Source organism: Sapajus apella, unplaced genomic scaffold (assembly GCF_009761245.1).
Source record: "Sapajus apella isolate SASKATOON/1434 unplaced genomic scaffold, GSC_monkey_1.0 scaffold49, whole genome shotgun sequence".
Taxonomy (NCBI): domain Eukaryota; kingdom Metazoa; phylum Chordata; class Mammalia; order Primates; family Cebidae; genus Sapajus; species Sapajus apella.
In genome coordinates, this window is record NW_022436989.1 from 16,139,784 (window position 1) to 16,210,746 (window position 70,963).

Consider the following 70,963-nt stretch of genomic DNA (forward strand, 5'->3'; position numbering starts at 1 on the left):
ATGTAATCCACTTTGTCAAGGTTAAAATGTTTTGCTATTGTATAAGATAACCTTTTTTTTTTTTTTTGAGATGGAGTCTCACTCTATTGCCCAGGCTGGAGTGCAATGCCACAATCTCGGCTCACTGCAACCTCTGCCTCTCAAGTTCAAGCAATTCTCCTACCTCAGCCTCCCAAATAGCTGGGATTACAGGCATGTGCCACCACACCTAGCTGGGTTGTTTTTTTTTTGTATTTTTAGTAGAGATGGGGTTTCGCCATATTGGCCAGGCTAGTCTCAAACTCCTGACCTTGTGATCTGCCCACCTTGGCCTCCCAAAGTGCTAGGATTACAGGCATGAGCCACCACGCCCGGCCAAGATAACTTTTTAAGGGTGAGTGTATGGATAAAAATGGATGATGAAGGCCAGGCACAGTGGCTCACACCTGTAATCCCAGCACTTTAGGAGGCTACAGTGGGAGGATCACTTGAGGCGCAACTAAGTAGGCTCCAGCTTTTTGAAGTTGGCACTTTATTGCCACTTAGGCAGACAGTATTGTGAGCCAGTATATAGCTGCCAGGAATTATCCCTGACAGTCTCTGTGTGTGAGGAGTCTAGCAGTCCATGATCGTTCCTGGCTCTTGTTTCCAGAAGCACTAGAGAGGACTGTGTGAATCTGAAGTGTGTGAAATTAAACTCATAGATGCCTCAGTAGCTAGTAAAGAATAAGCAAGCCTCACTGTTTGGCCTTAGTTATTCTTGCCCGTTCCCCTGGTTTTGTATATCCCAACCACCCTCAGTTTTGCCTTTCACATCTATTTGACATAGCAAGCACTCTTTTTTGCTGGGTAATTTATATTCTGTTTAAAACAAAAATTTGTGCTACAGTCCACCATTGCTCAGTTTGTAATTTAGCTTTGCAGTGAAAGCGTCTAACAGTTACACCCTGTCCTGGTACATTCTTGTTTCAGGTTTATTAGTTTGCACATGTTTTAGTAATACAACCACCAGGCCAAAGGTCTAGCTTCTGTTCTTAGATAATTGTACAGTGTAAATCTTTTGACAACTCTTTAAGGAAAGAACAACGCTACCTTACATCATGTAGTTAATGCTTTACGGTGTACCTTGACATACCTTATCTCATTTAGAGCTCTTGGTAACTTCGAATTAAGAATACTTTCCCTGTGACAGATCAGGGAAGTGCAGCCTAGAGAAATAAGGAAAGCTAATAAGGAGTGAAGCTGGACCTGAAACCTGTGTCTTTTGATTTCAAGCCCAGCAGGCACCACAGCTGGACATGTAAATCAGAGTTTAATTTTCTTTTTCAAAGCTCTGGTTTAACTTCCAAGCAGCTCCTAGTGTGTTGGCTGATACCCTAGGCCATTGTCGTGGGAGGAGCTGTTCTGTTCCCGGTTCCTCCCTGCCTTTCTAACATTGTCTAATATTACAAATATAATTAATATAATCATAGGAATAACTATAACATAAGCTCCACCTTTTTTTTGCAAATTTTGTTAGTTTTCATACCACTACTTTGTGTTTTTCTTTTTCAGCATTTCACCTTCTTATAAGACTCTTCCGTCAGTATCAGAAACATTTCCAACGTTAAGATCGATGATCGAGGTGCTAAACACAGACTCTTCTCCACGCTGTCTTAAGAAACTCTAGTTCTGCTGTGGTAATTTATACAAGTAAAGGGCCGGACCTCTTGCTTCTTAAGTTATTTTTTAGAACATGGAATTATAAAGAAATTAGGTCATCTATTACTTTTGATACCAATTTTTGATAGGAATTGAATACTTGAAATCATTTTCTTTACTTTTCTGAACCATAACAAAAGTCCTGAAAGAGGCTTTCGGGGGAAAAAGCTACTTGACTTGGAGGGAAAGTGTACGTGTTAGCCAGCGGCCTATTGGTTTCCACTTATAAAGTCATATAACTCCTTCCTTACAGTAAAAAAACATTTTCTTCAACAACTAAAAAATAATGATGAAGTAAACAAGAACAAAACCAAATAGGTTTGTATTCCTTTAGAGATCTGGATATTTTTCAAAGAGTTTCTATGCACATTGTGATAGAGCATCTTTTGTTGACTCACGCAACCTCCATGTGTGAGTCCTTTGTTTTATTTGAACCCTGGTAGAAGGTTCCTGGGCCATCAGTATGTGTTAAAGAGCTCACAGCCAGGAGCAATTATTTTGAACAATGCAGGCAGTATTTGCCAATGTCCCAAACGCTGAATTATTGAACAATGTGTTTTTTTTCTTTGTTGAAAAAAAATAAACTGGGGTGATTTCTATAAATCACCAGTGTTTGGCACTGGATTATGTATGTGTTTATTTTGTGAACCAGTTTCACTTTCAGGTATAAGAACATTCAGAAAATTTATCTTATTTTTTTTCCCAGACAGGGTGGATGACAGTGGGTAAAATGGGTTAATGAAAACTAATTGCCGTTTCCAAATGGCACCGCCCATTAGCGAGCCTGCTCTTCTCTCCCTTCTACAGGACGCACCCCCAGCTCTTCACTTGGCCACTTCTCCCAGTCCGTTGTCATTTCTCTTGGACCACTTCCGTAGTCTCCTGACTCATCTTCTTGCTGCTGCTCTGTTTAAATCCCACGGCCCCCGCTTTGTCCTAAAATGAAATGCAGTCTCCTGCTATGGCCTAGCTGACATGGCTGTGTTTCTCTGATTGCATCTCTTTCTCCCCACACTCCTTTTTTAGTACCATCCACTCACCTAGGCTTTTCCTTCCTTGAGAACCTTACAGTTAGCTTGACACGGTCCGATAGAACATTCTGTGATGACGTTCCAGAATGTTCTGTGTGCTGCCAGTATGGTAGTCAGTAACCTCATGTTGCTACTGAGCACTTGAAACAAGACTAGTGTGCCTGAGGAGCTGAGCTTCACATTTAGTGTTAATTAATTTAAATTCCAATAGCTACATGTAGCTAGTGGTTACTATGCTGGCCCATGCAGCCTACGGAGTTCCTAGTGAGACTTTATAGGTTTTTCCACAGAAACAATTCAGAATGGTGTTCTCCCATGGCAGTTTAATATCATTTTGAATTTGAGGTTGAAATATCATTTTGAATTACTCGGGCAAGTCTTAGCTACTCAGACTTGTCCGAGTAGCTAAGCTCTTACTATGATCTGTTTTTATTCACAAGAGTTCTGATACCAGATATGTGGAGTTTTCCCCCATACCAATCAATTCTCCAGCTTTCCATATATCAGCTGGAGTGGGGAGGGATCCTGCAATTCACATCTGACACTAACTTCCTGGAGTTTACACAGACTGTAGAGGTTAAGGGCTCAGTCTCACAAGACAGCTCCCTTTTCAGATGCCAGTTGCAAGTCAGGATCTTCTGTACTTCTGACTGATTGGCTGTAACTCAGGGGTCCCATCACCCCCTGCCTCCTCATGTTTGATAGTTTGCAAGAATGGCTCACACAATTCAGGGAAACCCTTTATTTGCTATTACTGATTTGTTATATTGGATACACGTGAACAGCCAAATGGAAGAGGTACACAGGGCAAGGTATGAGGGGGGCAGCGTGGGCGCTTCCATGCCTTCTCCAGGCCCACCACCCTCCCTGCACCTCAATATGTTCACCAACCAAAAACCCCAAACCTTTTGACTTTACATCATTGGCAGTTAGCTCAATCCTCAGCCCCACTTTTCTCTCTGGAGGCTGGGGGTTGGGACTGAAAGTTACTCTAATCACATGGTTTGTTCCTCTGGCTCCCAACCCCCATCCTCCAAGAGTCACCTCATCAGCAGAAATTCAGGTATGGTTGAAAGGTGCTTATTAACAAAAAACACTTCTCAGCCTGATCGCTCAGAAAACCCGAGAGTTTTGCAAGCTCTGTGCCAGGAACTGGAGGGCAGAGATCAGCCATATCTTTCTTATTACTTCAGTTCCATTGATAAAATTGGTCCTGTGAATCAAGATGTTTGAACTTTTAAAAAACTGACTTTAAAAAATCTAGAGCAAAATTTGTTAGTACATTAAGAAATTTAGTGTGGAATTTCTTTGGTATAGAAACTATATGAGGGTCAAGAAACTGACATCTAAATCTGTGATCATTACTCTGATCATTTGGAAATAAGGAATAAAATTGATACACCTCAGAAGAGAGATGAGCAAAATCACCTAAAGAAACCCAGTGTGTCCCAGATCAGCAAAATCTGACTGTTCATGAGTACATCTTAAGATGTCTGTAATCAGGCTCATGATTCCTTCACCCAAAGTCTGTTCCTCCCCACTCTTCCCCGTGTCAGAGATGGCTCCCTCTTCACTCAGCAGCTTTAGCCAGACACCCAGGCAGCCTGCACTGCCCTCCTGCAGTTTTCAAATCATCACCATGAGCCACTGCACCCAGCCACATATGACTTCTTTCCGAATGAAGACTGAGATCAAGCAATCCAGAGTAGGCAAGCAAAAAAAAAAGCCAACAAGAAAGCAGACAGAAGAGAGCAGAAGCCAAGGGAAAGATAGGTCCATGGACAGAGGAGAAGGAGGGGTCAGATCAGAGGCTAAGGTAGAAGTGAGCAATGCTGGAGCACAGTACCACTACCAGGAGACGCGGGAGTGGGTAACAGTTTGGGCGACACTGATGGTAGCTGGTGGGAAAGGCTTCTAGAAGCTTCCAGAAGCTCTGCCCTGGTGTTGGCACACTAGTCTTCTGTCCTGGGATTTGATAACATAATTGTCTGATTCACTTTGGCTTTTCTTCCTTTGACTTTTCCAGATTCCGTCACAGCTCCAAGACTCCAAGTAAAAGCTGTGTCCAAACGTCTTACAGGATGCTCCCAGGAACTGCTTGATCCTCGTTTTTGAAACTTCAAGTGCTGGCTAAGTAAGGGGATGTATTTATTAGTCCATTCTCAAAGGGTTATAAAGAAATGCCTGCGATTGGGTAATTTATAAAGAAAAGAGGTTGAATTGGCTCACGGTTCTGCAGGCTGCCCAGCAAGCATGGCTGTGGAGGCCGCAGGACGGTAAGGGCAGGTGAAGCGGGAGCAAGCGAGAGAAGGGGGCGGGGCCACGCACCTTTAAACCACTGGATGTCAGTAACAAAGGGGCAAAGGGGGACAGTGCCAAACCATGGGAAACCGCCCCCATGATCCAGTCACCACCCAGACCCCAGCTCCAATACTGGGGGTTACAACTCCGCATGAGATTTGGACGGGGACACAGATCCAAACCGTATCAAGGGAGACGCACCTAACTCAACCTCTCTGCCAGGGGATTATCAACTGAGAAATTCCCTTTGGATACTTCCCTGTTCTCAAGCCTCTCACTCAGGCTAATGAAAAGCCAGCGGTTTATGCGGAACAATGGGATTGCCATTTTCCCCCAAAGCAGTCTCTCTTTTGGACCTGGCCACCTTTTTCAATCATATCTATCGTTAGGGTTACTGTTATTCTGGAACTGCAGGCAATGTTTAAATATTGCATACTAAAGACACAGGTTTTTAAGATGTTTTAAAAATTTGATTTCTAAAACATGATGACTTCAGGCCAGGACACTTTTCAAAATTTTTCTTTGAAAGATCTTAACTTTCAAGATATTGTAAGAAGCATTTAAAAAGAACATTACAAAACTATAAATAAGAGGTATTGAATTATTTTCTCCAAACTATTTCTAAAAAGAGCCACTTATTTAGATAACTTTTATTGCATTTGTTTATATGTTGGCTTCAGAAATTATAAAGTAGTTGCCAGGTGCAGTGGCTCACACCTGTGATCCCAGCACTTTGGGAGGCTAAGGCAAGAGGATCACTTGAGGCCAAGAGTTGGAGGCTGAAGTGAGCAATGATTGTGCCACTGCACTCCAGCCTGAGTGACAAAGCAAGTGCCTCCTCCCGCTTCACCTGCCCTTACCGTCCTGAGGCCTCCACAGCCATGCTTGCTGGGCAGCCTGCAGAACCGTGAGCCAATTCAACCTCTTTTCTTTATAAATTACCCAATCGCAGGCATTTCTTTATAACCCTTTGAGAATGGACTAATAAATACATCCCCTTACTTAGCCAGCACTTGAAGTTTCAAAAACGAGGATCAAGCAGTTCCTGGGAGCATCCTGTAAGACGTTTGGACACAGCTTTTACTTGGAGTCTCGGAGCTGTGACGGAATCTGGAAAAGTCAAAGGAAGAAAAGCCAAAGTGAATCAGACAATTATGTTATCAAATCCCAGGACAGAAGACTAGTGTGCCAACACCAGGGCAGAGCTTCTGGAAGCTTCTAGAAGCCTTTCCCACCAGCTACCATCAGTGTCGCCCAAACTGTTACCCACTCCCGCGTCTCCTGGTAGTGGTACTGTGCTCCAGCATTGCTCACTTCTACCTTAGCCTCTGATCTGACCCCTCCTTCTCCTCTGTCCATGGACCTATCTTTCCCTTGGCTTCTGCTCTCTTCTGTCTGCTTTCTTGTTGGCTTTTTTTTTTTTTTTTTTTTTGCTTGCCTACTCTGGATTGCTTGATCTCAGGCTTCATTCGGAAAGAAGTCATATGTGGCCGGGTGCAGTGACTCATGCCTGTAAGCCCAGCACTTTGGGAGGCCAAGGCGGGCAGATCACAAGATCAAGAGATGGAGACCATCCTGGCCAACATAGTGAAACCCCATTTCTACTAAAAATACAAAAATTATGTGGGCATGGTGGTGTGCACCTGTAGTCCCAGCTACTGGGAGGCTGAGGCAGGATAATTGCTTGAGCCTGGGAGGTGGAGGTTGCAGTGAGCCAAGATCGAGCCACTGCACTCTGGCCTGGCGACAGATTGAGACTCCATCTAAAAAAAAAAAAGAAGTCATATGTAATAAGACAAAGTGATAATGATTTTAAAAGAGCAACATCAGAGTAGCTGTGGGCAAGCTGAAGGACCCAATTATTTCCACCTGAGGTGGGTAGCTGTGAGGGGCTATGCAGAGGAGGTGTGAAGAACGTGGGACAGCAGAGGATGAGTAGAAATGTGCCGCGTAGCAAAGGAGCTTCCCAGCAGAGGCATAGTTGGGGAAAATGTTGGGAGAGGTGAAAGTGCCAGTCTGCTTGGGATGGCTTGCAGAGGCAGCCGGACATGGAATGCGGGGCAGTGGGGGAGGTCTTGCCATCATCCTAAGGAATTTGGACTTCATTCTCTAGGTAGTTTGTAAAGCATGGGAATGACTTGACTAGAATTGGGAAGATCATTCGCCATCAACACCAAGGATGGCTTAAAAGAGGGCAGGTTTGCTCCTGCCCCCGACATGGTTCTTCTCTGCATCCTTGGCCCTCTCATGCTTCAGTCCCATCCTTAACTGGGACCGCGTTTCATGGTTCTGCCCTAGGTCTGTCTCTCTCTCTCTCTCTCTCTCTCTCTCTCTCTCTCGTGAGATGGAGTCTCGCTCTTGTCGTCTAGACTGGAGCACAATTGCGCGATCTTGGCTCACTGCAACCTCCACCTCCCGGGTTCAAGCCATTCTCCTGCCTCAGCCTCCTGAGTAGCTGGGATTACAGGCTCCTGCCATCATGCCCAGCTAATTTTTTGTATTAGCTGGGCTAATACAAAAAAATACCCGCCTCAGCCTCTCAAAATGCTGGGGTTACAGGTGTAAGCCATCGTGCCCAGCCAGGTATCTCTTGTTTCTACTGTTCTTTCACAGACTGTATCTGTTCTCATGATTTCAGCCATCATCTCTGCACCATTTCTAGTGCTGGCCTCCCTGCCAACTCTAGCCTTGCATTTCCTGGTGGCTGTGAATCTTCTGTACCTGCATGAATCACCAGCCCCTGAAACTCAAATTGTGTGCAGTTAGACTCCTCAGATCCTCCTCCCAGAAATTAGGTCTTCCTCCCGACTCACTTCTGCTCTTCGTTTCACCATTCTCCAAGTTATCCAAGCTTAAAATTTGACAGCAGTGACCTCTTCCTTTTTTTTTTTTTTTTTTTTGACTCTCATCTTTAATTCATGTCCAAGCTCTGTTGAGTATTTCTTTGTGATATCTGACACCTATACCTTCCCAGCCCTATAACCACCATTCCTACTTATTTCCTGTTATAGAAAGAACAGCCTCTTACCTGGTCTCTTGTTTCTGGTAGCTCTCCTGGGTCATCCTATTTTAGTATAGTTTCTAAAAAACTGTTCAGATTATATAGGGCCATGTATAAGGTAATATTGAGCATAGTCCAAATTACCCTTAAAAATCTCTTAAGGAAACCTGGGTATGGTGGCTCATGCCTGTAATCCCAGCACTTGGGGAAGCCGGGGTGGGTGGATCACTTGAGGTCAGGATTTCAAGACCAGCCTGGCCAACATGGTGAAACCCTGTCTCTACTAAAAATACAAAAATTAGTCGGGTGGTGGCGCATACCTGTAATCCCAGCTACTTGGAAGGCTAAGGCAGGAGAATCACTTGAACCTGGGAGGCAGAGGCTGCAGTGAGCTGAGATTGCGCCATTGCACTCCAGCCTGGGCAACAGAGTGAGACTCTGTCTCAAAAAAAAAAAAAAAAAAAAAAAGGAAGAAAATCTCTTAGGAAGATGTTATTGTTATGTTAAAATCTAACAAACTGTGTTTCCAGAAATCCCACAACAACAAAACTCATTTCTTAGCCGAGCACAGTGGCATGCACCTGTAGTCCAAGCTGCTCAGGAGGCTGGGGTGGGAGGATTGCTTGAGGCCAGGAGTTCCAGGATGTGATGCCCTGTGTTTGGATGTGTGAATAGCCACTGCACCCTAGCATGGACAACATAGCAAGGCCCCATCTCCAAGAAAAAACAAAAAGCCACATTTCTTGTCTTCAGCAGGGGAATAGATTATGCTTTCTTCTGTTAAGTACCAGCTAATAAAATTGACTTGCATTTAGAAGGCATTTTTGGAAAAAAGATGTATTTTAAACACTCCCTCAATGCAAGGCACCAAGAGTGGAAACCAACTAAGAGACTAACAGCAGATTTGTATGTCTTTGCCCATGCTCACTTCAGGCATGAGCTTATGGAACGTTCTTCTGCCCCTCTCCTTTAAAAAACAATTATCAGGCTGGGCATGGTGGCTTATGGCTATAATCCCAGCATTTTGGGAGGCTGAGGTGGGTGAATCACCTGTGGTCAGGAGTTCGAGACCAGCCTGGCCAACATAGTGAAACCCCATCTGTACTAAAAATACAAAAATTAGACAGTTGTGGTGTCAGGTACCTGTAGTCCCAGCTACTCAGGAGGCTGAGGCAGGAGAATCGCTTGAATCAGGGAGACAGAGGTTGCAGTGAGCCAAGATTGGCCACTGCACTCTAGCCTGGGTGACAGAGCAAGACTTCGTCTCAAAAAACAAAAAATAATCATCTTTGGGAGGCTGAGGCGGGTGGATCACAAGGTCAAGATATCGAGACCATCCTGGTCAACAAGGTGAAACCCCGCCTCTACTAAAAATACAAAAAATTAGCTGGGCATGGTGGCGCGTGCCTGTAATCCCAGCTACTTGGGAGGCTGAGGCAGGAGAATTGCCTGAACCCAGGAGGCGGAGGTTGCGGTGAGCCGAGATCGCGCCATTGCACTCCAGCCTGGGTAACAAGAGCGAAACTCCGTCTCAAAAAAATAATAATAATCATTATTATTATGTTTGTTTTTGCTGAACGTGTATAATCCAATGGGTGGAATTAAGCCAGATATGATAGCATTTCTCTGGTGGGTCAGCTGTTTGGGCTGGAGTGTCCACACGTCCATATTGAGGCCCTTCCCAGTGCCAGTCAGGGCTGGATGAGCAGAGAAGGAATCTGGGGCCCGTCCTCCTGAATCCTCAATTCAGCTGAAAGTCCAAGGATTCAGAAGCTTCTCGGTTCAATCCAGGACATCCAGGTCTCTATGAAGGTGTATTTTTCAAGTCAAGAGGATATAATATATAACTTTTTAATCCAGTTGTTACCTTAGTAACTTCTAGATACTTAGACACGTGGTATAGGACCCTCTGTTTGTAATCTTGCTTTGGTCCTACACTGAATACATGGCATGTTTTCCTGAATTGGAGGGAGAAGCAGCAGTGGGGGCTTTCCCACATGCCTGCACAGTGCAATTTCAAATTGTTGAGAAGGGCTGTAGCCATTCTAACTGTCTCTCTCCAAGTCTCCCAGGCTCCTGCTGTCTCCCTCTCCCAGGCAGTCTCATACTAAACGACAAGTAAATTCCAAATGCTTCTTGCTTTCTGAGTAGAGAATTCAGATGTCTGCATGGCACCTGTTTTCTAGACCCTGCTACCTAAAGTGTGGATCACAGGCGGAAATGCAGCCTCCCAACTACCTGTGAAGCTGCATTTTCTGTTCTTTTGATCCCTAAGGAGCATAGTGGGGAAATGCTGTCAGAGAAGCAGTGGATGCTATAGGAAAATGTGAGACAGGGCAGGTAAAGAGAGGAGCAAAGACTGGGCCTTGAAGAAGAATAAGAAAATGGAAAAGAAGTGGTGAGAAAAGCCAAAACAAATTCAGGATGACGACGAACACCTAAAAGAAGAGAGTTTTCCTCAGGGAACAAGAACCACCATAGCCTCCTGTCTCATTTAGCAGAGTAGCTCAGGAGGGTGAGAACCAGAGGAAGACCCTACCTAGATTTGGCAACCAGGAGGCAGAGTGGAACATGGAGGTATGTTGAAGGGAGGGCCTTGGCTTGTAGGGACGGGGCGGGGACTGGAGGAAAGGACAAGAGTCTGGAGGTGGTGAGAAAACGGAATGGAGGGGAATCTGTCCACTTCCGAGAGACAGAGGAAACAGGTAGGAAATGCCCCATGCACATTTGGATGACAAATGGACAATAGTGGCTTCTTTCCAGCCAAGCAGCCCCAGACAGGCAGAAGGAGAGAACACAGCCAAGCAGCCCTGGGCAGAGGGAGAGAACAAGCCTGGAGGTGGAGGGGTAGCTCTGGTCTCTTCCAAGCCAAAAGGACCCCACCCTCCTAGAATAGCCAAATGCCACCCCACACCCCTCTACATCAGGCTGCTTTGTCCACTGCTGGCTTCTGTCCTATTGCACCATGTCTCTGAACCTTCAGAGGTGCCCTCAGCTAAGCCACAGGAAGCCCCCAGAGGGCCTTCCTCCCTTCTCAGCCTTCCTGTCTAAGTAAGGACATGATCACATTTGGAGGAAGATAGGACAAACTCCAGGGCAAGGGGTAGGTGCCACCTGAGGGCCTCTCTGGTGCCATCTCCCTTGCCTGAGGTGCTGAGACCACAAGAATCCTGGGGCAGTAGCAGCTCTCAGGGCAAGCCTGGTCACTTCCAACCCAGCATTCTTGGAAACCAGCCTCTTTTACTGTAGTTACCTGATGGGTTTGTCTTGCAGGATGCACAGATAGAGCCAATTTACCAAGACAGCAGTATTGTAATAGAGAAATCGTTGAGTAAATGGAGCTAGCTAAGTAGAAGACTGGGGTTTATTACTCAAATCCGTCTCCCCCAAAATTGAGAGACTGAGTTTTTTAAAGAATGATTTAGTGGGCAGGGGCCTAGGGAATGGGTGCTGCTACTTGATTGGGGATCAAATCACAGAGGTGGGGAAAGTGGTCTTCATGCCCCTCCAGGTGGAGGCCACAGGACCTGGTGGGGTCGATCAGTTGTCAGAAATGCAAAAGTCAGAAAACACCTTTAAAAAAATCTTAGGTTCTACAGAAATGATGTTATCTACAGGAGTAATTGGGGACATTACAAATCTTTTGATCTCCAGAACAGTGGCTGCTTCCATTTAACTCACTCATGATCCTAACCTTATGGACTTTCATTAGTTTTACAAAGGCAGTTTAGTTTTGGGGAGGGTTATTATCATCCTTGCTTTAAGTTGAAACCATGAACTAAAGTCCTTTCAAAGTTAGCTTAGTCTATACCCAGGAATAAACAAGAAAAGCTTGGAGCTTAGAAGCAAGATAGAGTTGTTGGCTATGTTGGGTTTCTCTTATTGTCCTCATTTTGCAAAGGTGGATTCATCGCCTCCAGGCACTCAGCTCTGCTCTCCACTCCCTCCCTGTTGCTTGGGCTGCCGGGTTCTCACCCTCCCACTCTCAGCCTCCCTTCCAACTATTTCCCTGGATTGCTTGCTGCTTCTCCCCACAGAGCTTGCTTCAAATCTAAATAAAGAAACTTAACCTAAATAAAAAACTCCTGTAGTGGTTTATTTGGAATTACTGTCCCATTTGACATATGTAGAAACTGAGGCACAGAAGGCAGTTTGTTGGCATCACACTCCAGGAAGACTGGTGCTGGGGTTGGAATTCGGGTGACCGGTCTCCACAGCTGCCCCCTCCCCCGCCTCTGTGAAGAGACACTTTCCTCCTCAGCCTGAGACCACCTCCACCACATTCAGGCACAAACCTTCACAGCTGGGAATCATTTGCCCAGGGAAGGGAAGGTACCCAGAAGAACAGAGGTCAGCTGCTCTTTTCAACACATTTCTAAACTCAGACATGGCAGTGAAGTGGCCAGCCAGGATACTTTGGCCTTATATGTGCTTGGCTCTGTGTCTGTGGGAGAAAGAGAGGTGGTTTCGCTTTGGGGTTTTTGAGTTTCACAAGCTTAGCTGTGACCATTATCAAGCAAACACAGGAGAGTCAGAAGATAGTGTGGTGAGATAAAGCCAGTTCTCCACCCCAAAAGGAGTGGAGCCAGGGAAGCAGACGAGGAAGCAACTGAGGCGGCATCTGATACAACGTGGACCCTCCAGGTCCCTGCCACTCCACCTTCCCCGACCATACTTCCTCTCCTGTGAGTGCCCTGTCCCAGTGGTCAGAGTGACCCCTGGCCCCATGCTGTGGCTGGGAGACTGCTGCCTCTTTCTCACCACGCTTCCCCTACTTGTGCGCCAGGTGAACCTCCTTATCCTTCACCCTTTGTTCCTTTCCTCCTAGAAGAAAGTGATGCATTTCCTCTGTGGAGCCCACTGTGCCTTCTGCTTATTTCCAATGTAGCCTTTATCTGCCTTGTTCGGTTATCATGCTTCCCAGGACAGAGACAACGTCTTTCCATCCTTGTAGCCCCTGACACCTCGTGGGCCCTCATGTTGAAGTGATGTGGAAAGGAAGTGCTGGGAAGGGAAGGGCGTGGTCCTTTTAAATGTTACAGAAGGGGGGAAGGGAAGTGCTGGATAGAGGGGGGCATGGTCTCTGGTTAGGGCTCCACCCCCAACCCATGCCCACAGACCTAGGTGAAGACAGGGATTTTTGTTCTCCGGCCCAAATGTTGCTTTTCCCAAGACCACTCTGGCCTGCCATGTCCCCATCCTGTGCCTATAAAAACCCCAAGACCCTAGCAGGCAAACACACAGGTGGCTGGATGTCAAGAGCACATTGATAGGCACCGCAGGCCTGCAGGGCACCCACCAGCAGAAAGACTCGGAGTTTAGCTGGGGTGGTCAGAGAGGAGTTGGCTGCTCAGCAGCTCGACTCCAGGGGAAAATCTTCCCACTCCATCCCATTCTGGCTTCCCTCATCTGCTGAGAGCTACTTCCACTCAATCAAACCTTGAACTCATTCTCCAAGCGCAAGTGTGATCCGATTCTTCAACACCAAGGCAAGAATCCCGGGATACAGAAAGCCCTCTGTCCTAGCGATGAGACAGGGCTTCCATTGAGCTGACTAACACAAGCTGCCTACTGACGGCAAAACTAAAAGAGCATCCTGTAACACATACCCACTGGGGCTTCAGCTATAAACATTCACCCCTGGAAACTGTGGTGTGCTCAGAGCCCCCAGCCTGCCCATCTGTGTGCTTCCCTCGAGGTTTCAGCAGCGAGCCACATGGCCATTGCATGCCCTGTGAGGGACAGGGGAACTTTTCCTGTTTCAGAAACACCTGCTAATGCCTTTTTTTTTTTTTTTGAGTCTCACTCTATCACCCAGGCTGGAGTGCAGTGGTGCCGTCTCAGCTCACTGCTACCTCTGCCTCCCGGTTCAAGCCATTCTCCTGCCTCAGCCTCCTGAGTAACTGGGATTACAGGTGCACACCACCATGCCAGGCTAATTTTTGTATTTTTAGTAGAGACGGGGTTTCACCATGTTGGCCAGGCTGGTCTCGGACTCCTGACCTAGTGATCTACCCGCCTCGGCCTCCCAAAGTGCTGGGATTACAGGTGTGAACCACCATGCTGGCCCCTACTAAAGCGTCTTAACTCTGTTGTGTATATACTGCTTAGAATGAACATATTCTTTGGAGCAGGAGTTTGGGGGATGTCTCACAGCTTCCTAAGCCATGAAGACAGATACCATTCCTTCCTTAGGCTGTGTTATCCACCAGCCTCTTCTTGATGAACAGGGAAGATGAGATACAACGCTAGAAGAAAAAGGGAGTTCTGCGACAGACCTGCTGTTTGTCTATCCTTCCGAGACTGGCTCTGGGAGTGCGTGGATGCATTTTGGCTTCATGGTAAATGGGTGTTGGAGGGACAGGGTAATGCATTTAGATTCCTGCTCTGCCACCTGTGAGTGGTGAGGCTTTGGGCAAACACCTGACCTTGTAGAGATTCTGCTTTCTTACTTGTAAAATACTTTCTTCGTAGGGATGCTGTGAGAACAAATGACAGGGGCCATAAGGATTCAGTGGATGCTTGCTTCCTTCTTAGCACTTAGCACAGTCTAGTGATTTTGCCTGTATGCTTACTTTTCATTCTCGGCCTCATCTATTATACGATAAGCCTGAGAAGAGCTGGGTCTTATGCTCATTGTTTTTTCCTGAGCCTAGTGCAGTGCCTGGCACAGAATGAATGGATGAATGAGTGTGCATTGAGTGACATACAGTGATAGTACATTAGTTTGAGATTCCAGCCTCTGAATTTTATCTCATCTGAGTTCTGTTCTCCCTGAGCTGGAGTAAATCACTTTTTCTCTGTCTCTAGACTGGTTTCCCCACCCTTTAGGTGAAGTAAATTTAACCTCTTTCTTCTTAATAGGAGTATTATTAGGACCTACTCGCTAACATGTGCAAAGTACTTAGGGCTTCTCAGATGAAAGTTTCTATTGAGTAGATATGATTAGCCTCAGGGAGTTCCTTGATTTTCCCCCAAATACAGGATACATGGCAAGTGTGGCTTTTGCTTTCTCTGAGGAGATCAGGAGACTTTGCAATAGTGGATCCCATCTAGCAGTTGTTTATTGAGATAGGAAACTAACTCATGTTTCTGAAATGTAGCTTCCTTGATCTGGTCTCTATTTTATGATGTTTCAAAAGAGCTTAATCACATCCCTCCATATTTCTGTTTGTTGGCAACAGGAGTGCCCTGTCGCTAGGAAGTTCATGTGGGCATTCACCCTCCACAATGTAGGTGCCAGACCCAAAGGGACAAAGGGATGGGGACAACATGTGGTAAGGAGGTTCTCTGGGGACTGCTTGCCCGTGGGTGGGCACACAGCCACTGGTGCCATCACTGTGCCTCCTTGCAGCTGCTCAGGGGTTCCCGGAGCTGAGTGACCGTTGTCCTTATGTGGCAGTCAGTACCCAAGGCCGGCTTCCTGCTGTGGCCATGGCAGCAACAGTAGCCACAGCATAGAGGAGAGGGGATGTGGTAAAGGCCGGTGACATGGCACTTAAACCAGACCTTCAGACATTGGGAGAACGTCGACAGGTGGGCCTGAGGAAGAGCAGCTTTCTAACCAAATGGTCTGGTGCAAACCAAAGCACAAAGTCGCAATGAGGATAGACTGCACCCAGGGCTTTGGTGATGTGCCGTCATGGTGATGGCTGATGAAGGCCAGAGAGAGCTGCTGTCTAAAGTGACAACAAAAACAGAGACACCCAACCAGAGGGTCTGTGAAACAGGAGGAGGCCGGCAGAGGGACACAGGGCGATTGGAGAGGGAGTAACCTGGAGTTGGGAAGGCCAGGCACAATTAGACCTGGAATATGCTGGTGGCAGTGGAAGAGGAAAGAAAAGGTTGACATACTTTGAAGACCATTGCAAACAAGACGTAACTTGTTCCCTGAGTAGACCTGCAGTGTGAAGCCATGAGCTGAATTACTAATACAACATGACATTTGGGAGCCAACTTGTAGGCGAGATGACCTCCTCCAACTACCTCTCATTCATTTAAAAAGGATTAACTGAAGGCTCCCCTGAGGCTCTGGCCAGTGATGTTCACAGGCCTGAGGGTGGGAGCCATCGAGATGGAAGGCTGTCCTCCCTTACAACTCATCTTGCAGAAACTTTACAGACAACTGTGTTCACTTTTCCATATTTGTTTTCATTCTTCATAACGTCTTGGTATTTTGATATATTTCAGGTTAATGGAATTCAAGAACATAAATTCAAGCAGGGACAATATAGAGAAAACACTACGATCCCTGTAAGTCAGTCTTTTTAATTGCCTAAAGTTTTAACCAAGTCCCGGAGCTTTGGCTAATGATGAAAGAGGTAACAGAACAAACTCATCTCTTGTGGAGCAGATGGAGCTGGTGATTCCAGGACACTCCCTGAGGGAGCCAGGGATGACCATCTATGGATCTCAAAGTGGCAACATTTGCAAACCAGGACCCGGGAGCCCATTTAACAAATGTCAGGGCAGCCTGAAGAGAGGAATGGAAGGAAGAAACATGCGTTCCACATCTGGGAGTGTTTAGAAATTGGAAACAGATCATTTAGAAGAAGACAGAGAAGAATTCCCTTTACTTCTCAATTAATAAATCATTGCCACATAATTTAATAGCCTCCTCTCCACTGGCCTTTTATTTTTAAATCTCCCTCATCCTCCCTCTCTCTCTAACTGCATTTATACACGGTTATTAAACCAAAGATTTATATGAGTTTGAAGCCATTTCTACATGTATAATGTGGAAATGTTGGCATTGTTCTTCCCAGGACACCAAAGTTTATGTAAGGTCAAACTATAAAGGAAACTAACTGTCTCCTTTGTGCCTGCCCTCCTTTTGTCTCCAGGGAAGAGCTCTTTTAGGTGGAGGTGATCGTGAGGACTTCCTGGAGGAGGGGGCATTTGAGCAAGTTCTTAAGGATAGGATTACTGTAGTTGGAGATAACGAGGTAGGAATTCCAGATGAAGGGAAAAAAGAATAAATAACTGATTCTAGAGTTATTTACAGGCATACCTTGTTTTATTGCATTTCACTTTATTGTGCTTTGCAGATATTGTGTTTTTTACAAATTGAAGATTCATGGCAACCCTGCATCGAATGACTCTGTCGGCGCCATTTTCCACAACAGCATGTGCTCACTTTATGTCTCTGTGTCAGCATTTTTTGGTCAATAAAGTCTTTTCAAAATAATGTATGTACTTTTTTAAAGACATAATATAATTGCACACTTAATAGGCTACAGTCAAGTAGTGCAAACGCAGCTTTGATATGCATTGGGCAACCACAACATTTATGTGACTTGCTTTATTGTGGTATCTGCTTTATTGCAGTGGTCTGGAACTGAACTTGAAGTATCTCTGAGGTATCCCTGTATATATTTTATAGAGGCTAATAATCTTAAAAGCCTGTCTAAGTGTAAAAATTCAGGTAGGTACAAGATGTTTATTGTTTCTGAGAAGTTGTTTAAAATTTTTCTCAGAGCAGTTGAGCCTGATGTCTTTGCTAAGTACAGTATAGACAGAAAGAATGTCCAGCTTTGAGCCTCATGTGCGTCACATGGTTTTGCCCAGAGAAGATGATTCCAGGCTACAGATGCAGAGAGTGGCCCAGACCCAACATCACTTGACTTGATGACAAATCAGTGTCTCAGGGAAAGTGCTCCCTACAATTGGAAAAATAGCCCAAAATATCCAAAGCACATTTTCTGCCGAGAGTAGTATGGAACATCATCTTCTTGCCTTCCCTTTCTTGCCCTGTCCCTCTGTCTTTGTCGTGAACACTGTTCTTCAATTACGCAGTGACTCCCCTAAAGAAACCAAGGCTCACTCTCATGCACTCCCATGCTGTACTGGTGCCGGGGGTGGGAAGAGCAGAGTAGTCCCACTGCAGGGCAACATCTGGAATAACCAGTTACAGATGCAGGCATGAGTCATCGTCCTCTGGGAACTCGCCTGCATCCGTGCTGAAAGCTCACGCAGGGCAGGCCGGCGTGATCTACTGCCCACTGCCCTGCCAGGGCTCGGGGCACCTGGAGACCTCCCTCCCCAGGCTGCCATGTGTTTGCCACAGTGCATGGTATTTCATTAGCGGTTTGGCAATGGGCTCATGCAATGTTGGAGCTGGTCTCTCAGCTGTATGAAGCCGGCTAGGACGCTGCCCAGTGGCTTCTCCCTGACCTTGCAGGGCAGCTCCGGAGGAGGACAGGCTCACAGATCACTGTTTTGAAACAGGAAATTCACTCGACACCCATTTGTACCAAGGGCCTACGTGGCATTCAGCTGTGTAGTACGCACTCTGGGATGGGTGACAGAAAAAGAAGGGAAGAACCCTGCCCTTATCTTCAGCTAAGATAAAAGACCTGGAATAGCTGCAGGTAAACACTGAGGGCTGTACATGCAGGTAGACATGACCAAGACAGCACCTGTGAGTGCTGAGTGGACACAGAGTCCAGGAGGCTGGGGTGGCTGGCGTGTGCTGAGCCAGCGCCTTCATGTATGTCATCTCTGTCATTTGACATGCTACCCTAGAGCGTGGATAGTTACCCCATCTTAAAGAGGAAGAAACTGGCACAGACAGGTATTTAGCAGAAGATTGTTGTGAGCCACACTTCGCCCCTGAGCTCACGTTTGACGTGGGCAGGTGGGTGAGGACAGCACCCTACTTCCAGCACATCTCACTTCACTGTCTCAGGGCCTTTCTCCAAAGCCTTTGAGTCTTGTCAGCCCCCAGGCCTCCCAGGGGTTCCCCAAGGGCAACCGTTAATGCTGGGGACTAGAAGTTGAGTCAATAAAGATCCCAGCCTCCTGTTCTTTGGGAGGCCAATGCTGAGGGGCTTTTAATACGGTTCACAAAGAGAACCCTGTGTAATCGATCTCCAGTAGCCCACAGTGGCAATGGGCTCAATGACACATAATTGTTGGATTTTTCCTACTTCCCACCCCTTATTCCAGCTTCCCTGGATCACTTCCCAAATTAACTACACATATCTAAGTCCACATGATAGTCTCTGCTTTTAGGGTAGCCCAAAGTAAAATAACAGGCTAAGGAGCTTGTTTAATGTCATCCGTGAGGCTGCAAAGTGTCTGAACCAGGACATTAACAAACCTAGGACTTCTGCCTCCCACAAAGGTTCTCTGTGCCCTGTGTGACCCTGTCTCTCTGGAGCAGAAATTTCCCAAGAGTGCTGAGTTTTGAGCCAGACCTTGAAGAAAGTAATGGATATCACCGGCATGGGAAAAAGAGACAGTGTTCTGGGCAGCATGAAAGATCTGATCAAAGGCACAGAGGAGAGACCTAGAAAGCTTTGAAAGGGACAGCGAGAGGCAGGCTCCCTGGTCATCGGCTGCACAGAGGTGAGGGGAGGAGGTGGCAGATGAGAGAGTGACTGCTCCACTCTCACTAGAGTCCCCCGCAGCTCCTGAGTCAGGGAGTGACATGACACTAACAATATCTAGGATGTGATGAGGTGGTGCCGTGCAGAACACGGATTTGAGCAGGCTGGGACTCAAAGGTGCTGATGCTGGCTCTTGTCCTTATGAACAGTTGTCCCCCAGGTTATTCTGATTTCCTGTAAGGCAGCGAAGGGCACCCTGAATACAAGCTTTGTTCTAAGGCGTCCTTGTTTGTGCTCCTGGATTGCTGGAGGCTCCAGTCTGGCCACAAGTCCGGGAGTCATGACAGGGAGCAATGCTGTATTCAAGGGTGGTGACACGCTACCCTAGAACACTGGTTTAGTTACCCCGTCTTAAAGAGGAAGAAATGGAGGCACAGGCAGGTATTTGGCAGAAGACTTTTGTGAGCCACGATTTACCTTTTTTTTTTTGAGACCAAGTCTTACTCTTTCGCCCAGGCTAGAATGCAATGGTGCAATCTCGGCTCACTGCAACCTCTATCTCCCATGTTCAAACAATTCTCCTGCCTCAGCCTTCAGAATAGCTGGGATTATAGCCACGCCCTAACACGACCAGCTAATTTTTTGTATTTTTAGTAGAGACAGGGTTTCGCCATGTTGGCCAGGCTGGGCTTGAACTCCTGATCTCATGATCCACCCACCTCAGCCTCCCAAAGTGCTGGGATTACAGGTGTGAGCCACCACGTCTGGCCCACGCTTTACCTTTGAGCCCACCTCTGATGTGGGCAGGTGGGTGATGACAGTGCCCCACTTCAAGCACATCCCACTTCACTGTCTGGGGGCTTTTCTCCAAAACCTTTGACTCTTGTCAGCCCCCAGGCCTCCCAGGGATGCCCAAGGGCAAACTTTCAACCACGGGGAATGGGAGTTGAGTCAATGGATAAAGATCCCAGCCTCCTATCGCACAAATCTCGAAGTGTGGTCCCAGGTCCGGTAGACCAGCATCATTTGGAAACTTGCTAAAAACAAAAGTTCTTGGTCAGGCACAGTGGCTTATGCCTGGAATCCCAGTGCTTTGGGAAATCAAGGTAGGAGGATCGCTTGAGTTTAAGACCTGTTTGGGCAACATAGCAAGATCCTTACTCTATTAAAAAGAAAAAGAAAGAAAAAGGGGTTCTTGGTACCTACTGGGGACTTAATGAGAAACTGTCAGGGTGGTGCCCTGAACTCTGGTTTAACAAGGCCACTCTGCCATGCTCAAGCTTGGAAAGCAAAGCTCAAGGAGCTGAACGTCTCTGCCGGTGTGTTCCATTTTAGCTGCTGTCTTCATCCTGTTCTTCCTAGTCCTAAAGCACTCCTTCAAGCCAACCTGGGAAAGAAAACACAAGTTAGCCCTTTAACAGCAGGTTCTCATTAAAACATAGACAAAGCATCTAACTAATAGAAACATTTCTAACTAATGGACAACATCTGACTAATGTGATCTCATAGTGCCTGTCGCAGAGAAGATGCTCAATAATGTCAATTTCACTTTTCTAAGCAGGGAGACAAGATAAAACTTGAGAATATGGTAAATGCAAATGCCAAAGAAACATATAATTACTTCAAATGATAAAGTTAATTTTTACTGGAAGACACCAGTAAGACATGAGTAGAACAGACAGCATTTCCCTGCTGATGTGCTCTGTGAATAGCCAGGAGTGCAGACAGAAGGGGAAGACCGTCATTCTGTCTTTGAGGGTGAACAGACTGGGCTCAGACAAAGTATGGCAGTTTTCTTGTAGAGGTTTATTTCTCTTCCTTGGGATCAGCCAGCCTTGCTATGTCTCTCTCTCAATAAAATATTTGTTTTTTAGAGACAGGGTGCTTTGTCACCTGGGCTAGAGTGCAATGACATGATCATAGCTCACTGTAGCCTCAAACTCACGGGCTCAGGCAATCTTCCTGCCTCAGTCTCCCAAGTAGCTAGAACTACAGGTGTGTGCTGCCACACCTGGCTAATTATTTTACTTTATTTTTGTAGATATGGGGTCTCATGTTGTGCCAGCAGGCCGTAAACTCCTGGCCTCAAACAATACTCCTGCCTTGGCCTCCCAAAGCTCTGGAATGAATAGATTTTTTAAATGGGTCTGGCCTACGGAGAAGAGTTCCAGGGCCATGACTGTTAGCCAAGGTGTCAGACGTGTAATGGGAATGTTGGCCATCACTTTCAGTATTTGATTGTTACACTGAAAAATTAGTGCTGTGTTTGGCTTGAATTCTAAATGAGTGACTTGGAAACTTTAATAAATTGTGCCCTTAAAGCCAGTTTTTAATATCATTATTATTATATCCAGTGGTTAACCTAAGACACATCAATCCAATGTTAGAGATTTAGCAAAAGACAAAGGAACCCCTGCTCTGTAATCTCAATTCTGTCACAAACTATGAGGTGAGGGTGTGGTAGGGGACAAGCTCAGGTGGGTCTCTTCTGTTGATGCCTCAGTTTTTTTTTTCTGTAGAGAAGGAATTAATGATGCTAATTATGGAATACTTATTCATTCCTTCATAATTCATAAATCCTTCACTATGAATATGGCATTATTGTTTACAACAGTAAACAAGACAAAGTTCTCCTTATTGTAAAGTTTGCATTCTAGTGGTCACTCAAGAACATTTCTGAGGAAAATAATTGAAACGGCACTTGCAAAGGAAGAACTCCACAACTCAGGACACCAGAGGCTACTTGACTCAGTTAAAGCATTTGTTGCCATGTCTCCCTGAGGTTTTCCATGGGGGAAGGGGCGTGGGACAGCTCTGCCACTCAGGCTGGAGTGCAGTGGTGTGATTTTGGCTCATGGCAGCCTTGACCTCCCTGGGTTCAAGTAATCCCCTCGCCTCAGCCTCCTGAGTAGCTGGGACTATAGGTGCACACCGCCACACCTGTCTAATTTTGGTATTTGTTTTGTAGAGATGGGGTTTCATCATGTTTCCCAGATTGTTCTCAAACTCCCGGGTTCAATGATGCACCTGCTTTGGCCTCCCAAAGTGCTGGGATTATAAGCGTGAGCCACCACATATGGCCTCACTAATTGCTAAGAAGAGCATTCCAGGAACGAATACCATGTTGTCTTAGTTCATTTTCTGCTTAAAACAGAACACTTGAAAGTAGGTAATTTATGAAGAGAAAACAGTTGGGAGGGGGTAAGTGATGAGAAATTCCTTAATCGGTACAATGTACATTTTTCAGGGGATGATCATCCCTAGGCAATGTATCCACGTAACAAAACCACACTTGTACCCCTGAATTTATGTAAAAAGAAAAAGGAATTCATTTCTTACAATTATGGAAGCTGACAAGTTCAGGTTTGAGTGGCTGCATCTGGTGAGGTCTCTCTTGCTGGTGGGGACTCCCTGAAGAGTCCCCAGGTGGTACGGGGCATCCCACGGTGAAGGGGCTGAGCATGATGGTTCATATTTCTCTGCCCTTCTTATAAAATCACTGGTCCCACTCCCATGCTAACCCATGAATCCATTAACTCAGTATTGGTCCATGAATGGATTAATTCATTCATGAGAGTAGAGCCTTCATAACCCAATCAGTTGTTAAGGGCCCCATCTCTCAATACTGCCAAACTAAGGATTTCATTTTAACATGAATTTTGGAGGAGACAAATATCAAACCACAGCACACATGAAAACTTGAGGTTGCTTACACAGACTCGGTAGAGTGTGCTCAAGGGCCTGGACAGCCGATCTTGTGTGGGACACCGATCATTCATCACCCAAGAACTAGTGAAATGACACTGCTCTCACCCCTTGTTCATCTCCCTCCATACTGCTTAACATAAAGTAGCAAATGCCTCAGTAAACTGTTGATTATTAAAGGGCTGCTCTGTGGACCACTGCAAGGTTTGAAAGCATTTCCGTGGTCAGGGTCCACATGGTAGCCTCTTCATTTTGTGAACAGAGCGAGTCTACTGGCTAAACCACATTCACAAAGAAAAACAATTTAGGCTGCCTTATCCAAATTCTTGCCTATGAAGATGTTACGGACTAAACGCTTTGTGCCCCCTCAAAATTCTTATATTGAAACCATACCGAATACCAATGTGATGCTGTTAGGAGGTGAGGTCTGAAGAAAGTAAGTAGGACTAGATGAGGTGATGAGAACGGAGTCTTTAGGAAAGGGATTTGTGCCCTACAGGAGTTATAAGAGAACTTGCTGTATCCCTCTTTTCACCATGTGAGGATACAACAAGAAACTGGCAGTCTGCAACCCAGAAGAGGGCTCTTACCGGAATCTGACCACGCTGCCTTCCAGCCTCCAGAACTGTAAGAAATAAATGTTTATTGCTGAAGTCACCCAGTCTATGGTACAATGTCCCAAAGGGACTGAGATGGGTGCTTAGCACCACAGCCATCCCGCATTATTTTAAGTCTGGTCCATTCGGGCCACTGTAACAAAACACCATAAAGTGAGTATCATCAATGGGAATTTATTTCTCACAGACCTGGAAGCTGGGAAGCCTGAGATCAAGGCACCAGCAGACTTGGTGTCTGGTTCTGCTTCCTGGCTCATAGCTTTTGTCTTCTGATGGTACCTTCTTGCTGTATGGTCACATGGTGGGTGGGGCAAGTAAGCTCCCTTGAGACTCTTACAGGGGCACCAGTCCCATTCATGAGGGCTCTGCCCTGCTGACCTAACCATCTCCCCAAAGGCCCCATATCATCTTACCAGTTAGGATTTCAACATGTGAATTTTGGGGAGACATACACAATCAGGCCATATCACCTAATTACATATGTGGAGTTTTTTTGTTTTTTTTTTTTGAGACAAAGTCTTGCTCTGTTACCTGGCTGGAGTACAGTAGCAGGATCTCGCCTCACTGCAACCTCCGACTTCTTGGTTCAAGCGATTCTCCTGCCTCAGCCTCCTAACTGGAATTACAGGTGCACGCAACCACATCTGGCTAATTTTTGTATTTTTAGTAGAGACAGGGTTTTACCATATTGGCCAGGCTGGTCTCCATCTCCTGACCTCATGGAGGCCTCATGGGAGGCCTGGCTCAGCCTCCCAAAGTGCTGGGATTACAGGCATGAGCCACTGTGCCCGGCTGGGGTTTGGCTATTTTTATTCCCTCCAGGAGTAGATAAAGATATATGTAAAAAAATGTTTCTAATTTCAGCCAAGTCATCTGTTAGAGCCATATTTTAATTCCCCTGAGTTTCTTCTCATAATCTGGAAGAATTTTTCTTTAGTTACCCCCTTATCATCCAGATCATGAACTTTACATACTTTGGCCAATGTCCCTGCATTATCTCACGCTTTTATTATTTTGAAAACTTCTTTGGCAATCAATTATTGGAGGAGCAAAACACCCTTTGGGGTTGTGGATCTTTTTTTTTTTTTTTTTTTGAAAGCAATAATTATTTTTACAACTGCTTTGAAAACAGCATGAGATCAAGTCTCCAAGGGTATAGACAGCTTCTTATGTGAATATCAAAGCAAGCCCGAGGGTGTTAATTTCAAGAATACATCTTTAAACATTACCTACATTATTAAACAAGGATTAGAGGAGAGAAATCAGTGGGATTCAGGTCAGTGTACTGAGCTTCTCTAGCATCAGCTGAAACAAGAAGATCATGCCCCAAAAAACTGTCCTTAAACTTCCGGTCTCATAAATAATCCTCCACTTACTGTGCAACCCAGGCTATATTTGGTGGTTCCTGCTTTTCCCTGCTTCAATATATTACGTGGTGAACATTGTTGATAATAACGTCTTTCACTGTAGAGCCTGCCACACTATGACATTCCAAAAATATTCTGAGGATTTCTGGGCCGGAAGATGAGACCATCTCATATTTAAAATAGGACTTTGCAAGTTATTTCTACTTTTGTGTTCAGAATTATCCAAGCAAAGACCCTAAAAGCTGAAATGCTGGCTTTTGGTTTTTTTATTTTACGAGTGGACACAGCTGAGTCCTGTTAGTCTTGTTAAAATCAGTCAGATTGGGAGAGGGGGTCCGGGGAAGTAGGGGCTCTCTATAATTTTAATTTCGTGGTCTGGGACACACCCCAAAATTACAAACCCTGGCCCCCTGCTGTTGGGATGTCGCCTCCGAGTCTGAAAACTTTCTGCTTCTCTTCGGTTTGTTAGCAAATATAGAACTGCCAAGAGTTCCTGTAATTTCTGAGATTCCATAATATGTCTTGCCCTTTCATCTGTAGCACGAGAGGAGGCAAAGGCCGCGGGGTCGGTTTGGGGAAAACCTCTTCATGGGCAGTGGCGCACCGGCCCCACACCGGTCAGTCCTGGCGTTCTGAGCTCCTGCGGTTGGGAAAAAGGCACTTGGGCCACCGGGTACTTCAAGCACCCTCAGGGCCGGCGGGAGCTGCCTTTCCTTGAGCACCTGACGCCCCGCACCGGTCCAGCCTCCCGGGTGACGACCCTCCGGCCTCCGGGCTACCCTGCGCCCTCGGCTATCTGCAGCTCACCGCGCCAGGCCCCGGGCTCAGCGGCCCGAAGGGGATCAGAGAAAGCAGAGAAGGTGGCTCGCCCGGGAAAGGGACAGGAGGAAAGGAGTAAAAACAGAAGCCAGGCAGCCAGCGGCTCGGCCCCGAAATGCCGGGGCTTTCTCAGGCTCCCTGGAGGTTGAAAAAAGTTTCCTTTGTCAAGCAGTGGCCACGTGGCGCTATGGCGGTCACTACCGGGAATGAACCACGGCCAGCCTCTCAGAGCGCCGGGCGCGGGCTCGGGGACGCGCCGGCCCCCACCTGAGCCGGCCAAGGGGAGCCCGAAACCTGCGGGCACCGCGGGAATCCACTATGGAGGCGTAAAGCGGGGCCGGTCCGGGTCTGCGACGGGGTCAAAAGCGGTGGGGCGCGGAGAGAGGAGCTCCCGGGGAGGCAGCCGCGGATGGCGGCGGTCCCGGGGCTTGGGGAGCTGGGTTGGCTGGGAGACCCGGGTCCGCGGCGGTGAAGGGCGGGGTTCCCGGAGGGGGCGTGGCTCCGGGCGGGGCGGGGGCGGGGACAGCGCGGGGCGGGGCGGGGCGGGGAGTGGCGGGCAGGCCGGGCATGGCGTCCATGGCGGCGGCGATCGCGGCCTCGCGCTCGGCGGTCATGAGCGGGAACCGGCCTCTGGACGACCGGGAGCGAAAGCGCTTCACCTACTTCTCGTCGCTGAGTCCTATGGCCAGGAAGATCATGCAGGACAAGGAGAAGATCCGCGAGAAGTACGGGCCCGAGTGGGCGCGGCTGCCGCCCGCGCAGCAGGACGAGATCATCGACCGGTGCCTGGTGGGGCCGCGCGCCCTGGAGCCCCGAGACCCCGGGGACTCGGAGGAGCTCGCGCGCTTCCCCAGCCTGCGCGGCCCCACGGGCCAGAAGGTGGTGCGCTTTGGGGACGAGGTAGGTGCGGGCCTGGCTGCCGACCCTCTTCCCCGCCTCGCGCCCCGAGGCGCCCCTGCCTGGGGGGCACCTGCCGGCGTGTGCCCCCCTCCGCAGTTGGTAGGGGCTGGAAAGAAAAATGGAATGGGAAGGGAGTCCCAGAGCCGAAGGTCGGGAGATGGGGGCTCCGCGGGGGGAGTTGGTTAAGAAACCTCCATCTAGATCTGCTCCACCGGCTCGCACGGACTCCAGAGACGTCTCCCCGAGCTGCTCTTAAGCGAGGCTGACCGAAGTGGAAACAACAAGCAATTTTAAACCAGACAAGCCCGGGTTTTAATCCAGCTCCGCCACTTACCACCTGTATGGCCGTGAATGAATTAACTTCTTCGAGCCTCAGTTTCCACTGTGTAAAATAGGGATAACGCCCACCCCGTGCCAGCCCGTGATAGATATTAAAGATATTAATTAACTCAGCATATGATAGATATTAATATGAATACTTGTGATGAGATGTATGGGGAAAGTAAAATTGCCAAGCCAGGTAACAAGAAAGAAGAGATGTCTTCCAAGATAAGGAGGGAAACCCACCCATCACCCTAAGATGCTTTCCGAGTGAGCACAACACCCAGGGTATGTTTTAGGGGTGAGCATGGTGACCCTGTTTTCCACCAAAACACTAAGGGATGATTAGTTTAAATGTGCTCCAGCAAGTCTTGGCTACATAACAGGGCATGTTTAGGTCTCAGATCTAAACACTATCCAGACTTCTAGAGGGGCAGTCATTGTGAAGGTAGCAATGCTGAATCTGTTCCATAGAAAGCTCAGGGATGACCCACACTTAGTCACAAAGGCCTGACTGTTCTGTGGGGTTCAGAAACTTAGTCTTCTTTTTCTTAGAAATGTGATTAACCAAAGCCTGTTTGGTGCCATTAGAATTTGTGCTGTGGCTGTTTGGCCTTTAAAGTCAACTTTTGCCGTGAGGGACAAAGTCGAACAGAGCAAGAAGTATGAGAAAGAAATCACTTGCTCTTGAGGCTGTTGCTTAGGCTAGAGGGAGGAGAAGCTGGGAGAATTTGTTTCCCCGGAGAAAGTTGTGGATTGTGGACGGAATTCAAGTAAAGGAGGTTTCGATCAGATTTTCAGGCTTGGGTGTGCTGAGACATTTATTAATACAACGTGTTCGTGGTCATAAACTCACTTTAATGCAAGGGAAAAGTAAAATGACTGAAGGGTGTTGCTAACACTGCTTTGTTCTGATGGAAATGAAAGGAAATTCTCTACTGGACTTCAAATTCTGATGGCTTTGCCAGAAAAAACAAGGGTGTGGTAAACTGGGGAGGGGAAAATATAGGTTTTAAAATGTATTCCTAGAGCTGAAACATTTTCAGTGGGAAAATATGCATATTTATAAAGACGTGTGTAGTGCGTGCACTCAGATTTGGGGGATGAAAAAGCAGGCAGCACTCCTTTGGAAGAGTCACGAATAAATATGAGAGGAAGTAAACTTCTAAGTACTTACAAATGTTGGAGAGTGACTGTCATTTTCCCTTAGTTGGTGTCTAGCTAAGAATATCTACACGCCCACTCATGATCAAAAAGCCTGTGTCATAGAAGAGCCCAGTATTACTGACGAGGAAGAATGTGGCCAAGTTAATTTTTTATTCTCATTCCTCATCTGGTGCCAGACTGAGCTGTTTCTGAATTTGTAAACTCAATGTGATTTAAAACCCCGTCTCTACTAAAAATACAAAACATTAGCTGGGCATGGTGGCGTGTGCCTGTAATCCCAGCTACTCAGGAGGTTGAGGCAGGAGAATTGCCTGAACCCAGGAGGCGGAGGTTGCGGTGAGCCGAGATCGCGCCATTGCACTTCAGCCTGGGTAACAAAAGCGAAACTCCGTCCGAAAAAAAAAAAAAAAAAAAAAGCAAGTGGAACTGTGCTATGCTGTGGTGCCTGCATGTCCTTCCAGGAGCAACTCAGGAGAATTGAATCTCAGCTTTGCAAAACCAGCTAAGAGTATGTTCCGAAATGCCTCTGACTAACCTGAGCTCAGATGGTGGAGGGACAGATAGACCCTGAATTTTAAGAGAGGTACATAGGAACGTGGCCGGGTTACGTTTTTGCCTGCAGTGGCTGTGTAGGTTAATAGCAGTAGGGAATTAAAATTCCCCTGGACAGGGCCAGAGGTTGGCACCAAAGTGGAGTCAGTGATCCCATTGTTTTCCCCAGGAGATCATTCATGGAGGTGGGCCAGCTCCTGGGCACAGGGATGATGGATAAGGACAGAGTAGGCTGCTGAACAGAGGTTCCTCCTGAATGGGTGGCCCCAAATTTGTCCTAAAGGACTGTAAACTAGACAGAGTGAGGCCCTCTGTCCCTTGCCACTTGGTCAGTCTTCTGATGTGGTCCTGGGGCCTTCACAGCCCTTTTTGCTGCCCTGAAGGACTCTGCCTATTTCTTTGAACAGTACCCTCTGCCCCATTGCCAGTAATGTTTTTCTATCTCACATAGCAACATTTTAAGTCAGAGCATACAAATATAGCCTCCAAATGTGGTGACCATCTTCTAGACATTTTTTTTTTTGTTTTGTTTTGTTTTGTTTTTTTTAGATGGAGTTTCGCTCTTGTTACCCAGGCTGGAGTGCAATGGCGTGATCTCCGTTCACGGCAACCTCCGCCTCCTGGGTTCAGGCAATTCTCCTGCCTCAGCCTCCTGAGTAGCTGGGATTACAGGCACGCGCCACCATGCCCAGCTAATTTTTTGTACTTTTTAGTAGAGACAGGGTTTTGCCATGTTGACCAGGATGGTCTCGATCTCTTGACCTCGTGATCCACCCGCCTCGGCCTCCCAAAGTGCTGGGATTACAGGCGTGAGCCACTGTGCCCAGCTTCTTCTAGACATTTTTATGTATTTCAGGAACAAATAGAAATTGATTATATGTGCTGATCACAGATCTTGGTGGTCCTGAATGTGGTCAGGGGCTCGGTTCACTCACTGAAGTTGTCTGTGCATCTGACAGGTGTGGCATCTGTGTGTGTTTTCATCCCCATCCTCTGGGTTGAGGCCCAGATGGCCCCTTGCCTTGAGGACTTAACCTGGTTCTCCTCAGGGAAGGAGGTTGCTGCCTTTGAGTATTGAGGCCGTGAAGGGACCTATCAGTCTTTAGATTCTTGCTTCCTTGGGAATCAACTGAGTAAATAATTCTCAAGACCTATTATATTAGAGACAAGGCATTCTAGCTTGGGATATGTAGTCATTCCATAATCTTTACCAACTCCTTTAAAAATCCCTCTGGTGAATATATGATCTTAGTAAAAAGGCACAGAAGTATAGCTTTAACCTAGGCCCCAGTCCCTTCCACAGCCACCCGACCCCCTTTTGTGGAGAATCTGGAGCTGCTGCTGGAAGAACATTTCTCAACCAGCAAAAGGAGAGGAGCCCGCAGAGCCCCAAGACCTGGATTCTCCTCCGGGCCATGCGGGCAGCCAGGTGCCGCCCCTCTGAAGGGGTAGTTTGCCCCTCCATGAAGTCTGGCGACAGAACCAATGGCTCACAAAGTTTCTTTCAAGCTTGCTGGAGCAGGCACGGATACTGGGGACATGCATTTTTGGTCCAGTATTTTGGTGAGAACATTAAGGCATGCTTGCAAATGGATTCTTTTGACAGTCTTTCACGTGTGCTGCTTGATTGCCTTGTTCTTTCTCCAGCAGTAGGGTTTCGGGAATGGTTTTCTTTGGGAGGGGAAAGGTTTTCATTTTAGAAGGTCTGCTTCTGCTGTTTCCTGTTATCCAAAAGGAGTAAAACACACATACTTCTGAATTGTTAGGAATGTGTTGCTCCCTGCTCCTACCCCTAATCTCCTTGTCACTGATCTAGCAAGATCTGAATACATGGTGAGAGTTCCAGAGTTCCAGGTTCTGTGTGACATTCTTGGCTCCAGATGGGCCCTAAGCAGATGACTGGGGAATTTGGAGCAGCTGGGGCATCTTGTTCACGTGGTCCCATGTGCCTCAGCCACCTCTCCATAAGGTGGAGCTGGGCAGGAAGAGTGTTTCCAGATCTCTGATCAAGGTTTCACATGTTGTAGAACGTGGATTTTTAGAGACCCTGGAGCCAGACAGCTCTGTTCCCTCTTCAACAGCTTGGCATGATCCACTGCCGTGTGCCCCCAGCGCCTTCATCTCTGCCCCTCCTACAGGAACCTGGGGACTTGCTGTATGCTTTCTTACTCCTCTCAGCCACAGCTTCCTTTTCTGAAGCTGTTTTTGACTCCCTATATCTGCTGCATTGCCTGTGGCCTCTTAGTCTTAGGCTGAAGGACTCCACAGGTGTTGCAGGCATGGGTACCTATGTTTAGCAAACTGCTGAGCTGCTGCACCCGCTCTGTGTCTTCAGGGCTATCTGCTAAAAGGCCTGTCTGCAAACCTAGGGGGCCTCTGTGCTGGCCAGCCTAGATGTTTGCCTTCTGAAATAAACTAATTTATTATAAAAGTTTTTACCTGTACGTTATTTTTAAAAGTTTCAAACCATACAGCATTATAAAACAGCTGGTGGAATCAGACTCTTCAGAACTTTCCTTGAGCATTACAACTTTGTTAGATTTGAGTTTGGCTGGCTGTTTGGCCTCTCAGTGCAGAACCAGTGACACGTGAGGGCTTCTCGTCCCCTTTCCCTTTAGCAGATTGGTTTTTTCTTTTTGTAATCTGACATAAAATATAAAAGAAAAAAAGTAAATTAGTGAGTTGCTTTCTCAGCATTTTGGACTCATTTTTTAAGTAAGATGGAATGTTTGAATTTTGATTTCCACCTTCTGCCTGGCGTATCCATGGATGTTTTAGAAAGGATGGCAGGGTTTTCTGAGTCCCTCTACCTGGGGCCCTGGGTAGGAGTTGAGATGACCCTGCTTCAAATCCAGTTCCACAGGCTGAGAGGAGAGGGTGGCTGGGCCTGTTCTGTGAGCTTCCCTTGCACGTTGTGGGTTCTTTGCCCTGAGTAGCTCCTGGCCTGGTGCCTGGGGAGCTAAGAGGGCAGCTTAGGCCTCTCCTCCCCAGGCTTCTCTGCCTGCTGGCTCCTATGGGAGGGTGGCCCTGTGACAGCCAGGGAACAGGTTTAGCAAAGAAATGAAGTGACTTGGTCACTGTCATGCAGGGAGGGAGGTCAAGAAGCATGGCAACAGGTGTGGAGTCATCTTTTAATTGGTAAGAGTCACTTTTACACTCTAAGCAAGGGATTCCTGTAGTCCTGGAGAAAATGTCTATTTCTTCTTCTTCTTCTTCTGAAGGAGGGAAGGAAGGAAGGTAGGCAGGTGAGACCTATCTGTTTAGACTTTGTGTTGTATTTTGCTCATTTCTTTAGACTTTCCTCCACCTATTCTGTATCCTGTTCCCATTGCCACACTCGTGCTGAGTTTTTGTTTGGCTGTGATCTGTGGAGGCCTGAGTTTCTGAATTTGTATTCATGGTGAACAACATGCCCAGTGGTTAAATCTGGACTGTTTTTCTGTCTTTGGAACTGCAGTATTGTATTTCCAGTTATGGAAACCCCCTTATCTCAGCAGAGTTAAAAATATTACAAGTCAAAGGGAAAAGCATCCATTCCATAAATATGTAAACAATACTTCCTAAAAATAAGCAGTTGGTAAAAAAAATAACATATTTTAGTCATTCTTCCTTACTCTCCTCTTTTTAAATAGACTTAATTTTTTAGAGCAGTTTTAGGTTCACAGCAAAAATTGGGCAGAAAGTAAAAGTTCTCATTACCTCTCTGGGTCTCCCACGGTCAACGTTCATGCCACAGTGGTGCATCTGTGACAACTGATGAACATACATTGACACATCGTTATCACCCAAAGTCCATAGTGTAGGGTTCACTCTTGGGTTGTGCACTGTGTGGATCTTGACAGATGTGTCATGACACGAACCCACCACTGTCATATCTCACAGAGGAGCTTCACTGCCCGCATCATCCTCTGTGCTCCACTTATTCATCCCTCCCTCCAACCCCTGGCAACCAACGATATTTTAACTCTCTCCATGGTTTTGCCTTTTCCAGAATGTAGTATGGTTGGATTCATACTGTATGCAGCCCTTTGAGATTGGCCTCTTTCGCTTAGTGATACTCATTTAAGGTACTTCCATGTCTTTGTATGGCTTGGTAGCTCACTTCTTTTTCTTGCTAAATAATGTTCCATTGTCTGGATATATCACAGTTTACTTATCCAATAACTGAAACAAATCTTGGTTGCTTCAGGTTTTGACAATTATGAGTAAAGCTGCTATAAACATCTGTGTGTAGGTTTTTTGTGTGGACCTAAGTTTTCATTTCATCTGGGTAAATACCAAGGAGTGTGTTTACCTCCTATATTACCTGTAATATATTTATTTATAGAGAAATAAATATAGAAGTAACTATAGTAGAAGCACTGTTGAATTTGTGCATGGAGCTGCGGATGGCAGACTCTCAGTTGGCCAACATGTCTAGGGTGCTGTCATTACAATGACAACAACCAGTGTTGTCACTCAGTAATTAAGCCTGATAGTTGATCCACAGGACAGGCTCTGGCATCTCTGAGGTAGTGACGGGCACCACAGAGCTCACCAGGAACAATGTGCTCCACCCTGGATGAGCCAAGATGCCCAGGCCACCTGGCATCACTACAGGGTGACACACTCTGCAACCTATGGGGCTTTCTGTCCTGCTCACATGCTCTGCTGTCTAAGCCTTATTTCTCTAGTTTATAGCATTTCTGTTTACATTTCTTACCTTCAAGCCAAAATGCCACAGGTATCAACTAGAAACTCTCCTGATTTACGGTCTTCCGGAAGACTGTGGCCATTTCTGGCATCAGTAGGCACTTTGCCAGGCTCCAGGGTCCTGACACTACTTTAGAATCACCCCAGAGAGCCCCTCACTCCCCATGCAGCAGCTGTTTTTTTCTGGAGCAGCTCGTGGAGGCCCTAATGGAGCCCCGTGCCGGACAGTGCCCTCTGCAAGCGCTATCCGTCCACACACCAGAAACACTTGTAGAATGTGATGAATATCAGGTTGTTTATTATGGTTGTAGCCGTGGTGTGCTGGTAAATGTTTAACAGCCAACTCTAGGGGAATGAGGCGAACTAGCCCTGACTTCTAGCATTTGCCGATTGCCGTGACCAGATACTCCACCATGCAGCCGCATGCTTTCGGCGTGATTCGTGGAATGCACCGTGCTATGTGGTATTTCCACCTTGCACGTACAATGGATGCAAATAACCTCAAGAGCATGGATAATAGTAACTATATTGAAATGATGAGTTTTGACTGTTTCTTTATCTTTTTGTTTTGGGGGGCACACTTTAAAAAAAAAATTCAGGTTTTAGAGTAGCTTTAGGTTCCAGCAAAATTGAACAGAAAGTACAGGGAGTTCCCACACAGACCATTCCCAAAATGTACACAAAGACGTGCATAGGCACACGGCCTTCTCCACCATCAACATCCTAAACCAGAGTGGTGCACTGATTACAATCAATGAACCTGCATTGTTTTTATCCTCGTCACCCAAAGTCTCTGGTTTACACTGGGGGTCGCTCTTTGAGGTGTACACCTTGATGGTATCATACAGAGGGAGCCACGGCCTTGACAAACATCCTCCGCGCACCACCTCCTCACGCCTCCCGCCCCCAGGCTCCGGCAGCCACTGGTCTTTTTACTGTCTGTGTAGTTTTGCCTTTCCCAGAATATCCTATAGCTGGAATCATACAATATGTAGCCTTTTTAGATTGGCTTCTCCCACTTAATGATATTCATTTGAGTTTTCTCCATGTCTTCCCATGACTTTTTATTGTGGTAAGATACATACAACATAAAATTTACCATTTTAATCACTTTTCTGTGTATAGTCCGTGGCATTTAGTACAGCCACAATGTTTGCGATCATCACCACCATCCATTTCCAGAACTTGTTATTATTGAAGTGAAACTATATCCTTTAAACAATTAAACTCTGAATATGTTAAACAATAACTCTCCATTTCTCGGTCTCTGTCCCTGGTAACCTCTATTCTACTTTCTGTCTCTGATTTGGCCTACTCTAGGTACCTTATATAAGTGGAATCGTATGATTTTTGTCCTCGTGTCTGGCTTATTTCACTAAGCATAATGTCTTCAAGGTTCATCCATGTTGAAGCATGTATCAGAATTTCCTTCCTTTTTAAGACTGAATAATATTCCATTGTATGGATAGAGCACATTTTGTTTATGCATTCATTTGTCAATGGATACCTGGTTGCTTTCATCTTTTGGCTGTTGTGAATAACACAGCTGTAAACACTGGGGCATAAGGATCTCTGAGTCCCTGCTTCCAGTTCTTTTGGATATATATCTATGAACGAAATTGCTGGAATTGTATGTGTAATTTTTTGAGGAACTGCCGGCCTGTTTTGTGTAATGGCTGCACCATCTTACATTCCCAGCAATAGTGCACAAGGGTTCCAATGCCTCCACATCCTCACCAACACTTTCTATTTTCTGTTTTTTGATAGTAGCCAGACTTGGGGATGTGAAGCATATTACCTTTATTTTTAATACAATGGATTTAATCACATGTTTCTATAATTTACCTTTTTAATCATGGCAGTTAAACAAAATGTTTAACAACAGCTTCAAGAAAGTACTCAAAATTTTATAATCAACTCTCGTTAATTGGTGCAAGCCTGATCCAACACACGTCTGGTTGCAGCCTCCAAAAATAAAAGTGCCTAGGAACCACAGAGTTCTTAAACCCTCCAGTATCCATTTTTTATCAACAAGTAGAGAAGTAAACGCTGGAGATACCATGCAAACGTATTCCAGTACTATGGGCAAAAAATATATGTTCTTTTTTTTTTTTTTAAGATTCTGTTTCATTTAGGATTTAGGAGGTACACACTGAATTGGATGAACGTTTCCCAGAGAAAAGCAAGTACTCAAGGTCCCTGGAATGTTAGAGGAAAAGGTCGTTTGTGTGTGTGTCTATCCTGGAGTACTTGGAGCTGCATGGGGACTGGCCTCTGATAATTGCCGAGTGCTCTGTGTTTCTGGTGGCTTTCTGTAGCTTCCCCTCTGCTTCTTGGCTTTCTCCTCTGGGATTTGGTGACCCGAGGCATCTTTCTATGCTGTTCTCCAAAGAAGTCTTTGTTTCTGGAGAGATTCAGTGCTGGCTTTGGTATGGTTACCGCTCACGGAATTTGAGGATAACTCCTGGCCAACATGAAGCCTACTGGCCTAAGTAGCAGATGTGTTTTGGCACTTAGATGATTTCAGATCCTAGGTGCCGGAGAGCGGGGTGGGAGGGCCTTCCAAGCAATCCTAGAAAAAGCACATGGGATTTGTCCGAAAGCATGCGCCTGGCCTCGTTTTGGTTGCCTGCTGGTCACCATGGGAGTAGAAGAAAGGAAAGGACCGTATGCGTGTGAGTGGGTGTGGCCACTTTACAATTCTGATGCCATTTGCATCCAACAGCCTAGGGAGCCTGTTATTGCCCAATGCTTTTTGTGGCTGGAGCGTGCAGCCGACGGCTGACATCAGAGCTTCCATCACGTTTTTGTTTGGCATGTTTATTTTTGTAAAGCGCTTTAGTGTTTTTTATGAGCCCAGAATTACAGAAACCCAAGGAATCTGCCCCTTGACTTTGTTTCTTGCTGGAGCAAACAAAAGACTATTGACTCGACACTAAGTTGGGGAGAAATCACAGTGTGACCCTTTCTCCTCCTGTGACCCTCTTGGAATTTCAGCTGATACGGGTTTTAGCCACTGGAGAGTCGGCTGTCTCCAAGCTCCAGGCTAAGTCTTTGTTCCTCAGAGTCTTGTACGGAACCATCTTCCAAGCAAAGCCAAAAGCCTTATCATTTTAATCTTTGCAGATTTCAAAGGGGCTCAAGTTACATAATTAATATTTAGAATCATAAGGACGAACAGGAGAGTCCAGCTCCATCATGCCCCTCCCTGGCCAATGGGCCTGCCTCCTGCCTGCCCCACAGGTATTCACATACTTCTTCTTTCCATTTGGGTGGCCAGTGGCCTGTTGGATTCTGGATGGAAGGAGCACCTTTGCCAGTTGATTTCCATTTACCTTTTTCCAAAGATCCAAAGCTGGATCTCTCCTCTACCCTGTGCCTGGCTGGCTCTTCGTCCTGGGGCTAAGAGCTGAGCTGGTGAATTCTTCGGGAGAGTGTGAGTGTGGAATGTGGAGGCTGGGCAGGAAACTCAAACAGTGAAAATATCCAGGCTTGTGCAGAGTTCATTTATTCATGAAGAGTTAATGAATGATTGACTAGAATCAATGGTGTGTATATTCCATCAGCCTCTTTTATATGTCCCATGTGAAAACAAGGGCCTTCTTGTTTGATTACCTCTAAAAGGAACTCAGAGGGTTCTGAGATCATAGGATTTTAGGGCCTTTGGTTATTTAGCCTAACTGTACCCCTCGCATGTACAGAGAGCCTCTATAGCTGAAGGCTGGCCCTCCGCCTCTGCTGAGAGACATCTAATCGCAAAACTTCGGTAACTCACATTCCTCCAGGCATCCATTTCCATTTTTGGAGAAACAAAGTTTGTACATTGGGAGGTAACTTGAGTTTAACTGAAATTCCAAACAAAAAGGCAGTGGTCCCTCTCATTTTTAACAGTTTTGCCTGACAGCCATGAGGTAATGCATACCGACCAGGTCAGAAGTCAGGATCATAAGCAAATGGCATTACAGGAGAATGTCTGTAACACTTTGAGGATGGGGGTCATCTTATTGTGCACACGTTGACTAGTTGCACACACTGTGGTTCTCAGAACTGACTGTTTGAAACACTTTAATGCAGCTTAACCCAGTTTGCAGGGTTTTCCCCCACTTTTGTAGTTCTTAATATTTATAACTAGTATCTTTGTTATTGGTGTTTTTTTCCTGATACAAATGTACTTAGTCCTTTTATATGCATTCCTGGGAAAATAAAGACCTGGGTTCTGGCCTTTCGACAGTCCCCTCTCTGGGTTTTCCATGCCCTTTATCCCCAGTATTTGTGAAGTATTTGTGCCACAAATGTACCAGTCCCCACTGCACAGCCACCAAGGCACACAGCACAGCCATGGGGACACAGATCGGGATTTCTACCTTGTCGGTGGCTGGCTCTTCCTCCTGGGGCCAGGAGCTGTGAAGAGCCTGTGCCCTCACATTGGGAAGTCTTGGGGAGTGTGAGTGGGGGCGGGGGAGATTGTGGGGAGAATCACCTGTGAAAGGGTCGGGTTTGTACAAAGTTTGTTTATTCACATACTTTCAAAGAGTGAATGAGCATCTGCTCTGGGCAGTCGAGAGTCTTCCGGGCTCTGGGGATAGAGGAGTGGACAAAGGCTCTGCTCTGTTGCCCTTGTTGTCTAGGGTTGGCCGTGCTTGGGCTGTGCTGAGGAGTCATCACACACTTCCTTCCCTGTCCCAGCTTCTTGGGAATAGGCCTTCAGCTGCTCAGACCCTGGCATGCCTTCGTTATTGGAGTTCAAAGACTGATCTCCCACTGGCCATTCATGTTAGGAGGTGTCTGCACAGAGAACACAACCTCTGGGTCTGGAAGGCTGAGAGTGTACACTTAATGTGTTGGTGAGGCACTCCCCCTGCGTGGGCACTGGCGTTTGCCCCCAGTGTCTGAGGCTAAGCTGGGGTGGCCTAGGCTTTGTCAGAAGCTGAAAGAAGAGGGTCTGTGGGCAGAACTGGTTTGCCCTTTAGAGGAGAGGGAAGCCAGACCACCTGACTTGGGGGGGCAGTCAGTGTACCTGTGGGTGGGAAGAAGACATTTATCCAGGGATGCTTTAGGAAGGACATATATCACCTGGAGTTTGGGGGAGATATGGATATGATCTCACTTTCAAATATTTTATCCCATTTTAGCCTGTATCACCCAATGTGTCCTGATTTTTGATTCTGAAAATATCCCTGCAGAAGCAGTCAGACATGGTGCCCACCTATAGTCCCAGCTGTTCCAGACACCAAGGCAGGAGCTTTGCTAGAGCCCAGGAGTTTGAGTCCAGCCTGGGCAGTATACCTAGACCCCATCTCTTAAAACAAACACACAAACAAACAAACAAACAAACGTTACCCAGTTGAAGCTGGACACAGATGAGACATTTGCTAGCACTGGAATAACTGCAGGTAGAGGGGTGGGATCTAAGGAAAGGTGGTTTTCCCAAGTCATTTGTGCAGGCCGGTGAACAAAACATACTGGATCCAAGGTCAAATTTGTAGTGATGGTTCTACGGGGCTCTTTCTATCCTGTTCTGTTTGGTGGGGGTGGGGAGTGATTTCAGAGTTCTTGTTATAATTAGTCACATGCATTACATTGGCATTTTTCTTCATTGATTCTGCTGATCCATGCCCTTGAGCGCTCCGGTAGGCCTGTTGGGGAGGGGAGCTCCTCCTGTATTGGCATTGACTGGCAGATTAGGGCCTGACATTCTTTTCCTAGATTACCTCATTTAATCCTTACAACAACCCTGCAAGGGAAGTATCATTCTGCTTTTACAAATGAGAAAACTGAGGCTCAGAAAGTCTAAGTCCTCTTCCCAGGACCACACAGCTAATCATTGTTCAGGGCTGAGTCTGTGCCTGATTCTACTAAAACCGTCAAGCTCTCTTCCATTCCGACTCAGCTCATCTGAGTCCATTGTGGGGCCTCACCGGCATTCCCTATTGTCTGTTTGGCTGGGGAGGGGGGAGTGTCTGGCAGCCTCAGCCGGAAAGGTGAGGAAAAAATCTGACCAAGACGGTCAGCACATTATATTCAGAGTGTCAAAGCATCAGGCTTGTTTAGAGTCAGGAGTTGGGATTATTCCTGAGCTTTGATTCCCCTATGGTCCTGGGTGGATGTTTGCATGGGGTATGTCTGTGTTTGGATTTTGAGTTTACTCTTGAATTTTTATTTCAGGATATAACTTGGCAAGATGAGCACTCTGCCCCTTTCTCCTGGGAAACAAGGGTAAGTTGGATTAAATTTAGATCTATTTATTCTTTTAAAAATAATTGAGTAGTTGCATATTTTTCTTTCAGCATTTGATGGACTCAGAAGACAGCCCCCTGACTGCCAGGCTGCAGGGGATGTACCCACTATTGGTAAAATAGGTGGGGGTGGGAGGAGCATGGTGAGGAATTAGGAAACTATTGTTTGTGGTTTGGTGATAGAGTTCAAAGTAGTAGTGCTTTCAGCTGGGATCCAATGATGCCCCATGACGCCCGTTGACTAGGGCTCCCAGCCTGCTTGGTTAAGGGGGCCAGTCCTCTTGGGGTCCCTTTCTCTGTTCATACCTCTGGTCCCCAGCACTTAGCACCTTGGTAGGAGATGCCCCATAAGACAAAGTTTTGAGCAAATGGGAGGTGATGAGCCGGTTCATAGACATAGACATGCATTTAGCTAATTCATCCCAACTTGGATCCCTAATTCTGTTTCCTGGTCATTCTTCTGTATCATTATTGCCATCATTGCCGGAGTTGCTTACGAGCATCAAGCGTCACTGATTTTAATTCATTTTCCCCATCTCCTAAGTTGCCCCAGTAGAAGTAAATTTATAAGCAAAATGACTAAAAGGCAAGTGACTTTAACCCAAGGAACAGAAATAAAAGACCAAGATTTTCTGAATTCTAGAACATTTAGTGGTGTGTGTTGGAGGGTTCTTTACATCATGAGAGTGTGTTACAGACAGAAATGGCTGTGAGCCTGGAATAGGGCTTGGACTGATAGTCAGATCAGGGCTTTTAAATACTGATACTTTAGGGCATTTGTTGTTGGTTTTTCACTTGTCCACATCATTGCTGCTCAGAGCCCTTGTCCCAGCAGGAGGCCTATGAGGAGGGTGGGTCGGAGTGGTCCATGAAGGACCTGAGAGGCCCTCACATAGGTGACTGTGTCTGAAAATGAAATATTGCCCAAGGGTACAGATGGACAAGGACAGCTGGCACTGATCTTGGCACATAGATGGTATTTAGTAAGCTGCTGCTGATTGCCCTGGGTGAAGTGAGCTGGCCTCAGGGCACCAGAGCAGGGGATGTTTGAGATGACAGTTAGAGTTAAGAGGTGGTTTGGGGGAAGACATGGCATTGATTTAGTCTCCCTAGGGATCTGGGTACTGGTTGCAGGGGTGACAACATTGTCTTGGGAGATAGCACAGGATGATAAGGAGCTGCCTGCAATTGGAATAGCTCCTAAATGCAGCGCTGGATCCTGTGTCTACTGACGTTGCAAAGGGTAAAAAGTGCATTATTACGTTGATTCTCAGCCAGGGCCCTCAATACTCCTCTTCTGTGGGCTCCCGAAATGGGTAATTGTGAGAAGCACGAATCCTATAGATGATATCTGGCAGTAATAGCCAAATAGACTCTCTGTGCGTTGGACATGAACTTGGGTGTGGCGACCCAGAAAGCAGTGCGGATTTTCCTGGACTGGGTCTATTTGATGATATCACAGTGTTAAGGGGAAGGAAGAAATAGTCAAAATGTCCTAAGACATAAGCTCATCACGTTCCCCACGAGAATATCTGTTCTCTTAAGAATTTACCATGTTAAATGTTCCCGAATCAGCTATTTGTGGGACAGGACATTTCATCTTAACTTGGTGTAAATGACATTCTGGGACGTGGCGGTGCAGCTCCTGGAGTGGCCACCGATACAGGCACAGCTGCTGGGGCCAGAGTGGGGAACTGGTGCTTGGAGGAGGTCGCAAGAACAAAGAGAGCAAGTACAGCCCACTTGGATCCCACTTGTGCTGAGAGGCTCATTGTCCATAGACGCCAGCATATCTGGTCCCTTGGGAACCAGTGTAAATTGAGGAAGCTTGCTAAAATCCAGCTAGCGTGTGTCATCCATCATAACTTGCATCCTTTGTCCTCATTGCTCAAAGTTTGCAGTTCCATTTTATGTACCTGTTAGATGACAGTTCCAGTTTATTTTACAAACTGTTGAGCTCACTCTGTGTCCTCACCTTCCTGTTTTGATCTCTTGAGGTCAGACTTACTATAGTTTACTATTAAAAATTTCTAGGGACAAAATAGAGGGTATCTCGGAGAGCAAGGGAGGTGTCCCTTCCTCCTTCTTCACTAAGCATTGCTGAGTTTTAGTTAGGCTACCACTCACTCCTCCTTAGTCTTAACCCTGGAGTGCCCTGCCACCCTGCTTGAAGAGATTTTCCAAACTCTTCTTAGGACTTAAGGCTTATAAGATCCTCATTGGAGAGCCACAAACACGAGGTGGCTTTAGTGAGTGTAGGACCCCTGATCTCCAATTGCAGGACTGGAGGGACACTTGGATCCCATTCCTTGTTATCTCTCAATTGATGCCTTCCTCACTCTATCGGTTCTCTATAGATGCATAACAAACTTAACGGCGTGAAGCAGCATTTTATGTGCTCGTGATTCTGTGGGTCAGTGGTCAGAGCAGGGCTCAGCTGGACTGTTCTTCCATTGGCCTTGTCTGGGATCACTCACGTGTCATGACCACTTGTTGGGAGCTGGGTGCTCTGAGAACCTTGCTCATGTGTCTGGTTGGTACTGGCTGTTAGCTGGGCCACATGCCTCCAGAAAGCCAGCATGGATTTCTTCACACAGAAGTGGAGTGATCCACGTGCAGGAACGGAAGCCTATAGGACTGTTTTGAGGCTTAGGCTGGGCAATTGCATGGTATCACTTCTGCTCTGTTCTGCTGGTCCAATCAAGGCACAAGCCAGATCAGATTCAAAGTGTGAGGTTAGAGATTGCACCCTTTGATAGAAGAGCTATAGAGAGTTTGCAGCCATTTTAAATCTGAGATTCCATGCCCTAGCGGCTATGTTGTTCATTCCATGGTTAACCTTGGTCATTTCTTTCCATTGTTGATTAATCACTCATTGATTTTTTTTTTAAAGTTTTATTCCTAATCGTGGAAAAACACACACAACATAAAATTTTCCATCTTAATCATGTTTAAGTGTATAGTTTGGTGACAGTAAGTACACTCACATTTTTGTGCAAACATCACCATCATCTGTCTTGAGAACTCTTTTTTTAAATTATCATTTTTAATTGACAGATGAAAAATTATATATATTTATGATGTACAAGATGTTTTGATATGTGTATACATTCTGGAATGATTAAGTCAAGCGAATCCACATCTCCAGAACGAAACTCTGTTCCCATTAAAGAATGACTTCCCCTCCACTCATGCTAGCCCGTGGCAGTCATCATCTATTTTCTGTCTCTGAAATCAATCATTGATTTTTTTTTTCCAGTAGACATTTGTTGTGTACCCTGTTTATGTCAGACATTAAGCTGCAGGCCCAGATTTGAGCATAGGCCACTTCTGTGCTTACAAACAGCTCAGTGAGTAGACAGCTATGTTTGGTGGCAGATCTCACTTAGTACAAAAGCCATAGCCACCGAGTCCCTCCTTCATTCATTTCCCCATTTGTTTAACTCATATTGTATATGTGTTGGGTAGATATAACCTCATGCCCTCCTTCAGCTGTTCAGTTCAATAGACATTTAACGAATGCCAGCAGAGTGCCCAGCTCTTTCCGCAGCTCTGACTTCTCCGTCCTCTTACAAATCTACCTACGTAAGGATAAGCCTGACCCAAGGTCACGGCCATGGGCAGAGTTAAGAATCTCAGGAATATTTTGTTTCTCACCCAACTGCTGCACCTCTCTGTGAGTTCCTTTCTCTTGCCCAGCCCATGGCAGTTCCACCTCCACAGAATGAGCTGCTGTTGTGCTTAGCACCTGTGCCTGCTGCTGCCATGCAACGCAGCTTTGATCAGGAGAGCTTGCTGGGCCTCATTACAGCAGCTGTGCGCCCACCTGGTTTTCCAGTCTGTCCTCACCCCCCCTCTGCCTCGGTTGCCTCCTTGAGGCTGATCCTGGCTGTGGTACCTCTGTTGCCCAGACTTCTTCCATCATGGAAGGGAGGCCTGCTGGTCCTAGAAGGGGTGGGGGTGATCCTGAGTGTCATCTTTTCCACTCATCTGTCAGCTTGGCAGGCGTGCGGCGGGGAGAGGGGGCCAGTGGGGACCTAATGTTGCATTCCTGTGTCATGCTACTGCTGTTTTGAGAGGAAAAAACCCAGCACTTAGAAGGCTCCAGACAGGGGAGGAGGCAGGAGTGGAGAGAGAATTCTTTACATTCCCTAGGCAGTCTGGGCTGGAGAATTCAGAGGAAAAAATGCCTTTGGGACAGGTCAGGCCCTGCCTCAAAGTTGGCTGGGCTCTTGGGACCCCATCCCCAGCCTTGGTTGGCTGAGCTCTTGGTTGACTAGGCGTTGGAACCCTGTCCCCAGCCTTGTCCCTCCCCCAAGCTGTCTGGCTGCTTCTCCTTTCTGGCTACCCCATTCCTTCCCTGATGCCTATTAGGACAGTAGTAGGTTGGGCTGGGGATCGGGCCTTGATTTCATGGGTATCAGAAGACCTCAGGGGCCAATATAGATCATCCCAGAGTACGGAAGCCTTCCAGACCCCTCCTCCAGAAGACACATAAGCGTGATGAGCACAGACCCCTCCTCCATGCTGTACCCGTGATCGGGAAGTGCATGCGCTTTGAATTCTTTCACCCTTGGGAGGCTGGTGTCCCTGTTCATGCCGTGGGTCAGGACAGCAGGATGCAGGGGGCCAGGTGCCTGGCGGGTTGAGTAGGTGAAGAGCAACCGGAGCCCAGGTCTGTCTGTGGCTTGTGGGTTTTTGCTGCCTGTGGTGGGACAGAGGGCTGTTCCAGCAGGAAGTTCCTGCACGTCGAGGATTTGTTGGCTCTGCTCGAGGGCTCCTCCTCACTGCCAGCCATGAGGTTTCTGAGAGGCAGGGCACCACAGGGCTGCACCCACCCACCCGCAGCTTGGTCTGTGCGCTCCTCATGGAGACCCTCATGTCTGCCCAGAAGCTCCCTCCCTCCCTCCCTCCCTCCTGCCCTTCCTCTGCGCTGTGCCTCACCCCTTCCTGAGATGACAGCGGACCCCTGTGGGCTCCCGTTCTAGACCTTCCCTGGTCTCCGTGTGTGAGGTGATGCGTCACTCGCTCAGCCCTGCCCCCAGCCCCGCACTGCCAGCACATAGGCTCTGTTCTTCCCCGCCTCAGGGACTGTGTTCCCTTCAACCTCAGTGTTTTGCTCAGTCCCCCGACCCCCATCCACCCGAGAAGGCCCCACCTGCCCTCCAGACCCAGCACAAATCATCTTTTTACAGTTGTCCCAGTCAGGAGTCTCACCACATGCCGGGTCTGTGCTGAGCAGCCCCCCTGCATTGCAGCGTGTAATCCTCACAGCGACCCACTTTACAGATGAGGAAAGCAGGGCATTGAGTGAGGACGTGAACCCGGCAGTCCTAAGCCCGGGACTGTGCTCTTAACCCCTGCTGCAGCTTCCAGAGTGACCCGCTGCCCTGTTACGGTTAGGAAGCACTGTGACGGGGGAAACCGGGCTGTGCTTATAAATTCCTTTTTGGTGCATCTTTGACCCGGTGAGATGACGAGCCCAGGATGACAGACACGGTTATTTGTCCCTTAACCTTGACAATCCCGGGACCTGGCATACCTCTGCACCCATCCCCTGCCAGTTCTCAGCTGGGTTCTCCCTGGCTGGTGTTGCCTTAGAGGCTGACGGGCGGGCGTTTGTTTGCTTACGTCCACTGGCCCGTCTCTTTGGGCCCCCTGGGTTTGTCCCTGTCAGCTGCCACTTCTACAAAACTTGTGATTCTAAAGGTTTTTAGTGTGTTCCCGCTCATCTGCCTCCTATTCCCTCTTTGGAGGGGCAGTGGGAAGGATAGATGTGAACTGGCTGGTGAATGTACGAGGAATGCTCTAGTAAATGATGATCTTTTTTGACAAGGCTTCTGTCGCCTTTGTCTCAACAATTTAGATCTGTCCGAGGCTGCCAAGCCAAACAGTTAGCTTTGGCAGTCTGCACTCGTCTTTTACTGAAATATTACACATTCCTCTTCAGTGAGTAGGATGTTAAAAATAGACACTGGGCTCAGTTGTGGTCCTTCTGTTTTTAGAACAGACGTGGCCAACCGAGACCCAGTTCCCCACACGGGGTGACTGACGCCCAGCCTGGCCTGGCTGGAGGGAGTCCTCCTGGCCGAGCGTCCGTGGGCATTTGGGACATTGAGGGTGGGCTGTCAGTGCTGCCGTTAGGAGGGTTGGCTTCCTTGTGGACTCTCTTTTCTCCCCTGTCTCAAATACGATAGAAGACCACTAAGCTGAATCCCTGAACCCCGGCTTTCTGTCTGTGGCCAGCGCCCATGAGTTGGCATCCCGTGGCCCATGGGTTTCACGAGACTTATCCTCCCGCCAGCCCCGGCTCCCTGTTGCTCAGTGTCGTGGGAGAGGGCTGACATGAGCTCCTTTCTCAAGAGCCCAGTTCTTTCTCCACACCTGTAGAAAATGGGGTTTTATTCCAGAAAAGTCTAGGATGCGCCCTGGACTGGGAGAGACGGGGAGAGGCCAACAGCAGGGGGTCACTCAAGCCAAAAGCAGGAAAACTTACTTTGAAATGGCAAAAGAGGCTCTGCTTTCCTATGTCCTGCGTGTCTGCATGTCTTTGAAAATGAGCTTGGAGCCACTTTTCGCTCTATCCTGGTGCTGTGTGCACAGACACTGGTACAGGTGCCCCGGGGTAGAATGTGGTCCCTGGGTGGATGGGCTGCAGCCCCCGCGGGATGGGCTTGATCACCCCTGGACTCCTACCTGGCCCCGCTAGAGCCTGTTTTTGTTATAGTTCCTGGAGTTTTTAGAGCTGAGCAGAGTCAGATTTAGACGGGAAAAAAGATTCTTCCCCTACTCCAAAAGGCTTGTGTTTAGAAATTCTATGTAACAAACGCTTTTCCTTTGGGGAAAGCAGTGGGGAAGAGACCTAGTGCCCAGCATGGGGATCGACGAGGGCAGGGTGTTGTGTTTTTTTGATATGTAAAATTTTTAAATATTGATGGGATACATGTGACATTTTGTTGAATCATAGACTGTTCCAGTTAGGGTATTTGCGGTGTCCCTCACTTTGAGTATTTGTCATTTCTATGTATTGGGAACATTTCACGTCCTCTTTTATAGCTATTTTAAAATATACAATACACTTAACTATAGTCACCCCGCTCTGCTATTGCGCACTAGAGCAAACCCTCCTTCCATCTCACTGTGCGCTTGCGCCCACTAGCTAACCTCTCCACGCCCTTCCCACGCACACACCCTTCCCAGCCTGCAGTATCTGTTCTACTCCCTACCTTCATGAGATCATCAGGGCGTTTTTTAAAGGAGATGGTAGTTATACATTATTTGCAGAATTAAGAACAGCATACACATACATAGGGAAAAAGACTTAGAAGCAGATGCATTGGAACTTTTTTCTTCTTTAAGTTCTTGTCTTCCCTGTATTCACCTCCAGACCCCCTAAACTAGGTAGCTGCTTCTGCCAGCACAGCCCTCTCCTCTAGCCAGATGACACCCCGCTCTGAGGAGCTGTTGCCAGGTCTCCTGTCAAGCAGGGATGGGAGTGACCTCTGTCATTCTGGTTGAGGAGGTCACACCCAGCTAAGTGCTACCCAGTTCCCTTCCCGCAGCGCCCCTGAAGCAGCCCAGGAACCACTGTGACTGGCGTCTCTCCCCAGCATTCCTGGCTCGGGCCAATGCTGCCCTCCACGTACACAGGAAGTTCCGTCTCACCTTCCAGAGGCTTCTGAGCAAAGACACCCATAGGAGAAATTGCTGATCTAAAAAAGCCTGGAGTTTGACGAAGTGCTCAGTTTTAGTGCCTTCCTTACACTACAATTTCCAGATCAAAGTCAACTGTGTCCCCTGAGTTGGGCCCCACTTCCGAGCCATTTTTAGCGATTTGCCCATTTCAAGAAACCATCATCTCCATCCCCCAGTTTTTCTGTATTCTGTTGCGGAATTTGGAAACATGCCGAGTATTCAGAATGCATCACTTAGCAATAGCCCTTTAAAGTCAAATTAGATCACACACAAAAAGAAATCCTGCTGTGTGCACTGCCCTCCGCTGCTTCCATGGATGTCGTACCTGGGGGCCACTTGTTGTTTTGTAATGCAGGGATGCCCAGCGGTGGCTTCAGGCCTTGGAGTCTCTTGATCCAGGTTGAAATACCAGCTGCACCACCTCCTAATGGGCTGGTGACCTAGGACAGTTTAATTCATCACTCCAAGCCTCCGTTTTCTCATTTGTAGAATGAAAATAATAATTTAAAAATAACATGCCTGATACATCAGGCACACCGAGTAACCTACATTGTCTTTAACCGGAGCTCCTGGCAGAACCAACGCCAACGCTTTTTGACTGTTTTCTGTTTTTTTGTTTTTGTGTTTGTTTTTTTTTTTGGAGACCGAGTCTCACTCTGTCATCCAGGCTGGAGTACAGTGGCATGATCTCAGCTCACTGCAACCTCTGCCTCCCGGGTTCAAGCGATTATCCTGCCTCAGCCGCCTGAGTAGCTGGAATTATAGGTGCGTGCCACCATACCTGGCAAATTTTTGTATTTTTAGTAGAGACAGGGTTTCACCATATTGGTCAGGCTGGTCTCAAACTCCTGACCTCATGATCCGCCTGCCTCAGCCTCCCAAAGTGCAGGGGTTACAGGCATGAGCCACCACACCTGACCTTTGGGTTTTATTTCCTGTAACACTGAGCTTCAGGGCAGCCTAGGCTTGCGTTTTAAACTTGAGTTCCTCATGGCCTCATGATCTCGTCTCCCAAGCCTGGAGGGAAGATGTCTGACCATCAGAAGCTGGGCTTTTAGAAGTCTCAGACTCAGAGAATGTGTGCAGTTCTCTGTGCTCAGGGCCTGCAGTTCGCACGGGAAAAGCAGTATGTCCATCCTTGCCCTGACAAGCACGCCCCTGCCCGTTGGCAAGGATGCTAGGAGAGTGCTGCCGTCTGCAGAACCTTAAAGAGCTGAACAGACCATTGATATGTGAAAGGCTGCGTATGGACGTCATGAAGAACCATGTTTTGTATCTTAAGTTAGCACAGGCGGTTTTAAATTATACTCAGTGACTAAAAATGCTACTCTGATGTACATCTGGTGGCATTAGAAATTGGGGCAGCTGCTAGAAAGCAGATTTGATAGTAGGCATCTAAAACCATAAAAAGGAAAGGTTTAAATTGTATTTTGATATTTCACTTCTAGAAATCTGTCTAAAGAAATTAATACAAAATGGGGAAGAGATTGTATGCGTGAAGATGTTTATGGCAACCTTAATTATAACAACAAGACTTAGAAATAGCAAATTGTCTGATACGAAAATGGCTAAGTAGGTGGTGTGACAGCTACTGAAATATTTTACAACCATTAAAAATAATCGTTTTAATGACCATACAGCAACATGGATGATGCTTATGATTGAGTGAAAAAGCAGTGCCCCAAATCACATGCCCAACAGAACCACATCCTCGTCATACACATATATGGAAACGGTCACATAGAAATAACAAAAAGCAGTCGTGATTGTTGGAGGAGAAAAGGGTTGGGTTGTGACTGATTCTTTTTCTGTTTTCTATTTCCCAAACTTTCTGTCATGTGGTTTTATTACTTTTATTTATTTATTTTTGTTTTTAACATATTTTTTGAGACAGGGTCTTGCTCTGTTGCCCAGGCTGGAGTTCAGTGGTGCAGCCGTGTCTCACTGTAGCCTTCACCTCCCAGGCCCAAGCAGTCCTCCCGCCTCAGCCTTCTGCGTAGCACTGGGGACCACAGGCGTGTGCCACTATGCCTGGCCATTTTTTTAAAAAGTTTTTAGTAGAGAAGGGGTCTCACTTGTTGCCCAGGCTGGTCTTGAACTGGGCTCAAGCGATTTTCCATGCTCAGCCTCCCAAAGTGCTAGGATTATAGGCATGAGCTGCCACATCTGGCATGTTAATTTCAGAGAGAGACTGGGAAGTATGAGGGAGTAAAATGGCGAGGGAAGAGAGACGTCTTCAGAAACGATTGAGATTACAAATTACTTGTTCTGCAGAACTTGGAAGACAACATTCTACTCCAAAGAGGAGGTTTAGGTTTCCATTTAATGATTGTGTTGGTCAAAACAGCTCAGCAGTGTCATTTTTAGAGATCACTGTGGTTGGCAGCATCTGGATCAAGGAAAGCATTTCGTAGGTGCTCAGATGTGGAGCATGAGCTGTGCTGGGTGCTGGGCCCTGCCCTGCCCTCTGGTGGTTTGTGATCTGAGGCTGGGTTCTGACCGGGGCTGCGGAGTGACCTTCTGTTGCACTGTGCACCCTTCCTCATTATCCTCCCTGTGAGGGTCACTGCCCATCAGGAAGGCGCTAGAACCACGCTGGAGGAGACAGGCGGGTGCCCTGCTTACCAAGCAGAGAGCCCCTACTCATCTGTGATACTCAGACACCTCGAGCTGCATGGCGCATAGTGCATGAAGGGGTGTATTAGTCTGTTCCTGCATTGCTTTAAAGAAATACCTGAGAGTGGGTAATTTATTTAATTTAGAGAGGAGGTTTAACTGGCTCATAGTTCTGTGGGCTACACAGGAAACATGGCATCGGCTTCTGCTTGGCTTCTGGGGAGGCCTCAGGGGCTGTGACTCAGTAGAGAGTCGGGGAGGTGCCATACCCTTTTAAATGACCAGATCTCACAGGAACTCACTCTCAAGAAGACAGCAGGGAGTCATGAGGGATCCGCCCCTATGATCCAGACACCTCCCATCGGGCCCCACCTCCAGCACTGCAGATTACAGTTCAGCATGAGGCGTGGGAGGGGACCACCATCCACACTCTATCACCTGGCCTTGGCCTTTCAGCTTCTGATGAATTCAGGTGCACAATGGAAGTCCTGAACATACCTACCACTCAGGACAGACAGCTCCTGCACGTGGGCAACAGCTCTTGTGTGGCTGCGTGCATCCATGTGCTGGGGGGAGGGGTGGTGGTGTGGGCTGGCAGCTTGTGACAGTCGATTCTCAGGATCGCTTGCTTTCTTCTCTCCTTTCTCATGTCCCACCGTAGAGTCAGATGGAATTCAGCATCTCCTCCTTATCCATCCAGGAGCCGAGCAACGGCACTGCCATTAGCGAGCCGAGACCACTGTCCAAAGCTTCCCAGGGCTCCCAGGCCCTCAAGTCCTCCCAGGGCAGCAGGTCCTCCAGCCTGGATGCCCTGGGCCCCACCAGGAAGGAGGAGGAAGCGTCCTTCTGGAAGATCAACGCCGAGCGGTCCCGAGGGGAGGGGCCTGAGGCCGAGTTCCAGTCGCTGACCCCTAGCCAGATCAAGTCCATGGAGAAGGGGGAGAAGGTCTTGCCTCCCTGCTACCGGCAGGAACCTGCCCCGAAGGACAGGGAGGCCAAGGTGGAAAAGCCCAGCACCCTCCGCCAGGAGCAGCGTCCCCTTCCCAACGTGAGCACCGAACCTGAGAGACCCCCGCCCGTCCAGGCTCTCAGCAGCATGCTGCACGAGGCCACCCCCTCCCAGCTCGAGGGGAAGCTGCCGTCTCCTGATGCCAGGCAGGACGATGGGGAAGACACCCTGTTCTCGGAACCCAAGTTTGCACAGGTGGGTGGCCTGCACCAACGCATCCTCAGGCGGGGTGGGCCCTTCTTCGATGGGGACTGAGAGGGTCCCCTACAAAGCAGGCAGGCCACAGGTGCCCATGCTCTTTTTCCTCTCCCCCTCTTTTCCCCTTCCCCTCCCTCTTCCTCAGAGGATGTCTAGGCTCCGAGCTGAGCCACCAACAAATATACAACAAGACAAGTTTTGCGAGTCCATCTGGGTGCCCTAATTTACCAGTCAGGGTTCCTTGGCCCACTGCGCTTTCCCGGGGCTGCTGTCTGGAGAGGCCCCTGGAAGGCGCTGCGCCCAGGGCTGTCAGCGCAAGGCTGTGCTGGGCCTTTTTGGGAGCTGCCCATAGGGCAGTGGTCCGTTCTTTAGGATTGGCTTGGATTTGGGCCGGGGAGCGGCCTGTTGGCAAGACGGGCAGGCACAGTTGAGAGGCCACACTGGGTCTTGACCCGCTCTGGGCCTCGCTGGGCTCCTGGCTGCCTTGTGAGCCCAGGATCAGCCTCCTCCATGTTAGCCTGGACGGGCTTCTCTGGCCCTTGGGACTCCTTGGCTCTGTGGTGACTTTTTTTTTTTTTTTTTTTAATTTTCACAGGTTTTTGGGAGTAAGTAGTGTTTGGTTACGTAAGTTCTCTTGTGGTGGTTTGTGAGATTTTGGTGCACCCATCACCGGAGCAGTGTACACTGAATCCAATTTGCAGTCTTTCATCCCACACCCTCCACCCCTCCCTGCTGGGTCCCCACAGTCCACTGTGTCGTTCTCATGCCTTTGCATCCTCATAGCTTAGCTCCCACTTATGAGTGAGAACATATGATGTCTGGGTTTCCATTCCTGTGTTAGTTCACCTAGAATCATAGTCTCCAATCCTATCCAGCTTGCTGCAAATGCCATTAATTCATTCCTTTTTATGGCTGAGTGGTATTCCATTATATAATACACATATATATATACGAAATCTCACAGTTTCTTTATTCACTCGTTGAGTGGTGGGCATTTGGGCTAGTTCCACATATGAATTTTAGAAGTTTTTTATTATGGTAAAATACACAAAAAAATTTACCATTTTAACCATTTTAAAGTTAAATTTGGTGGCATTGGAGTACATTCTCAGTGTAACCATCACTACCATCCATTGCCAGAACCCCTTTCATCTTGCAGAACGAAAGCTCTGGACCCGTTCAGCACTAACTTTCCATTCCTCCCTCCCCAAAGCCCCTGGCAACCGCCCTTCTACTTTCTGTTTCTATGAGTTTGACTCCTCTAGGTACCTCCTATAAGTGGCATCATATAGCATGTATCCTTTTGTGACTGACTTAATTTTACTTAGTGTAGTATCTTCAAGGTTCATTCATGTTGTAGCATGTGTAGAATTGCCTTTTAAGGCTGAGTAGTATTCCACTGTGTGGTTAGACCACATTTCGTGTATCCACCCATCCATCCACAGACACTTGAGTTGCTTCCACCTTTCGGCTATTGTGGGCTGTTAGGAATAGTGCTGCAATGAACGCGTGTCTCCAAATACCTCTCCCAGCCCCTGCTGTCCCTTCTCCTGGGTGCATACCCAGATGTGGAATTGCTGGATCGCATGGTAATTCTAGTTTTACTTTTTTGAAGAAGCTGCGTACTGTTTGCCCCAGCAGCTGTGCCATTTTATGTTCCATCCACATGAGTTCCAGCTTCTCCACACCCTTGCAACACTTGCTATTTTCTGTCTTTGCTGGTGCCATGCGAAGGGGTATGAGATGGTGTCTTGCTGTGGTTTGGCTTGCCTGTCCCTGATCATGAGCGACATTGAGCATCACTTCATGTGCTTGTTGGCCATCTGTGTATCTTCCTTGGAGAAATGTCCAGTGGTCCCTTGCCCATGGTTTAATTTTTGGTTGTTTTGTTGTTGAGTTGAGATCATCGCTGATGACGCTGAATGTCTCCCAGAGTGGGTTCTCGGTGCCTCCACACCTCCCTTGGCCGACGGCTGCACGTGCTGTCCTCCTGCCGAGGGAGGATCCAGCACTGCTCCACATCAGTGCTCCAGCCTGTCCTCCTCTTCATGTCTCTGCACCTCCTTAAGTCAGTGCCTTCTGCCCTCTCCTTTCCTGCCTCCTGCAGTACCTGCCCATCTCTCCATTGTTTTCTGCCCGTGACCTCCTCCTTATAGACAGGCTCAGTTCCCTGCCTCCCTAACCAGCACTATAAGACTCTGCACGTGGGGCTTCCTCTGAAGGAAGTATTTCCAAAAATTGGTGACAGTCTCCACTCCAAAGAGAAGCAGGAACGTGTTTCCGTGTGGGCAGTGGAGAGTAGGAGACAGCACACGAAATTCCTTTGAGAGAACAGATTTCTGAGAGGAGAGCGCAGTGAAATGCCACTGCATTTAAGAAACTGGAAGGAAACCAGAACAAGGAAAGCTGGACTGGGCCCCTTCCGTTTTGTGTGTTTTACCTCACTCTGCATCAGTCTCACATGCAGCCAAACTGCGTCTGAGTCAGGCCTCAAGGGCGAGTCCCTTAGCCCATTGCCTGCTCTTGTCACCATGCATGCATTTTCTGTTCGCTGGCTGCTTGGAGGGCAGAGAGTCAAGGTTTCTTTCTCAGGAAGCCCTCAGCCCACGAGGTGAACGTCTGCTGGCGTTATCCTGGAGGAAGGGGGCATCTGAGTGGAAGCTGGTCAGAAGGTTTATGAAAACAGCAGCAGCTTGAGACAGCCCGTGCTCACAGAGGAGACCTGTCAGTCAGGCCCTTTCCCCTGAAAGAAGAATGAAATTAAACCAGGCCTCGTGGTGCATGCATGGTGCATGCGTGGTGCATGCCTGTAGTCCCAGCTACGTGGGAGGCTGAGGTGAGAGGATTACTTGAGCCTTGGAGGCTGAGCCTGGAGTTTGGGAAAATCACCTCATAACCTTTTACAAGATCTGAAAGAAATAAGCTTCACATTCTCTCTGCACTTTACTTTCTCAGCTTTGCAAGTTCTTTTTTGTTGTGTTTGTGTGTGATGTTTGTTTTATATTAGAGGGAATATGTTCATCATATGTTCTCTTCTTTAGGATGAATAAATTTAAACATGGCTCTCATGCAGAAACAGAAAAGATTTATAGAAAAATAGACATTGTTCTTTTCTCTGTAAGGTCTGTTAGCTGCTCACAGACATGCCTGGGGTTGTAGAGGGGTTAGCATTGGATGCTGGCAGAGTATAGATTGCATTGAACTTTATTTAATCTTCTGATTCCAAGTGCTGAGATAAATTGAGGTCAGGGAACCTCTGAGACAGAAGTAGGCTCTTTCATCTGGGTCGCTTTAAATGAGATGCTGTTTTTAGATTATGCATAACTGAAAAAAAAGACTCATGCCTTATTTCCATGTTTTTGTCCCTTCTACAGGTCAGCTCAAGTAATGTCGTCTTGAAGACGGGATTTGATTTTCTGGACAATTGGTAAAATGTATTAGAAAAATACAGTGAAGAATTCTAAAATGTTTTCCAAAGTGGTGTGCAGGAGGAGGATAAAGGGCCGCCTTTTCCTATGCATTTTCCTGGTTTCTTGACACCTTTTTCTTAATCATTTGGAAACTGGTCAATATTGCCAGGTTTCTTTTTTGGTAGAACCAGATATATATGCTGTTTTCAGTGATTTGATAACAGAAGTTTTACATTTGGAATTTTTAAGGTCTGTTAAGGATTCAGGAGATCTTGCAAATTAAACTTCTGTTCTCAGCTCCACCCAGTTTCCCCCTCCTCAAAGGATGTTTTTCAACATGTCACAAAAGTCACGAAAGTGATTTCCATCTCCTTGTTATTCCCCTCCTTCCCCTTTTTAATGGATGGCGTTCCCTTTGATGGGTGATGGAGGGTGATGTTATCAGCCATGGTGTCAGCTGACCGGGACCCCGAAAGATTGGCCCCCAGCGAAGTTCTCAGCCAGCACTCGCGGCTGTCTAGGGCTTCTCTGCGGAAGCCACGCCCCTCTCATCATGTGCCACCCTCCACCCTCACGCCATTTCCAGGGAACAGACTGCGGGCGTGCCCTGATATGTATTCAGAGCACGGATCGTTGTTTAAAAAGAGCTGCATGTTTAAAGAGTTTTGTATTAACTTGGCATTAGTTTGTATCTAGATTATCAGCAGTGGGGCTACCACTTTCCTTGGTTTTATATCTATTTCCTTTTGGAAGTTCTTGTTGCTTATGTGACCTGTTGGTAGTTCCCTGGACTGGGCACCTGCAGGAGTCAGGGCAGACGGCAGGCGCGGCTGGAGGACAGGGCTCTTCTGCTTAGTTGTGTTAGAGTCTTTCAGCGTGAGTATGGTGGGGGCAGTGGGCATTCTTTATCCCAAGGGCTAGCCAGCTGCATCATGACGGACCTTCCCCAGTCCCGACCACCACCAGAAGTGGAAAAGTGGAGTTTGTGATTACCTAGCAGCACCCCTGGAGACCTGTGTCACAGCAGCAGTATCTCTTGGAGCTGGTGCCCGGTGGCACAAGGTGGCCCACCTCCCATAGGGAAGCTGCTGTGCTCACAGGCTGCCCCGCCCAGTGGTCCCTGAGCTGCGTGAGCCTGTGTGTTTGAGGCGTCCGCGCAGAGCCTCACGCCCAGTGTGGCGCCACCTCCACGTTGCCATCACTGCGTTCTCACCTGAAGCCTTAATCTCTGCGACCCCTGCCAGTGAGTGCTTGGTTTCAATACCAAAGTGTGTCTTCTCTTTTTAAAAAAATGCCTGTTTCATAGGACCTTCTGAAAGGATTTCCAGAATATTTTATCTGGCTCTAAAATAAAGCACATAGCAACTCACCCCAACCCCTCATCGCCTCCAGGAAAGTTTCTGCCAAAGCTGTGGCACAGCCAGCATTTGATTTGGTTCTTGCCAATTGCTTTATGTCTCTAAACCTCATTTGGCTCCTTGGGTTGTGGAGTTTTCATTCTCCTTCAGTGACGTACTTTAACTTTTCAAATATAGGTTCTTTCTGTACCATTTAAGTATAGTTGATACATGTGAAGCCAAAAAGATTTCATCATGGTGGTGAGGGAAAAAGGAGCTTAGAAATCCCAGCTGGTACAGCCTGAGCAGGCTCCAGCTCCCCTTGGGGCTAGCAGCGCCATTCACACAGGGATCCTCAGCATCAGACACCTGCCTGCACCTTCTGCCTGGAGGGCACGGGGCTGCTGTGGAATCCATGGGAGCGAGTGCATATGTATGAGTTTGTATTCTGTAGTGTTGGTGTAGCACAGAACAAAGACCTGTGTCCGAGGCAGTAGGTCAAGGTTATCTGCCTGTTCTCTTGGGAGAAATTCTAATTTCTTTTCCACTTTCTCATAAGGCCCAATACTCCCTCCAAGTTCTTCTTGGTGCCGAGGGGTGTAGGAATTATTCAAAGCCTCTGCCTCACTTAGTACCATCTGGGGCCCGGCACCCAGCAGTGTTAACTCTGATTATAATGTTTCTTAATGGTATAGCCTCCTGAGATTCAATGTAAAATCAAAAATTAGGAAATCCTGGAGGGAGTCCTCAAGGTGTGTTGCTTTGCTCTGCTTTTGGAAGAAGGGACGGCAGGTTCGCGTGCAGGTCTTCATCCTGCCTGACCGGTGGATCTTCCTCTACACCTCAGGCAAAGCCTCACCAAGATGGTTTCTTAGTTCTCCATATGCCACATTTTTCCTGCCATGCATCAGGAGGGAGTTTCTAAAACCAGGAGTTTATATTTATTTTGTAGAAAAGACACACTTTTCAGGAGAAACCTGAGCATGATTTTGGATTCTTCACCTCCCCCCAGTCTCTGCACTTGGGATTCAGCTCAAGGATCCAGTGTCTGCATTTTTTACAAAAGTTTCCCTAAGAAGTCAGCAACCAGCCTCTGTTTCCTCTGGGGACCCCTCCCTTGTCCACTGGGTTTGGGGGTGCTGCCCCATTGGGAACAGCGGGACACCGTCACCCGTTGGAGCCACTCCCCCTGTGTGGATGTCAGGAACAGCCTCCCTTTCTTTGCATCTCCCTTTCTTTAATTAACGTTTTCAAAAATAATAAATTCTTACTGATGACTTGTAACTTGGTCATATTTTATACTCGTAGCCTTTAATAAAGCCATTTAAAAAATGCTGTTTGTGTCTGTGATGCGCCTCTGCTGGTATCAGGAAGCCTGTGGAGACGATTGCAGTTGAACACAAAAGAGAAGAGGGGTTCGTGCTAGTGAAAGCTAGCTTAAGCCATTTCCGGACGCCTGCTTTGCAGTCCTGGCCCCGTCCTCTCTGCAGGTTTGTGGGAGGTGATGGCTTCTAGCAGGAGGGGTGGGCTCTGTCCTGGGGTGCACTTGCACAGCCCTCGGGTGAAGTGGAAGCATCAGCAAGGTCTTCCAAACAAGCTTATTGTATTGGGTGAATGGCTCTGAAAAGCTGCCTCCCTCAAAGCTTTCGTGTGGCCTCTAGTTAAAGCTGATATTTGGTGGGAGGATGGGGAATAGAAATACAAAATAAAACACAGCCAGTCAGTCCTATTCCACTCATTAAAGTTGAGGCGGTAAATTAACAACTACAGATTAAGCAGATGTCAATTTTCCACGTCAATAAGCTTTTAAAACTAAAAATGGTGAAAAATGCTGATTTAGGTTGGCAGATTTCTAACTTATGCACAGTGGGACCTTGCTGCTTTTGGGACCGGAGATTTCTGGGAGAGTGAGTAAATTGCACCTGTCGACTTGGTGGCATATACTATTTGTGATGAAGTTTGTGGGTCATCACTATTGGATGATTCTATCTGCACATTATGAGAGGAAACAAAATAGCTCCCCAGCTTCTAGGTTTGGCAGCCTTGATGGTAACTCAGAATGTGTTATTGACACATCTTTTAAAAAGGGGTTTCTATGCAAGAGGGAGTCACCAATATAGAGGCAAGACCTACCTGGGTGTATTCAGCACTTTGCAGCCAGGGAGAGAACATGCTGAATCTGGGGAACAAGAATGCTAGCTCTTGTGGGGTGGGACTGTTCATGGGCTTCTCTGGCAGTTTTTTTGCTTGGAGGCAGTCTTCTGATGAACTTACTAGCTTTCTGGGAACATGGTTACCAAGAGGGAGCTCCCTAGGAGGAAATCAGTGATTCTGAATCACCCAAACTTGGGTAGAAAACAAGTGAGCAACCGTGGATATAAGAGCAGGGCACTGGTTTGCTAGGGAGGCATAACAAAATGCCACAGACCGGGTGGCTTCCGCAGAAGCTTATTATCTCACTATTGCGGAGGCTGGAAGTCCGAGATCAAAATGACAGCAGGGTGGGTTTCTGAGGCCCCTCTTCCTGCTGTGTCCTCACCAAGGCCATTCCTCAATTTGCCGTGCAGTCTCAGCCTGTGTGTCCAATCTCTTCTTATAAGGACATCAGTCCTATTAGATTAGCACCCACACTAGCCACCCCATGGTAACTTAATTACCTTTCTAATGGCCTAGCCTCCAAACGGTCACATTCCGAGATACTGGGGGTCAGGACTTCAACATAAAGGAATTTGGGGTGGAGGTGGGACAAATCAGCTCCTAACAAGCAGCAATTTCAACTAGAAACAAAAAATACCCCCATAATGGCGGCACAAATACAGTGTCCGGCAGCCAGTATAAGTGCACAGACTTCTTTATAGAAAACCCTAAAAGTTAAATAGGAAAATTAGGAGATCTGAATAATCCCGGATGGGATAACAATATAAAAAAGTTACTTTTTCCCAAATAATTTTAGAAAGTCAGCACAACTTTAATAAAAATTCCAGATGGATAATTTGAGAAATCTGATAAATTACTCTGAGTTATAAACAGAGACATAGTTCACTGAAGAAGTGAAGGAGGGGTGGCTTGCTATGTTATGAAAACATGTTACAGTGTCATGGAATTACAGTTTGTGGGTATTGGTACAAGGACAGGCAACTAGATGAATGAAACAGGATGGAGAGCTCAGGGACAAAGCCACGTGTCTTTGGGAACCTAATTTACAATCGAAGTGGCACCACAAACTGGGCAGGAAAAAGGAAGGATTCTCACTCCACGGGGTGGATGAATTCTCACTGCACGGAGAAATGTAAATGTGGATTCCTACCCAACACTACGTAGAAGGTGAGCTCTGTGGATTGTAGCAGGTAAAAGTATAAAGCTAATAGAGGAAAACAGCTTGTGACTTAGGGCAAGAAAGGTCCTTAATAAGACTTCAAAAGTGCAAACCATAAAGCAAAATAATCTGATTACATGAAAGTTTGGATTTCTGTCAGTGAAGATGGATAGAGTTAATTAGCTGAGAGAATGGAGAAGATATTTGCTAAGTCAAGTCTAATAAAGCTCAAGGATCAAGAACATAGAGGGCATGCCTGTGAATTAACAAAAAGAGGTCAGTGATCTCAATAGAAAATTAACAGAGAAAATCCTAAACGCCATCAGTCTATGAAAAGGTGCTAAAAATAACTGGTAGAGAAAAAAAAAAAGCTGGATCATGCCAAGTGTTGGCAAAAATGGAATAAAGCAGTGGTTCTCACCTGCAGAGACTCCCCCTATCCCGGGGGATATTTGGCAGTGTCAGGGGGCACTTTTTATTGTTACACCTGGGGAGGGAGGTGCTACTGGTATCCAGTGGATAGAGGCCGGGGATGCTGCTAAACGTCCTACAGTGCACAGGGCATGTCTCCACAGCCGAGAATTATCCAGCCCCAAATGGTAATAGGGTCAAGGCTGAGAAATCCTGAAGTGGAGGAACTGTGCAGCCACTGTGTCAAGAGTAACCCAGTACTATTTTGACAAATTATTTATACATATATCCTGTGACCCCATAATTTCCATCCAGGATATATATGCCTTAGAAGCTCTCACACAGCTACCTAAGGGACCTGTGCATTGTACAGGGCTGTTCACTACAGTGCTGTTTGTTTGTGGGAGTTGGAAGCAAGCTGGATGTCTATCACTGGGAGGCGGGCTAGATGGACCCACACCACGAAGTATTATGTAGCAATTAACAGCAATGAATTAGATGTATACATAGAAATATGGATGGATCTGAACAAATATATTGTTGGAAAAAGGAAAACACAAAATGGAATATCAGTCCCTTTTCTGTTGTTTATAACAGAGGAGCTGAAATGGGGTAATTTATAAAGGAAAGATATTTATTTATTGCAGATTTGGAGGCTGAGAGGTACAAGGTGAGGGGCTGTATCTGCTGAGGGCCTTCTTGCTGGTGGGGACTCTGCAGCGTCTCAGGGTGGTGCAGGCTGTCACATGGTGAGGGGACTGAGTGTGCTAGTGTGCCAGCTCAGGTCTCTCTTCCTCCTCTTGTAAAGCCATGAATCCCACTCCCATGGTAACCCATTAAATTAATTCATTAATCTGTTAATCCACGAGATTAATCCACCATAAGGACAGTGCCCTCATAATCCAATCACCCTTTAAAGGCCTCACCTCTCAATATAGCCACATTGGGGATTAAATTTCAGCATGAATTTGGGGGGTAGGAACATTAAAATCATAGTCTATATGACAACATATTTGCATAATTTAAATATATGCGAATAAGGTATATGTAACAGAATAGAATGGTAGCCTATGGCAGGAATAGGGGTGGAAATAAAGGTGGCAGGAAAGAAATATAACAGTGGGGTCTTAAGTGGACTAATGGTAATCACGTGCCAGTAGGCGCCCACTTGCAAAGAAATTTGCTATTGTGCATCACCTAAGTCTGTTACTGAGCTCTCACGTCAGACAGGAGTCTTTTTTATGTAGCTAGCTTCTTAGATCAGAGGTGGTCCTTGACCGACATGGGTTCAGTATTTTGTGACTTGGCTGTTTGGCTGCAGCTGGCGTCACTCTCAATAGTTGTGTGACTCTACAGTTCATCAGCTGACATGTATAAAGCTTACTGGATCGATGCAAGTGGGTGATGGTGCAGGTTGAGAGGAGAGTGAGAGTCAGAATTAGGGACACCTGGTGCCCTATTCCTTGGGGACAGAAGTCACGCTGGCTGTGTGAGGTGGAGGAAGGCACTCTGCAAGGGAAGAAATGATTTCATCAATTGGTGAGTGCCTTCACCACAGCAACCTGAAGTTTACACCAACAAAGTTTGTCATGCAATAAAATCATAGGCAATAATCCATGAGGATTTCTAAAATTATTGTAAGTTTTCTAACTACATTACAGAAAGTGTTGGAAAATATAATCCACTGCTTTAGCACAATACCCACATTTTAAAGCATTTACTTCCAATCTTTCATTTTGAAATTAGTCAAGTCCAGGTGGAAGGCATGTGTCTCACAGGGACAGCCCAGATTGGAAATGAGATCCAAATGCAAACCTGGAACCCACATGGGCCCTGGCAGTGCTCTTTGTGTCATGCTGTTTCCCTCCCTCCACCCTGCTTCATTTTGTTCTCTTTCCCTGATTCGTGCCAACATCCAGCCCCAGAATTATAATACTGTAATGTATTTTTTCCTCATCGTTCTTACTGTGTTACAGCCTGGTGCTGCACACTGGGGATTCAGCAGTATATCATACAGTCATAGTTGCTACCCTCATGTGGCTTATATTTTAGTGGAGGAGGCAGACTAAATATATGACTTCATAAACAATTTTATAGTTGAAAGTTCTTAAAAGCGGATTTCTGCTTCTGGCAATGATAGAGCAATTGGGACAAGGCTTACCCTTTTGCTATGAACAACTAGAAGAGCGTACAAAGTACGTGAAACAACTGTTTGTAGACTTTGGACAATAGGCAATGTAGAACTGTGATCCTTGGGGGAGAGGACACAAATGAGATAAGCCTTATGATTGTCATGGCTTTCTGGCTTGAGGCATTTTCTAGACTGTGTTGTAGGAGGTGGGGATCCTAAGCACAGCACGCAGGTTTCTCTGAGCTGAGGAGAACGAGTTTGAGGACAAAAAGGAAGCTGGAATTTGCAGGAGGGAACTACAGAGAAAGAGCTCCAGAAATATGCATTGGATTCTTCTTGAGGTTGTTTGCAATAATTTCTGGACCACAGCACAGGGGTGGGGGAGAAATATATAGAGAGCCTGGCAGCTTTGCTTTGCTAAGAAGGGTGAGTTTAGAGTTGGGGAGGCCAAAGGGGCTAGAACTGACAGGGCAGAGTTCCAGAAAGGAAGGTTTCCAGAAATCCGCATAGAGAGTTCCTTAAGTCTTTGACAAAAGACTGTACATGTGTGAAACTTTAGTTCCTGGACAAGATCAACTTCTAAAGAAACAACCGTTATCAAGGAGCCATGAAAATGAACAACTCCCAGAGTTTACATGAGGCCAAGAATCACTCAACTTCCCTCCAGCCACAGTGCAAACCGGGTTGCATCTGTGGGGCCCTCACCAGTGATGCTAGAAGGGCCGTGTATTAGAAGCAGGGCTAACTTTTCCTTAGACTATAGTCTAGATCTGCCCTAAAAGAGTTTTAAAACAAGGCATGAAAGGATCAAACTGACTCACAAATGACTTAGCTGCTGCAAGAATAAGCCCAACACTCTTCATAAAAATATCACAAAATCTAGCACTAAGCAACGTTAAATTCACAATGTTCAGCAACCAATCAAAAATTACTAGACTCACAAAAATTACTAAGCAAGAAAATGTGATTCACACACATGAGAAAAATCAACTGATAGACTAACCCAGAAGTGATAGATATGATGGAATGAGCACACAGGAGATTAAAACAACTGTGACAAACATTATGCAAATGCTCAAGGATGCGAAGTAAAATGCAAAGATGATGAAGAGAGTAATGGAAGCTAAAAAGACAAAACAACATATAAAACAAAACATTTCCTGTGTCGGATTAAAATTAGAGGACACACTGCAGAAATTATTGAACTAAAAGACACAGCAGTAGAATCTATCCAAGATGAAGGACAGAAACAAAAAGATTGGGGAAAAAAAGGAATAAAGCCTCATTGACATGTGGGAAAATATTACAAGATCTAATGTATGAGTAATGAGAGTCTCAGAAAGAAAAGAGAGAGAGGAAGGGATCAAAAATATTTGGAAAAATAATGGCCAAATTTTTTCAAAATTTCATAAAAACTATAAACTTACAGATGAATTTCAATTTACAATAGGGTAAACACACACACACACACACACACACACACACACACACACACACACACACCAAAGCATGCCACAAATGACTGAAAATCAGTGATAAAATCTATAGAACAGCCAGAGGAAAAAAAGACATATTAAGTACAGAGAAGGAAAAAAATTAAAAAAAATGACTACAGATGTTTCACCCCCAAATATACAAGCTTGAAGTAAGTGAAACACCTCACTCTGTCACCCAGCCTGACATGCAGTGGTGTGATCATGGCTCACTGTAGCTTTGGCTTCCCTGGGCTCAAGTGATCCTCCCCAAGTACCTCTGCATCCTATGTAGCATCCTGCTCCCAAGTAGCTGGGACTACAGGTACACACTACCACCATGCCTGGCTAATTTTTGTTTTTGTTTTTTTTTGAGATGGGGTTTTGCCATGTTGCCCAGGCTGGTCTCAAACTCCTAGGCTCAAGCAATCTCCCACCTCAGCCTCCCAAAGTGCTAGGATTACAGGCATGAGCTATGATGCCTGGCCTGGAACATCTTTAAAGTGCTAAAAAGGAAAACGGAACTGCCCACATAGAATTTAATATCCAACAAAAAATATCTTACAAAACTGAAAACAAGCTAGGCATGGTGTGCATGCCTGTAGCCCCAGCTATTTGGGAGGCTGAGATGGGAGGATCACTTGAGGCCAGGAGCTAGAGGCTGTAGTGTGCTATGATCAAGCTTGTAAATAGCCACTGGACTCCAGCAGAGCAACATACTGAGACCCCACCTCTAAAGCAAAAACAACAAAAATTGAAGGTAAAATAAAAACTTTTAGATACACAAAAGCTGAGAAAACTTGTCACCAGCTGACCTGAACTATAAAAAATATTGAAGTTCTTTAGGCAAAAGGAAAATAAAACTAGACAGAGGGTTGGATCTCCACAAAGGAAGGTAGAGTGAAAAAAATGATAAATATGTGGGTAAATATAAAAGCCCTTTTTCAGATTTTAAAATGTTTAGTAAGATAATCAGCTGTTTAAAGCAAAAATAATAACAATGTATCATGGTACATATACCATGTGCAGTAAAGAGATCAAACTAGAGCTCTCTAGCGGAAGGGGTCAGACTTTGACACAACCCAAATCTGATGCAGAGCCTCTGTAGAAGTAAAACATATGACAATATTTCAAAAGATGTGGCGGAGAAGAGGAAGCATATTGTTGCAAATATTTTATCCATGAAGTGGTATTATTATTATTTAAAGTCAGACTGTGACAAGTTAAACATACAAATTATTAACTGTAGAGCAGCTGTTAAAATTATAGCAAAGATGTCTAGGTAATAAGGCAATTGTGAAAATAAAATGTAGGCTGAAATTTAGTCAACAAGGGAACAGGAAGAGAGGAAAAGCAGAAACAAAGAACAAAGGGACAAGTGTAAAGCAAACAGCGAGGTGGTAGCTTTACGCATTACTACTGCATATCGATGAGTACATTAGATGCAAATGGCCTAAATGCCCCAATTAAAAAGCAGAAATTGTCAGGCTGAAAAGCTGGGCATGGTGGCTCACGCCTGTAATCCCAGCACTTTGGGAAGCTGAGGTGGGTGGATCAGGAGTTCAAGACCTGCCTGGCCAACATGGTGAAACCCTGTCTCTACTAAAAATACAAAACTTAGCCAGGTGTGGTGGTGCATGCATGTAATCCCAGCTACTGGGAGGCTGAGGCAGGAGAATGGCTTGAACCCAGGAGGCAGAGGTTGCAGGGAACTGAGATCGTGCCACTGCACTCCAGCCTGGGTGGCAGAGCAAGACTCTGTCTCAAAAAATCACCACCATGACCATCACCACCACCACAACAAGAAAACCAAGCAAGCCCCACTATTTGATATCTGCAAGAAAAACACTTAAAATTTCTAGTGGGAATTTCGAGGGGCACCTTGGAGAGGCATGTTGGCTGGTCTAAGCCCTTCAGCTGGAGAGCTCTGGGTTCATTTATTTCCTACATTAACGGTTTGCATCCAATTTTTGTCAGGAAAAGGTTCTGGTAAAAAGAAAAAAAGGTGAAAGAGCCCGGGGCAGTGAAAGTGCTCGAAAGTGCTCGAGTTCCTTCCACTGCACCTGTTCTCTGTCCCGGAGCTGTTCTCCAGCTCCTTCGAGTCAGCCTTGTGGACCCTCATAACTGCCCTAGCTGAGGAGTAGCTTGGCAGGAGGTACCTGCCCTGCCATTTAACAGAGCCAAGTTGTCCCAAAGAGTTGCCGCCGGCCACATGCGGCTACTGGGCACTTGAAACAAGGCTAGTACTAACTGAAGTGTGTGCAAGTGTAAGGTGCACACAAGATGCCCAAGACAGTATGAAAGAAGGTAAAATATTTCAGTGATACCTTTGTTATACTGATTACATGTTGAAATGATATTCTGGATATATGAGATTAAATAAAATATAACATCGATGAAAAGTAATTTCACTTGTTTCTTTTTACACTTTAAATGTGGTTACCAGGAAACTTAAAAATCACATATGTGGCTTGCACTATTTCTGCTGGACACACCGTGTGGAGCTTCACCCTTTCAGAAGGTCCTCTTGGCTTTCTTTCTTTGGACTTGTATCTCAGCTCTGTGTTCGGGTTAAGGTATGTATTGTATGAAAATGAATCATGCAGGCAGAAGACTGAGGTCTTGTCCCCACTTATTTCTGTGACTTTGAAAAGTCTATTTTTTTCTCTATAACACAGAGATGATTATCCCTTCCCTGCCAGCCCCATCAGGTTCTCAGGGGACCAAGTTAGGAGACTCTCAAGGGGTAGAGTTGGGGTTCTTATTCTCATGAGGAGGAAGAGAGAGCGTATTCCCTGAGAAGTGAACTGGGTTGTCCAGGCTGGGCACAGGGCACATCCCCCCGGGCCAGCATCATTTCTCTCCAGCAGAGATGCCACCGCTAACCTCACAGGGCCACGTCCCCTTCCACACACTGCTCCAGCAACTCATCAGATTAATTTGACAGGAGAGGCCCCTGCAAAGGGCAGGTTTGCCTTTTGGCCTACCCCAACCTTTGGGGAGTGTGAGCCAGGAAAATGAACAAGATCGACCTCACAGAATCCTACAAAATGGGCCTTGGGTCAAGCAGCTTATTTATGTAGCAGCTTTTCTTCCAAACAGCTGATGGGTTTTGAATCTTTACCAGGCGATTCCTTCCAATGACTCCTTCCCCCCTTAAAAAATGATGACCACATTTCTCTCTGTTTTCCAGTTGAAGAAATAGAAGAACATAGAGGCTGAATGTTCTATTCAGAGGCATCCAGCCAAGCAGCTATGGAGCCAGGAGCAGCATCCCAGGACTGAGGGAGCAGGACCAGTGAGGCAAGAAGCAGGGCTGTGTGCAGGAGACGGAGATGGAGCAGCTGGCTGAGAGCAGCCTGTGGGGAGGAGCGGACAGGCTAGCTGCAGCCCAGACCCAGGGGCCTCTTCAGAGACATGGTGCACAGATGAGTGGCCATGACTTTCATATGAATGAGTTCAATGAATGAGTTGTCTCTTCACCACAGATAGGTTGGGCACATTCTCTGCTTTGGGGGTCAGAAGTCCTTTTCCTGGGTAAGATGGCTTCCCTGTGGTAGATTCAGGCCGCACGCTGCATTCACCTTGTCCCCTGTCTAATGGAAGTGCTGGCCGATGACTGTGCCCGTGTCAGGGCCTGGAGGACCACGTGGCCTTGCCAGAGCATGATATGGGTTTGATTGTTGTTGGATAGCAGGTTACAGCCATCCAGAAAACAGCCACATTCTCTGGAATGTGGTTTCTTTCTTTCTTTCTTTTTCTTTTTCTTTTTTTTTTTTGAGAAGGAGTCTCACCCTGTTGCCCAGGCTGGAGTGCAGTGGTGTAATGTTGGCTCACTGCAACCTCCACCCAGGTTCAAGTAAGTCTCCTGCCTCAGCCTCCCAAGTAGCTGGGATTACAGGTGCGTGCCACCACACCCGAATAATTTTTGTATTTTTAGCGGAGACAGGGTTTCACCGTATTGTCCAGGCTGGTCTTGAACTCCTGATCTTGTGATCTGCTTGCCTTGGCCTCCCAAAGTGCTGGGATTACAGGCATGAGCCACTGTGCCCAGCCTACAGTGTGGTTTCTAAAAGAGCATCACTGACTGCTCACAGCTGGGGTGTGGGTGGGGGCGTGGATGGGGAAGACACAGGGAGTGGCAGGAGGGGTGACCCAGCCTCAGTGACCAAAGAGTGCCTGGGCTCTATGCCTCTTGAATCTTAGATCTGCACTCCAAGGGCCCTGGCACTGTGTGTGCCTGCGCCACACTCAGCTGTCATTCCTTCTGGAATGAAACATTAAGAACGCAGGGATCTCTGATCCTCAGTTGATTGTGGGACCCTCCTGGATAGCACCTCTAGTCTCAGCCTGGGGAGATCCAGGTGAGTGTGTGCAGGAGGGTGGGGGGTTAAGAGCGGACTTTGAGTTGCACAGACTGAGACTCCTTCCCAACCATGTGATGTGATGGGTTCTATCATCTCTCTCAAAAGGTTGTAGTGACCTCACAGGGTTGCTGAGAGGGTTGAATAAAATAGCTGTTAACATAATGCCTGGCACGCAGTAAGCACACCATCAGTGACAGCCATTCTTTTATCAGCAGTTGCACAAGGAATTGGGGGCAGCTGGATGTGAGGGGCAGAAGGTGGCTCTCTGTTCCTGTGCCCCAAAAGGCTTCCACATAGCTAGCCAGACTCCTGTCCTCCTTCCTTGCCACCACCTCTGAGGCCATGCCTGTCCGCTGAAAAGGGTTCCATGCCTTTGATGACTTTGCTCCCATTTCCAGGCCCCTCTTGCTGTGCTCTTTCTTCTGCTTCCTCCTGCACACCACCTGACCCTGCCAGCTCCTGCAGTGGGATTGGCTGCCTCTGCTTTTCAGACTCCCCAAGGGCTGACTCCATAGAGGAGGCATGGAGTGCCTGGACCTAAGTCATGCGCAGGTTCCCTCCAACACGTCAGCTCCCATCCCCCAGCTCTCCTTCTGGCAGCACCAGAGCAGGGTAGTGGATAAGGACAGTGGCTGAGAAGCCCTCCTGGCCTTGGGCTGCTGGAGAAGCAGGTGCCCAGTGTTGCTCCCGGCAGACCGGCCTTGTGCACTCTGGTTCCTGTCTTCTAGCCCTCGCATATGCAGCTCTGCTCTTCCCAGGGCCTTTGTCCTCCTCCAACATGGGCTCTTGCACTAGTGGTGCACTGAGGCAGACAGTGCAGTTTTAGGGCCCTGTGGGAGGCAGGCAGAACAACAGATTTCTCCTGGAATCACTCACTGTCCTTGCATCAGCCTGCATCCCAAACTCAGTCAGCACCGATGCAGGGTCAATAGCCTGCACTTCAGACAGTTTTCTTGGCTTCCCCTCATTGCCAGCATCCCAAATCCCTTGGGATTCTAGCCACAGCCACTTCTGCAATGCCATTTAGGAAAATGCGCTGTCACATGAATTACCTGCTTTCTAGAACCGGACCACTCAGGAAAATCCTCCCCAGCAATTGGTTACGTCCTATCAGGGGCACAATTACAAATTGCTTCAATTTTCCACAAGAAAGAGTTCCTGTTTCTAAGTGCCTTCTTATTAGTAAGTCACATGAGACATGTTACTTAACTTTTCTCTTTCCCAAGTTCCTCATCTGCAATACGGGTAAAACAGTAGTTCTATGTCATACGGTTGGTATGAGGACAAAAGGAATAACAAGCCTCACCTGTGCTGTTTGTTATTACCAGGAAACTCATTATCAAAGCAGCCCAAAAGCAAACTCTGCTGCTCCTTCCGTCCCCTGAAACTTGGCGACAGCTGTTCCTGTAGCTTAGAGAGTTGTTTACAGTTTTGTTGTGTCAATGTCTGTCTTATGTAGCAAAAGCAAATTAGAAACAGGGATAGAGGTTTAATGCCCTCCAGGGACTAGGGTTACAACGTGTCCGTTCTCCCCATAGCCTCCTGGTCCTTTGCTCAGCAAACTGCCATCTACCCTGAAACGCATCTCCTGACTGGTGACTCATGTAGCTATTTTTGAATTTTCTAGATTAAACTGTAATAAAAATCGACATAGATAGCCATCTCTGCTCTCTGTGGTCTTACCAATCGAGTCATTTTACAAAGCACATTCACCTTCCGGCTGCCAGATAAACGCATCCTTCCCTTGCACATCCATTAAACTATGAGCTCCTTGAGAGTCAGGACTCTGCCAGGCTTGTAGAATGTCCGCTCTCTAGAGCAGTGTCTGGCACCTGGTAGGCATCACTTCTGCTGGCCTCGCTGCTGCCAGGTGGCTCCGGCAATTCATGTCCTCCCTCTGTACATCCTTGAAAACCCCATATGGTGTGGGGGTCTGTCTGGGGCTGTCTCTGTGGCAGGGCAGCAAGAGAGACCACAGTGGGGACCGCTGACACTTCCACTGCCTGGAGTGCAAAGTGGACACCCAGAAGCTAGCCGGGCCTGAGCTGGACATTTAGTACCAGAAAGTGAGTCGTTGCCCCTAAAAAGCAGGCTTTAGGGAATGGTGGACATATTGTCAAAAAAAAGGAAGAGGAATTTCATAGGTAGTATAGCTAGAGAAAAGAAGAGCATGATTCCCCCGGCGAATACAGCTGACCTAATAAGTCAGTTTCATGAGTTTAGTTCAGGCTATTTTGGGCCTGAAAAATACCCATTCTGTTTACTATGTGACTTTTTTGGGTCCCCATGGCCTGGCAGAGATGAGACCTTGAGGATGAGACCTTTTGCTCTCTCTCCAAGCCCAGTGCCTTCTCGGAGGCAGCAGCTCCTAGACAAGCCTGCTGGCATCCGATACCTGGCTGACCCTGAGCCACCCTCCCAGGGGGGTGGGACTTCAAGCCGTGAATGCAAGCCTTTAAAGTGTGAGGGGTGGCAGGGGACCTGACTGGGGTTCTTGATTCAGGGGTGGATGAAGTCAGGTTAGAATCAACACAAGGAAGTTTCCATTCTCCAAGGTTCTCCAAAGGCTCTGAAATCTATCAGGCACATGGAGGCAGTGTGGAGAGATAAAAAGGCTCTGGGTTGGGAGTTCTGGAGTCCGGTCCTGCTCTGCATTTTATTAGCCATGCCTCATCTGCTCCAGGGAGACAGAGGAGACTGGAGCTAACCTGCAGTCCCGGCTGTCAGGGAGTCTACGGACGCTCTGAAATGACACGGAGGTTCTTGCGTGTCTGTGCATGTTCTGGAGGAACAGACTCTTAACTTTTTTCGCCAGATTCTCAAAAGGGTCCCTGATTCAGAAAAATAAGAACCACTCTACAGAGGGACTGCTGAGATTCTGACTGTCACAGCCTTCTGGAGTTCTAAATGGTGCTCCTGTCAGTCCCTCCGTGGTCTCTATGCTGCAGAGGCAAAGCCACGTCCGAGTCCTGCCCGGCGCCTGGCAGTGTGACTGGGAGGGGAAGCCAGGATGGGGCTCCTGTTGGATCCCACATGTGTTCCCTCCCTGGCTTGTGGAAGAAAACTTGTTCTCCAAAGTGCTGTGCTCTTCCTAATTGGAGGCAGATGCTCTGTTGGAACTGTTTCCTTTGGCTCCCTGTCCAGAGGCTCCGGGCGTCTCTGTGGAGGGGAAGGATGTAAGGCTGGCTCAGCATCTCCAGGACCCTGTTACTGGGCGGGATCTGGTCTGATTTTGGCACCATATCGGGGTGGCTGCTGCCCAAGCCTCGGGGCCCATTTGCT

At 47.0% G+C, this 70,963-nt stretch overlaps 2 protein-coding genes across 12 annotated transcripts in view; both read left to right on the forward strand.

The window, feature by feature from the left end:
* The window catches only part of TTC13 (tetratricopeptide repeat domain 13), a 76,853-nt gene extending 72,417 nt beyond the window's left edge, over positions 1-4,436 (forward strand). For all 10 annotated transcript variants that reach the window (XM_032242347.1, XM_032242341.1, XM_032242343.1 and 7 more), the window contains one exon: positions 1,534-4,436. In XM_032242347.1, coding sequence (XP_032098238.1) covers positions 1,534-1,648 — 115 coding nt within the window. In that variant the 3' untranslated portion in view covers positions 1,649-4,436. The remainder of the gene's footprint in view (positions 1-1,533) is intronic.
* A 21,305-nt stretch (positions 4,437-25,741) lies between these two features.
* CUNH1orf198 (chromosome unknown C1orf198 homolog) lies at positions 25,742-57,320 on the forward strand. Of its 2 annotated transcripts, none has more exons than XM_032242354.1 (4): positions 25,742-26,751; positions 39,649-39,699; positions 50,692-51,234; positions 54,612-57,320. In XM_032242354.1, the coding sequence occupies exons 1-4, from the start codon at positions 26,419-26,421 to the stop codon at positions 54,666-54,668; spliced, it is 984 nt and encodes a 327-aa protein (XP_032098245.1). In that variant the 5' UTR covers positions 25,742-26,418; the 3' UTR covers positions 54,669-57,320. The 2 variants fall into 2 exon arrangements, with proteins under 2 accessions (XP_032098245.1, XP_032098246.1); XM_032242355.1 differs by lacking the exon at positions 25,742-26,751 and adding an exon at positions 37,997-38,327.
* The last annotated feature ends 13,643 nt before the right edge of the window (positions 57,321-70,963 follow it).

Excerpts from the sequence above, each read along its gene's own strand:
- CUNH1orf198 (XM_032242354.1), top strand. The coding sequence starts at position 26,419 with ATGGCGTCCATGGCGGCGGCGATCGCGGCCTCGCGCTCGGCGGTCATG. Across the intron at positions 26,752-39,648 it reads TGGTGCGCTTTGGGGACGAG|GATATAACTTGGCAAGATGA; the intron begins GTAGGTGCGGGC and ends TTTTTATTTCAG. Across the intron at positions 51,235-54,611 it reads CGGAACCCAAGTTTGCACAG|GTCAGCTCAAGTAATGTCGT; the intron begins GTGGGTGGCCTG and ends TCCCTTCTACAG.